This window comes from Malaclemys terrapin, chromosome 5 (genome assembly GCF_027887155.1).
Source record: "Malaclemys terrapin pileata isolate rMalTer1 chromosome 5, rMalTer1.hap1, whole genome shotgun sequence".
Classification (NCBI taxonomy): domain Eukaryota; kingdom Metazoa; phylum Chordata; order Testudines; family Emydidae; genus Malaclemys; species Malaclemys terrapin.
The window spans coordinates 138,392,909-138,464,997 of NC_071509.1; positions in this window are offsets into that span (position 1 = coordinate 138,392,909).

Sequence of the window (72,089 nt, forward strand, 5' to 3'; positions counted from 1 at the left end):
AAGCATTTACTGGGTTTATGGAATTGCAGTGACATTTTCTGCCTTGCTCCCCGCCAACAGTCTGGCAACCGAGACCATTGTGTAATGACTTCCATATGTTCATCACATCTAAACAAGATCAAATCGGTATGGGCCCCAGTAGGATTGTTTACAGTATGATTTAGCCATGACATTTGTTTTTTTTTTTTTTTTTTTTTTTTTTTTTAAAGGGATGTTTGGCAGGGGGAACCTAATGGTTTTTCACAATCCTTTCACTGTTTGACATTGAAACCCGGGGTGTTGCCAAAAAGGGGGCAGGGGGAAGAAATAGATTAGTTAAAAAGCAACAAGGTCAAAATACCAGGAAGGGGATTTATGGTAAGTCTGGCCGGAAAATAAGAATTCTGTTTTGTGGAAAATTTGAACGTTTCAAAATTTTTCTTCCGATGTGGAACGAAACGGTGACCTTTCAAAAAATGGGGGGGGGTCCACAACAGAACAGCAGGAATATGAATCCGGGTATCCCACATCCACATGACTGTCCTAACCCTCGGGCTATAGAGTCAGTCTCTGTGGTCCAACAAATTTTTAATCATTTACATAAAGCAGAGAAGCTCCAACACATGAGATCGACTATGACTTGGTGCTTAGGTGCTCCCCTAGGATGTGAGAGATCCAGGTTCAGGTCCTTGGTCCAACTCAGCTAGAGCAAGGACTTGAGGCTGGGTCTTCTCCATCCCAAGGGAGTGCCCTAATTCCTCTCTCCGCGTTTGACATGAGATTCCATCCTGAAGAAGGGGAAAGTTTTCTTGAGACGGATATGTTTCTGTTTCCGCTAATGGACATTTTCCAATGGGAAAAAAATATATTTAGTAGCAGAATTCCCAATCAGCTCAAATTCATGATTATAGGTGGAGCTCATAACACCTCCTATAGTTAACGGTTGCCTGACATTTTAATTAGAAGACTCTGTTTTCACTTGCTGACAACTTTGCCAAATGGTAACTGTTCAGGCTGAAGTTTCCTACTCCAAGTGTCTGTCTCAGGCAGATTTTTTTCCCTGAAAGTTTCAGCAAAAAAAGTGGTTCAGCTGTTTCCAAGAACAATGTTAGGGGAAAATCCCTGGTTATACCATGTAAAAAAATTCTTACAACCTTTACATTGAGCTCCATGCAGCCCAGGCCCAACTGGGGCCGAGTTTTCAGTCATTGAGCTCACACTTGCTCAGTAGAACCTTGCAACAGTTTAGCAACTGAGGTCTCTGAAGATTCTGTCCACACTTAGGACGTTTGAGCCTCTCTCAGCTCCTGCGTGTGACTAGACAGCACGTGCAATGATGTGCCATCCCCACAGAGTGACTGAGCGTGCTCCAGGACAGAGTTGCCATGGCAACGCCAGACTTCCCCAGCAATTGCTCCCGACAGCAGGTAAAGGGATGATGTGGTACCAGGCACTGGAACAGAGATCAGGCAGGTCATCCCTCCTATGCTCTCAATGCTGCCCCGGCTGGTGCCTGGGCAGCACGCAGAAGGAGAAGAGGGAATCAGTCCCTCACTGCAGCGATTGTTGTTAATTATTCGTATTATAGTAGTGCACAAAAGGCCCCAGTCAAAGCAGTGCTCCAGTGCTAAGTGCTGCATGCACGTGTAAAACAGGATCGACCCTACCCCCCACAGCGTTAACTAAATACAAGATATGGATGCATCGGTGCATGAGGGCCCTTGGGCGAGGGTCCTCTTCTCTCATCTTACAAGCTTTACAGCAGTCTGAGCAATTCACTCCCCTGGCCGCGGGGCACGTTGAGGATACAGGATGCTCTCTGAGAGCCCAGGCAGCAGGAGCAGCATTTGGTAGAGGGATAATGGGGCCTGCTTCCAATCCCAGACCATGCCCTGCGTCTGCATCTGTTGACCAGAATTTCCCCTGGTACCACCTGGGTGTGGAGCAGGAGGGATAGGATTTGAATGGAAGCCAGCTGGGGCTCTCTCCTACTTCCCCCAAACCCCATGTCACCAAAGCCAGCCATGGGCCCCTTACAAACTCAACACCCCAGCAACGTCAGCTTCACGGGCCCTGGGTTATCTGCTCCCTGCCATTCCTCGCTGGGTGCTGCCCACTCTCCCTTGCATCTAGCACTCACCCTCTTCTCCCTGCCTGTTCCCAACTCTTTTTATACTTCATCCGACTCCTGATCTCGGTGCTCCCCTTCTCCACCATCCCCCTTGCAGCTCCTCCTCCATTATCCCCTGATCCTCCCGGCTCTCTCCTTCTGTCATTCCTATGTTTGCTCCAGCAGCTCTATCCCGCCTAAGAATATGCACATCCCGTTAATCTCTTCACCCTCCCCAGTCCACTTGTTTGTCTTACCCAGCTGTTAGGGGCACGAACTGTCATTGACGACATGTTCGTACAGCACCTAGCATGATGGGGCCCTGACAGGTTTGAGGCCTCTAGTCACCACTGTAACAAGTGTTAAATAATAAGAAATCCAGGCCCAGAAATGTGCCATCTCTATGATCTCTAAAATACATAGAACACTCTAGGTTTTATTCACCTAATTAATAAATATATAATTAATCAATCCTAGGGCAGGCCAGGTGGCAGAGGAGAAACTCAGATGCCTTTAAGGTGCACAGTGGCTTGGCAGCATGGAAGGGTTCCTGTTTGATGTATGAACCTGCATAGGGTCAAATCCTGGTGGTTCTCTTGCAGAAGTGGTAAAAATTCTTCAACAATTTGGGAAGAGATATTAGATCTCATGCTTAACCCTCCTTTGACTATTAGAGACCAGAATGGGACTAATGGGAGGGCAGATTATCCCAGGTCTGCCCGCTGTGGGGTTCTTACACCTTCCCCATGAAGCTTCTGGGATACGGGGATACATGGACTGATCCAAGAAATCTGGCAATTCCTATGCTCCAATCTAATAACTAATGATCAATGTTAATGATTTTTTATGATTGCACCGTTGTTGTTCCTGTATCTTTCACTCCATCTTTTTTACTCCATCTGGTTTAAGTGTATGAAACTGGTTTTGAACAACAAACAAATAAGCCTGCCCCTAACCACAGACCTGAGCCAGAAAAATATAACCTTATTTCTTCCTTGCCTTCCTGTCCTCAGAGACCAAGCTGGCTAAGATCATCTTTGAAGCCTTCCTCCTGTCTTCTTTGGTTCTGACTTCAGTGAACACTCTCCAGAGGCTGCTGACTTCACAGCAGTCACCTGAGATGAATACACTTCCTGCCTGGTGAGGAGGAGAGAAAGCCAGAGAGCTCTAAAGTGCAAATGACTTACTCTGTGAACTGAACTCAAAGCCTCTACCTTAACCATTAGCAAGATCTGAAAATCCTCAGTATCTGCAAGAAATGTTTGTGCTTAATCCAGGTTGGAACTTGTCAACTAATGAACAATACAGGAATGAGGGTCAGGTGAACTGCAGCAACTTGGCAGGGTTTCTCTCCTCCTCCCCCCGACCCATATCCAGGTTAGAAATAGTTACACTGAGCATTGCATGAAATGTGGAATGCAAGGACTGAAACCACCCTGGGCTTTGTATCTTCGGATAAATACTGCACTGATTATGGCCCCCGATCTTGTAGTTAGCTCTCTGCAGACAGAGCCCATGGCCAGTGCAGAGACCCATTGATTTCACTGAAACTCTACAGGATCCGGTTGCAGAGGTGGGGCCTATGACTGGAAAAATGTGGAATAAAAATTGAAAAACAATTCACATTTCATTCCTTCGTCCACTTCCTCTTTGGCTTTTGAAATTGACCATTTTTTTTTGGAGTGGGGAAGGGAGAAGTAAACAATGACTTCATTGGGGAATTATGCTTATAAACTGTTCTCCTGCCATAGCCCTCTGAAATTTCAGTTTGAATCATTCTTGAGTGACAGACCATGCCAGTGTTGTAAATTTGAAATGCAAAATTATCAGCATTACTTTTTAGATGCATCCAGGATGGAAAAGTTTGAATTGATCCTGTTTTGCCTGCATGAATTTTGTTCCCCCCAGATGCAGAAGGAAATTTTGTGTGTGTGTGTGTGTGTGTGTGTGTGTGTGTGTGTGTGTGTGTGTGTAGGGGGGAATGTGTTCAACAACTAAGATGCCTATTGGCAAATGCAAGGATCCTGGGGGGGGGGGGAGAACTGAATGCATTAATACATAAGCTAAACTCTGACTTATCTAGCATCACAGAGACTTGGTGGGGTAAGTCTCATCACTAGGATATTGGTGTAGAAGGGTACAGCTTGCTCAGGAAGAACAGGCAAGGTAAAAGGGGAGGTGGTGTCGCATTATACATCAGGAATATATACATTTGTTCTGAGATCCAAAAGGAGATGAGAGGCAGACCAGCTGAAAGTCTCTGGGTAAAGATAAAAGGGGTAAAAAATAGGGCTGATGTCATGGTAGGGGGGTCTACTATAGACCACCAAATCAGGAAGAGAAAATGGGATGAGGCATTTCTAGAACAAAACAGAAATATCCCAAATCACAAGACCTGGTAGGAATGGGGGACTTTAGCTACCCAGACCAAATACAGCAAAATCTCCCAGTCAATTCCTACCGTATGTGGACGACAATGTTTTGTTTCAGAAACTAGAGGAAGTAACCTGGGGAACAGCCGTTTTAGACCGGATTCTCAACCAACAAAGAGGAAGTGGCAGCAAAGCTGAAGGTGGATGCAATTTGGCTGAAAGTGATCATGAAATGATAGATTTTCTGATTATCAGGAAAGGAAGGGGTGAGGAGCAGAATAATGACAATGGACTTAAAAAAACCTAGATTTTAACACATTCAGAAAAATGGTAGATAAGGTCCCATGGGAAGAAAATCTAAGGGAAAAAGGAGTTCATGATAGCTGGCAGTTTCTCAGCAAGACACTACTAAAGGCACAACTAGAAACTCCTCTGATGCAAAAATATCAGAGGGGTAGCCGTGTTAGTCTGGATCTGTAAAAAGCAACAGAGGGTCCTGTGGCACCTTGTAGACTAACAGCTGAATCGGAGCATAAGCTTTCGTGGGTGAATACCCACTTCACAGGACACTCTGATGCAAAAGTAAGTTAGGAAAAATAGTAAGAGCCCAATATGGCTCCATCAGGAGTTCTTTAATGACCTGACAATCAAAAAAGGAATCCTACAAAAAGTGGAAACATGGACAAATTGCTAAGGAGCACAAAAGAACAGCACAAGTATGAAGGGACAAAATCAGAAAAGCAAAAGGTACAAAATGAGTTACACCTAGCAAGAGAAATAAGCCACAATAAGAATGAGAACAGGAGTACTTGTGGCACCTTAGAGACTAACAAATTTGTTAGTCTCTAAGGTGCCACAAGTACTCCTGTTCTTTTTGCGGATACAGACTAACACGGCTGCTACTCTGAAACCTGTCAATAAGAAGGAGGTCCTTTAAATACATTAGGAGCAAATGAAAGATGAAAGAAAGTGTAGGTCCTCTACTTGGCAGAGGAGAGCTAATAATTGATGATATCAAGAAGGCAGATGTGTTTAATACCTATTTTGTTTTAGTCTTCACAAAAAGGTTAATGGTGACCAAGTAGTCAACACAATTAATATTAACAAGGGGAAAGGTATTTTAGCCCAAATAGGGAAAGAACAGGTTAGTTAAGCTCTGGAATCGGCTTTCAAGGGAGGTTATGGCGTCCCCACCATTGGAGGTTTTTAAGAACAGGTTGGGTGAACCCGTCAGGGATGGTTCAGGTGTACCTGGTCCTGCCTCAGCGCAGGGGGCTGGACTTGGTGATTTCTCAAGGTTCCTTCCAGCCTTACGTTTCTCTGATTCTGTGGTTTAATGCTTGCTCCAAAGCCCATTGAAATCAATGGAAGGATTTGAAATGAGATCAGATCAGGCCCTTACTGCATATGAATGTTATCCTAGGAAACGGCCTTGAAAAGTCATATGGGGGAAACAGGCCATACTGGCCACACCCAAAGATATGAGGTGTAGGAGTGGTAGAAGGCTCCGGTCTCCTTTCATGAAAGCAGTGCTGTTGGATTGGGCCGCAGAGATCACAGAGTTAAGAGACCCGCATCCTGGCATCAGTGGTTTGTCTGGAAATTGACCTGATCAAGAAACAGCTCAAGGGGAAGGATGGCCTCAGACTAGACTGGGACTCAGGATACCTGGGTACAGCTACTTCTGTGCTACAAACTTCCTGTGTGACCTTGGACAAATCACTTCATCTCCCCGTGTCTTAGTTCCCCTTCTGTAAAAGGAGGATGGTACCCCTTCCTTTCTTTGTGCGGCCCATTTAGATTGTAATCTCTTGGGAGCAAGGACAATCTCTTACTAGGTCTGTACAGCACCTAGTGCAATGCAACTCAACTCATCAGGGTTGGGGTATAGAAGCAACCAAGCACAGATCAGTGCCTCCTTTTTACCCAAGTACATCAAAATGTCAGGGGCGCGTGGTCAGACCGTGGTGTTATCCCAAGGCTTCTGTTAAAACACTAACGTTCTGTTGAAATATTAAGAACCCTACTTATGTTTTTCAGTGAAAGCAGGCTGGTTTGCAGTCCCTGCCATTGAACTAGACAGCACTGTCCTTTTCCAGCAAGAAGGTCCCACAGATCTCAGGGAGGCAAAAATCAATGCATGTCATTTCCCTTTAAAATAGGGAAGGTAATAAAGGAGACAGCTTGGAAGAAGATGGGCTTCATTTCTTTGCTACGTATGACGTGTTCTGCAATCTTATTTCATGAATCAGTATTTCTGATTATAATAATTCCTTAGCAAAGTGTTAGCAAATATACGCAACGCCAGGGTAAGAGGCTAGAAAACAAGGAAAGACAAATCTTGCTCTTTTAAAAGAAAAAATGGACTGACTACAATGCAAACTGAAAGCACTTGCCTTCTGTGGGAATGCTACCTGCATCTATCTCTGGTCACCACATCCATCAAAGTAGCACCTGAACTTCTCCCTCAACGCTGAGCAGAAGTCAGAATTTCCATCCTGTGGGAAATTCTGATCTTTTTCATTGTTGTCCCAAGTCAAGATGAAAAGTTGAAGTATGGACATTTTTTGTCAACATTAAACTGCATCTCCCTGTTGTGGCATAGTGCCCTGTGGAGGTTGGACTTCAGGTCCAATGCCCCTATTCTCCCCTATGGGCCAGGGTACCTGGCTGAACAACATCTCAAAACTATACCATGCAATCTCCACTAAGGATTGCTCCAAGCAGAGGAGGCCATTCCCCAGATCACCCCTATCCAGCCCATGGCACTGCCCTTCTACTCAGGACCAAGGGGAGATCTCCCCTCTGGGTCAGTATTCATGTAGACAGGCTGGGGAGGAGAGAGAAGTGGATATATCCATGTTGGGGGGTAGGGGGAGGAACCACATAATTTCTCCACTAACACCATGGAAGTGAGGCACCAGTTCCAAGGGATCCATCCATTTTGGGTACCCTCCTTCCAGAGCGGGGTCACTGGGACCCTAGAACCTGCATGGAGGCACAGGGGTTGTGCGCTGAGGGCCCTCACTCTCTTGAGATCTGCATGGATCTGGGGGGGGGGATGCACCAGGTTTGTGCATGGAGCCTTGTGGCACATTCCACAGAAGGCCAATGTTGCCCACACCAGGATGGAATGATCGTGACATTTCCCTCCTGGACTCCTTCCCCTGAGCTCTCCCATCCCCCTTAAATTACTTGTGCTGGTTTAACCACTCGATGGGGTGATCTGGATACAACTCCTAGTCCTGTGTCACTGAGGCCTGGTATAGTTCATGAAGAAACAGAATCTGGAAAGCAGGATCTCATCTCAGACCTTAATGTAATGGGCTTCTGAGCCCTGATTGTTCACATGAAATGGGCCAGATCTTCAGCTGGTGGAAGAAGACATAGCTCCACTGATGTAAACGGAGCGTCACTGATTTCCACCAGCCAAATAGCCAGCCCGCTGTACTTAGCTGTGCTTTTATTCCAGATTTTTCTTGTTTTGAATCCCCTGCTTTGTACCTTTTTTTCCTGCCTTACATCTCGGCACTGAGAGCCATGTGTAAAAGCTTTCAACTTACCTGGTCCCAAGAAATACCATTTGCTTTTATTAATGTACAGCAACAATGTAAATCCCTTTAATTTCATCACCTCTGTGGCTTTTATTCTCTTCTCCCAGAGGCGCCCACCATGTCGGAGTAAGATGAATATACCACACATTCCTTATACATTTATATCAGAAAAACATGCCTTCCCTTTTACTATACACAGACTGTTCCCACCTTCTAGGATAATAGAATCAGATTGCTACAGCGCTCTGCGCTTTCTGGTGGTTTATTTGCGATCCCATTGGAACACTTATTTTTACTTTTATTTTCCAGCCAGGAGAATTGACTCTAGCAAACCGCACACACTGAGTAGCCCCTGAACACACAGCTAAATCCAGCACTGATTTTATTAAAATACAGCTAGAATTCATAACCACATTACCAAAAAAACCACAACCCAACAACATGCAGTTGCAGGTGCGCTGCTGATAAGTTTCATTTCATTTCATTTCAGGGATCAATAGTAGTGTGCTAAAGGGGAAACAACTAGAGAGTGACAGAGCTGACTGCCACATCCCCTTTAATGATGCCAGGCAGACTCACTCACTACATTGAGAAGGTGTGAAGATGAATTGGCAATGCCCTAATACTGCTGTACAGCTATGGGCTGGAGGCATTGCTGATTAATTAAAGCCCTACTAGAGTGTGAGAATCCTAGGCATGCCTATGGATTTAAACACAAGCCAAGTTCTTGGGCTCATCGGGTCTGATTCCTTTTCATCCTAATTTGAAACAGGGGTAACTCACATTCTGGATTTGTCTACATTGCCCCGCACTTTGAACTACAGAGGGGTGAACAGTAATGCCCACCGAAGTGCTGCACTAGAATTCCCCCGGGTGGACACTGCAGATGTGAACTAAAAAGTTCTTAGTTCACATTAATGTAATCCCGTTTGAAGAGGATGGCATTGATGCAAACGAAGCATGTCTTTAGTTCACACATCAGCATCCACACAGGGGAGTTACAGCGTAGCACTTTGCGCGCACAACTATTTACACCCCTGTAGTGTTAACTGCAGGGCAGTGTAGACATAGGCTAACTTCAGTGGAGTTAACCCTCGATCCCACTGATGTAGATGAGTGGATGGGCTGGGTTGGAATTGTGCACAGCCAGGGCTCTGCCCCCTTGAATGCATTCATCCGCACAGCTGAGCCAGCATGGAATGGCCCGCGTGGATGGCTGAGAAACTTCAGTGGAAGCGAATTCCTATGGAATATACTGTTGCACCTCAATCCAAACATGGTGCATCTTCGGATCAATTTTGCCGGGATTTCACTTTGAAAGAAAACTGGTGGAAAAAAAGCTCCGACAATGACAAGTCACCTGTTTCAATATTTTCAAAACAAAACAACCTTTTGATGGTTGTATTGAGATGACGTTTCTTTATGAAATGGTTTTTATTTTAGATTATATGACCTAGGATGACTTTGTTTATTAAAAAGTGTCAACACTGAAATACAATGTTTTGATCAACCCAAAGTGATTTTTTTCTTTCCTCTGGAATTCAAAATGTTGAGGTTTTGTTCCGGTTTGGAATGCAGCTCAGTTTCAAACTCTGAAAATCCTGAAAACCAGAACTTCTGTCCTTCCGCCAGCTCTAGTGGGACCTGACTTGTGCCAGGCAGACAGCTACAACACATTACTGCCTGCCCTAGAGCAATGGGGAGCTAGCAACTCAACTGTGACTCTCACAGTATGGACCCTGCCCTGTTCTGGATCAGCACAGCTATGCCCTTTCCCTTCCTCGGGGCTTGTGGCAAAGCCATGACTGAGCCCAACGCGGCTACTATGTTTGGCCACAAGTCCCTGCATCATCAGTGTCCATGGTTATTCATCATTGCTCTTAAGGATGTTTGAGGCACAATTAAATAAATAGACACATCAAATTAATTATAAGGTCGACGGACAATGTGCAGAATCATTATTACCCCATTACACTATGTGAAATACAAATACAAACCCTTACAAATCACGTATACTATAGTGCCTATAACACAGCTTCTGTTTCTAGGCACCGTAACACAACACGTCCTGCTCTAGAAGGTCCTATAACATTACATTATATTCCAAATGCAAAGATATATGCCATTCTAATGTTAGATGTGACAAGCAATGCATGCAATATGCATCTTTCTTTATATACAACACTTGATTTACATTTGTGCTATCAATGGTATACAATAGGGGGTTATCTTTTACCTTTCAATAGCAAGCAAAACACCCCATCAGTTAAACAGAACTGCAGCTACAGCTGTTGATAAGAATTACTTTTTATAGGACCAAGAAAATAAAATAACCTATTTTTATAAATTATAAACATATTATACATAAAGGAGATTTTCCAAACTACCTAAGAGATGATTTAGGATCACTCCATTGACTTTCAATGGGATTCTTGCTTTCTTTTGGACACATCTGAAAATTTTCCCCAAAGCCCCTTCCCATTCCTACTTCACAAACAGCAAACATTTTGCACTGACCGCATAAACCAACAGCATGCTCACTCCAGCAAAGCACTTCACGATGTCTGCCCGCATGCTTAAAATTAATGCTTTGCTGGGTTATGGCCTAAAGGCAAAAATCAAAGCCAAGATCCTTTTGCTCCTTCTTTAGAACTTATAACTATATGGCTGTCAACCAGCTTTCTTCTTCTACAGAATAAACACCCACTAACATGCAAGTCTCGAAAGATCATGCCAGCATATAATCAGCAAAGAGAGAGACAAGAACTCGGCTACCTCTGATATTTATGGGAGTTGAAAAAAGATCAGAAAAAAGTTACTTGAGGCTGGCTTTCCATGTTATAAAGGAGTAATGCAGAGCAAAATAAATTTTGCTTATTGTTTTTATTTTACTTCAAGGTTCACTTTAAGCACAAGACCACACCATCATGGAGGATTACACATAATCCTTCTCCATGGTGCTGAAACCTGGGTATATAGTCCATAATTCAGCAGGCCTGGACGGGTTTTTAAAAGTAGCTAGGTTCATAAAGATTCACATAGGTGACTAATGAGACAGGTTTTAATGGGAGCTAGGTATCTAAGAGGTTAGTAGGATTTTCAAATGCACCTATCTGCATCTTTAGGCACCTACATACCTTTAAAAATATGTAGCTCAGTTTAAGTGCCATCAGTCCAAAGGTTAAGCTCATGATTTGTAGCACAGGGATGGACTGAAGCACATGCTTAAGAACTGGATGCTGAATTGGAGACTCAATGACTTTCAAAGTTCCTTAGTAATTAACATAGGTGAAATTTACCGCCGTGTATAAAGCCATCACAAAGCCTATGTATTTTTAAGTCCCAATTAAGCCCTTTAAGCCCATATTTATGGTTATGGGACAGATAAAGGTTGATAACTAGACCTGATTCATTAGTAGTACATATACTTTCCATAATCTTTAGACATTAATTTAGGCAAAATGTTGTTCTCTTTTAGTACCCAAGGGATATTCTAACCTTCCAAGATCATGAAATCAGATTTTAACAAGGTTCTGTGCTTCCTAACAGTTTATTTGTTGGGACCACACAGTAATCACAGCAACTAGGCAAAGGAGAAATTGACCCAGAGCTAAATTATGCCATCCTGTTAAAAAGAGTAATAGGCAGGCTGGATTCAGGTGGAAAAGCATGAGTTGCTGGGACTCTGGAGTTTCTGATGCATTATTCCAATGGAAAAGAGGGAGTTGCTTCTTTTTGTAGTAGGCAAGGGACATGAGCATCCATCCCTATGGATTTCTCAAGATCTCAGGGGAAACCCCATGCATCTTGGTACATCTAGGAAAGAAGGGGTGGGGCATTGGTGGAGAATTCTAGGGTCTCCATGGTCCCCTTCTAAAGCCAGGTATTTCCTGGCTACATCAGGGACAGCCTCTTCTCCTCAGGGTTAGATGGACATTGCCAAATGGGGACTCTAGCCTCCTCTTCCATGGTGAAATCTCTGTGGGTTTGTGCAGGGATGATGTTCCTGAGACAGGCTGTCTCCTGACTTTCAATTATCTCTAACCAGCCCTTAAAAGCCACAGAACCCCAAATGCTTCGGTTGAGGCTTTCACGGCATCACAAAGACAGGGATGAGACTGTGTTGGAAGTTTCCTCTCCTTTCATCATCTTTGTGACCAAAGGCAGAGCATACTGCTATGATATGGCCAATACCATTCTACCATACCAAACATTTCTAGAACCATGTGGATTTTATATATGGCACACACTTCTACACAAAAACAGAAAATCTCAGCTACACTGACAAAAAAAATTTTCACCAAAAAAAGATCATTTTTGAAGGGGAAAAAGCCATTTGTGACAGAAAAAGATACTTTTCATTAAAAAAAAAAAAAAAAAAAAAAAAAAAAAAAAAAACCCTCTCATCTGACTTCCAAAAATTATTTTAAACAACAAAAGAGTAATTGAGAATGTTGCAAGAAAGCCCACTTCATTGGTAGGACATGAAAAATAGTGACAAAAGTGGAAGCCAGTTTAAGGTAAGAACTTATGAAAATATATCCAGAGAACCAAAAAAAAAAAATGTTTGAACGAGTCACAGTATCTTGAAGGCAGCATAATGTATTATTTATTGAGTGGACTTAAACTATTTTCACACTGAATAAGAGAGTTATTTTCTCTCTAGATGGAAGGCACTGGTAAGGGATGGGTTATCAAAATGTATGAATAATTTTCAGTATTTTTAGGACTTCAGATGGGAAAGATACTGAGACTTAACACCTCATTGGGACTTTGACGGCTTTAATTATATGGAACTATACACCATGGAGAGTTTCAGTGTTCCTTTGCCAGAAATGGATTCCAACTTCATACAGTGGGTTCTGAAATTGTGTGATCAGTTAAAAGGACTATGTCTCCCCATTGTGTGTCCGGATATCAGTAGTTCCGCAGCCAATCATGCTTTTTACTTTGTTGTTAGATGAAAGACTACCTCTCATGACTATTAGGGCTGGTCAAAAACTTTCCACAAAACACTTTGTTTTTGTCAAGACCCCAATAATAAGTGCCTCCTCGCCTCAAAACAGTGTGATTTGTCATCAGAAAACATTGTAGGGTTCCAGGTTTGGGGGGGTGGGGGAGGGTTCAATGAAAAGTCTTTTTCCACAGAAGACAGTCCACCATTTTCCACCCACCTGTACTCTTTGTTATAAGACAACTTCGTTTCAGAGACAAACTTCCGGAAACAACAAAGGTAAGTGAGGGAGCAGTGCAGATTCCTGCCATTCTGAGTCTTCCCCCTCCGCAGCGAAAGGCTTCAGCAGCAGGGGAAGGCCCTGGCAAGGAGAGGCAGTAGGGAAACCCTGCCCTTTAGACCACACGGCGTGGATGTAGCCTGCTTTGCGCTGTAGCGTGTAGCTACACATACGTTATATGTCGCCACCCATGGTGTGCAGTGTAGATATGCCTCTAGTCTCCTTGCATGGGTTATACATGCAGTCTTTTTTAAAAAAAAAAAAAATCAAGAAAGCACAGGAGGAAGAACGTGTTCCCTGTGAGGAGGCTAGTCTGTGGAATTCATTCCTTGGAATGCTTCATCCACTGCACTCTGGTAGTTATTTGAACAATGATTCCTCACATGATCTGTGCATGTATGCTCCCTTCTTTAAGGGTTAATTGCAGTGTGGCCAGCTTCCAGTCTACAGCTTCCGCCTACTGTACTCCCAAGTGGCTGAGAAAGGGAAACTAAAGCGCTACCCAATCAATTGTTGATCTCAGTGCGACAACTCCATTTTGTTTTGAAAAGGGAGAAAACCCACCTGTAAATGAATGAATGACTGGCACATACAGAACATCTGACTAGTTACCATGCCAGATAACTAGATTTACAGAGCAGCAAAATCGGAGCGAGTTCTGCAACCAGCCACTCAGAGGAGTCTCCAAACAGTCACGAGCAGTCCACTGTTACTGACCTCTCTTGCATGTGCTTTTGCCTACAGTTTAATTTATACCCCAGGCTTTATTTACTGACCAAGTCAGGCATGACTGGATTCTTTCTGCTTCAAAGGGACTAATTCTTGTTTGGCTATTAGTAATTAATTTTGTTTGTTACTTTCATTTATTGCTCTGGGCTGTGATAACTTGAATAAGGTCTAAAAGAAGTTCATGGTTTATATTTCATCTCCTTTGTTCTTTGACATACTATACATGGGATAGACTCTGACCATTAACAGGAAAGCACCTTTGGCCAGATAGCTGCTGACTTCCATGAGTGCAAACAAACATTTTCAAAAGCACCTAAGTGACTTAGGCACCTAAGTCTCATTTTAAAAAAAAGGTTCTTAGGGCAGACTTTAAAGGGATTTAGGCCCCTGAAGATGTAGATAGACCCCTAGTGGGATTTTCAAAAGCACCTAGGCTCCTCACTTCCATTGATTACATACACACACACACACACACACACACACACCTGTCATTAAAGTAAGCAATATACTGAGCCAAATTCTATCCTCCCTTACACACCCTAGGCCAGATCCTCAGCTGGTGTAAGTTGGTGTAGTTTCATTGAAGCCCTATTATAAATCTCCAGTATAATCAAAGAAGCCACCCAGATGTAACCGAAAAGAGAGACCGGTCACTGCATTTTAACCTTTGGTTTTGTTAGGCAACAGGTTTCCTTACATTTCTCAGGCTCATTGGGCAAGTTTGATTAATGTGGAAATAAGTGGTTTTGTGAACACTCAGCTGGGATGTAAACTCTACTCAATGATTGTTCGGTCCTGTTTGTTTAGTCTTGTTTTAATTGCCACTTCATTAGATCAGGCTTCACATGTACTTCCTAATTATGTAGGGGTGGAAACTATTAGCACTGGTAGTATTTCAGGACTACTTCATTTCTCTATGAAGCGTGGCCTTTGGGATTTTTCGGCTCCTAGACTGATCTCTCATTCTCCCTGGCACACTCATAAATGCATGCATCTGATAACTGCCCTACTTTTGTCTACAAAAATACATGGATTTTTCTCTGAGAGCTTTTTGTACATCACATGCAGTGATGGAGTTATATTTCTTCCTTTCTCCTTCGTAATATAGGAGCAGATATGGGGGTTACTTGAGGGCTACTGTCTTAATGCCTTACACGAGCTCAAACCAACCATGGACCAAATGATACTTCAGCAGCAAGACTGATATATTCCAGCATTACATATTCAGATGTAACAATTTATCAGGCCCTTTCTAGTTTACTGGACTCTCTGAACACCTGCAACATTGTGAATGCAATCCCAGCCTTTCCACCTGGTTTTAACAGATTGATACACAGATGAATAGCACTGGCATATGCAAAAAGCAGAAAGCTTTGTAGAGTCCAGGGTATGAATTCATGGAATATCAGGGTTGGAAGGGACCTCAAGAGGTCATCTAGTCCAAAACCCTGCTCAAAGCAGGACCAATCACCAGACAGATTTTTACTCCAGGTCCCTAAATGGCCCCCTTAAGGATTAGGGCTCACAACCCTGGGTTTAGCAGGCCAATGCGCAAACCACTGAGCTACCCCTCCACCCATATAGGCTGTACTTTTCAGCTTGATGGCACATGTAGATGTATTGATTCTAAATCCAGGAGGAACCACTGTGATGATCTAGTCTGATCTTCTATATAACTTCCCCAAAATAATTCCTAGAGCAGATGATTTTAGAAAAACATCCAATCTTGATTTGAAAATTGTCAGAGATGGCTGGAGAATCCACCATGACCCTTGATAAAGGTTTCCAATGGCACAGCTGCAAGTATCACAGTATAGCTTTGGGCCGTAGCAATAATATAACCAGTAAGTCATCTGAGAAGTGAGTGTTGCCAATGTACATTTTCCCCAGTTGCTGAATATCCTGGAAGACCAGTGTGTAGTGTAAACAATTGTCTGTGTTAGTAGAGTAAGGTAGAGGCAGATGTTGCTTATGTAGCTATCATTATACAGAACTCCCTTGATAAATGGTTGGCCTCCAGTCTTGTCTTCCGACAGGCATAGAGAGTACATCTAGCAAGATACCATCCACATAGTATCTGACATAGGTATAGGATGTAGGTAACACCACCGGTTAAGAGTAGGTGAGCATACCTACTGCTCCCTAATAGGGACAAGATATATCTGATCCTAAGTATATATCCAGTGATGGACTGGTGCTGCTGTCAAATATCACAATACATTCGGAGATGGAGCTGGGCACATGAAGACAGTGCCACGCCACAATGCAAACCTCCATCCATCTAGACTCACCATGTTGGCGGACAGTTGGGCAGGATCTTGGTTAGTTAGGTGGGTTCAGATTTCTTCTCAAACCGTTGTTTGTTGTAATCATTTTAGTAACAGCTGCAGGCGCTCAACACCTCTGAAAAGTCAGGCCAAATTTATTTGGGAGCCTAAATATGGAATTAGGTGCATAATTTTAAGCACCAGAGTCTGAAATTATTGGCCTCTTTTTGTTGTGTGAAGAAAACATAGGTCCCCAGCAAACATTTGGTGCCCTATTCTAAGGGCCAATGAGGCCTTGAACATTTTGCCTTGAAGAACAACAACATAAAGAACAACAACAAAGACATGGGTGAAAGCATGACCTCACTGAAGTTCAAAGAGGCGGGGATGTCACCCCTATGATCCTAAAAGATACAACAGAAGACAGAATTTTGATTACAGCTGCATTTTTTCTTTTAAAAGCACATCATACTTACTATAGTGCTTCGATGTTTTTAAAGCTATTCTGGCAGAATGTGATTGCATTTATTTTGTCAGAGTGGCCCCTTATTTCTGTCAGGCATTAATCTCCACACACACACACACCTCCCCAACCTCATCCTGTTCAGAAGTCCTAGCTCGAGAAGTTTGCAGCTGTTAAGTCTTTACAAAAGGAGATGTTAATTACTTTGCTTTGTGGAGGGCTGAATGCTTAATTATTATAGATTTGCAAAGCCCTGCTTGGCATTTGGAACAGAGTCTGTCGCATTTCTCTCAAACATCAGGTGAGTCAGAATGCAGCATACTGAGGTGGGTGTGTTGTACAAAGGCATAAACTCAGCAACATGTGACATGGTGCAAAGAAGAATGAAAAGCAATGTATAAAATACCAGAGATTAAAAACTTGCCTTAGGTCTTTTTTCATCTATCAGAAAGAGATAAATGAATTTTGATACACATCTTGGACTAACTGGTGTAAATCAGCATGCCCACTGAGAATCTGGCTGCAATCTTGTTTTCAAATACCACATATATACTTCCCCAAATGTGAATTCTCCCTTCGCGCACACACATACACCCTCCAAGCAAACAACAGTGCTACAGAGGATCTAACCAACTCTGTCTAGGCACCAAGAGAGTTACTTCTTCTAGAGAAAGGGAAATACTTTCTCCTGGAACTACTATTGTGCTTTTGTTCTATAAAACATTTTAATGTCCAAGACTGCAGTTTCCAGCAGAGGTCAAGCAGAAGTTATCTGCTGTCAAAATCAAACAATGCTCAATAATATCTGAAACCTTATTCTGTGTGATCTTCCCACTAGGCATAAGTGCAGTTAGATGAAGTTCAGAGGAAGTGTTAATACCACTCTTACTTGAGTTCTTAAGTTTGGGCTTTTTACATGTCAGTTGGTTAGTACAAGTCAAGCTTTCTAATGCATAGGATTGGGAGTTAAAAGGAAAGGAAATAGACTGACGGCTGACGTATCCTTTGCGTTTCAGGTAAAATCCAACACATTAGTCCCAGAAAGAGTATTTTTTGTGTCATCCAAACTAATCAGAAAAAAAATTCACTCCACCCTGTCACCTTACTTCTGGAAGATCACTTCCCTGACCAGTCATGTGATGCTTCATGAGGCAAAGAATACCTGGTATGCAAAAATCAACGTATAGGAACCTCTATGGTATGTGTAGCAAAGAACAGAGCCATGTTACTGCAGGCAGCCGGGCAATGCCACTCATGCTTACTGTCACCCAGTTCAGATTAATAATTGTGTTTTCAGATTGTGGAATATCATTTTGAATGCTACACACAATCTTATTTCAATTTGCTGTTTCACAACCCCTAAGGACTTCTCCTGCTCCTCCCTATCAGAAAGCTATGCTCTGCCTACCCGAGAGAAGAGAGATATAACCCCACATTGCCGGGGTAACATCGTTCTCTGTAATGTAGCTAGGATTGTACAAACTCAGCCAGCACAGATTGCTGGACATCACTCAGAAGGGCAGCGTTACAAAGCGCATGTTCATTCTGGTGAAAGAGGCAAACCATAATGAAGTAACAGAAAGTAGCAATGATTCTTCAGTGCTTTGCTCATTCTAATCCTAAGTGACTCATCTGATGGGGCTTCTATTATTTCCCTTGGGACATGACTCTACAATCGAATGAATTTCAGAGCTAGGAAATCTTCTCTGGTATTTTCCTTAATTTCGTTTCAACCAATTTTCTCAGTTATGTCCCCTTAACTCAATGTGGTTCCTGAACATTTCCATGCCTAGACACACTTTACCATACCAGCCCTCCCACTTGTCCCTGAAATTCACTGTTGTCAAATCTTTGACTTTTTGGCAAATCAATCAATCATTTTAAAACAGAAAACCAAACATTTTCAAATGAAAATGTAAACCTGAAAACTGGGTGCGCGGGGGGGGGGGGGGGGGGAAGGTTGAACAAACACAATCCACACCGATATGGTAATTCTGGTGCAATGCCTCATGGGAGCAGTAGTTTAGGGGCTCCCATTCTCTATGGCCTAGGCTGGATTACATCTCCCATGATGCATCACAGTCTCCCCACTTACTGAGCTATTGCTGTGCATCATGGTAGTCCTTGGTCACAGTGCATCATGGGAGACGTAGTCTTGGCCCATAGAAGAGATTGGGAGCATTAAGCACCTGAACTACAACCACCAGGAGGCACTGCAGTGAAGTTTCTGAATAGAAATGTTGGGGTTTTTGGCCAACAATGAACAACTTTTCAATTAAAGTCAAAATATTCCATGGAACACAAACTTCATGAAAAATTTCATTTAGATAAACCCCCCCTTTTTTTTTTTGGAAAAACAGTGTAGATTAAAATGTTTCAGCCAGCTCTAATTAGCATATCTAGTGCAGAGTTGCACAGATAAATTAATTGCCCAAAATACAGCTATTTTTCCGTGTGAAAGTTACAAAGCAATGGGCCAAGTAGGATTTGAATATTTGTGTTATCCCAAAAGGAACCTTTTACCCATCCAGTATTATAGAGAGTTAGTCCCTTTTAAAACTCATTTATAAGCCCTTTTATTGTGCATCTAATTTTGTCAGGTCCTTGTGTCTTTTATCTAAAGACACAATTTAGTTGATTTGTCAGGTTTCTTTGAGAGTGAACAGAGCTTCATAAGCCACATCACGAAGCAGCAAATACTATGCAAATAGTGCTTCTGAATATGACCTTTCCTAGATGGGAAAAAGTTTAAATATATGGTTTTCTGGACTCGATACTTCAGTTGTCACTTTTAATTGTTTTCTGTCTTAAGAAAAGGATGAGTTCCCTGTTTGGTCACAGTGATTGGAACCTTGTACAAATTCCGTTATCATCAAGGAGTACACCCTTTTTCCTATCAATGATTTAGAAAGGTTTCTGGTGAAAAACATCTCTGGAATGCACCAGATGCACCCGGACATCTCCAGATGGAACAAATTTTACACAGAGACCTTATAGGATATGTTACTTCTGTCTCCCTGTTATACAGCATCTAGTTGTGGTGTTATTCCTCCTCTTTCTTACTGGTAATAAAATAACTCCCAATCCAACACTACACGTTTGATATCAACAGGCTAACCAAACAGGCAGTGAGGCACCTAAGTACCTTTAATGCTCTGGATGATTTAGGAGCCTATGGGTAAATCTACACTACAGCAGCTGCCGCTGCAGCATTGTTTTATGAAAATTCTACGTTAAAACAAACTGACCTGAATTACACACACAAATAAATTGACCAAAGCCTTCTAGGGAACATTGATTGCAATGGAACTAATCATGCACTTAAAGTTAGCCAAGTTCTGAAACACCTGGAAGAATCAGGGCCTGTTTGACTTGTTAACGTAAGCACATGACTTACCAGCTGGTGTGCCTTTTCTGGCTGGGTGTGATATAGCTTCTTTTGGTGCCCCTTGCTGACTGTCATCCCAGCCCCGCGATGGTCTGCTTCTTCTAACGACTCAGCTCCCTGGCCAGGTCACAAAGTGTCCCACCCCTTCTGGAATAAACCAATTGTCCCACTCATCAATTCACATTGGGCCTTCAGTCCAACTCTGGACACACTAATTATTATCCCTTCTATCAGGGTTTTTGTATTGTCCTAACCCCTTGTCAGAGGGTTTCTGCCCCACTTTCCTCAGCGGGCTGGTAGGAGCATCCCAGTCCCTCCCTCACCACAGGGTTCTGGTCCAGAGACCCTTTAATAAGCAGCCAAGGCCTGACTATATAGACTTAGTACCTCAGTGGAGCACTTCCTACCTTGCCCTGTTTGGGGCCTTTGCCACACAATCATCCATGGCTCCTAGTAGGTCGATGGCTCCCTCTCCAAACCTCTTCCACCGGCTCAGTGCAGAGCTTCATGGCACTTTATCACCCAGCTGGTTCTGCTGCAGGAGACTTGTCTCCACTTCCCTGACCCAGCAGTATCTTCCAGCTCCCTGCAGGCCCCTCCACCAGCACAGAGAACACTGGGCAGAGACATTTCCTCCCTCTGTCCTTCCCAAGTGTCCTGGGCTGCCTGTTATAGGCCTAGGTTCCTTGAGAAAGGTTCTGCCTGCCAGCAATTCAGCTCTGCTCCCTGACTCCAGCCAGGCTTCCCACACTGAGCAAGAGCCAGAGACCTGCTCACTAACCTGGTCAGCCCCCAGCTGCACCAGGTTCAGCTCTTTTATCTTTTATCCAGCCTTGACACCTACTGCAGGTGTAGCAGGGCAGGGCTGATTGCACCCATAGGCTCTCGTTAACTCCTTCTGGCCCAGAGTGGGGCTGGTACAGCCCATCACCGTTAGTTATTGTAGTTTTACTGAAAAAAAGAAGAGTTCAAAATGCCATTTGTCCACTATCTTTTGCATTTGCCATTTACTTGCCAAAAATATTTTCCCCAAGCCATGAGCCTCGCCTCCCTTCACAAGACCAAGCTCCTTGGGGGCAGTAGTCCTTTGTTCAATGCTTTGTATGAACGGATGCCAGAAAGTCTTGCAATCAGAAATTAAAATTAAATACTGGGCCACATTTGTTCCTGATCTCCACAGAAATATAGTCATTTATTCCCTTCTGCTGTAGTTCTGGTAGATAATGCATTTTTGTAGCAAGACACTATTCTTTGGTCATTACTTTTCTGGCCTTAGATTATTCAATCTTCATTCTTGTTTGTATCCAATGGTCCCTTTATTCCCCCCCCACCCCATTATACTTCTTTTAAACTAAAATAATACCAGTGGGGCTACTGATAATAAGGTCTCATCCATCATTTCTTTTATTCTGGTCCAACAATGGCCTCCTTCAGTTCTAGACTAAAGGATCATTCTTTGGCTTGAAGCCCGGTCCTCAGCTTGGTAATGCAAGAAGTCTAATACAAGCTGATCCTTTCATCTCAGAATTTTTCCAATGAGGAGGGACCAGCTGACAGAGTTTTGCTCATCTCCAGGAATGGGTTTCAAGAAACAAATAAAATAAATCTATTCAGGCTGCAAAAAGAAGATGGATAGAGGGATAGGTCAGGACAGGTAACATTTTCAAAAATCTCTCATTTTCAAAAGCACCTAAGTCACTTAAGAGACTAAGTTCCAGTAAAACTCAAAGTTGTAAATTATACCCTTAATGCTCCTAAGTGACCTAGGTGCTTACAAAAATTCTACCTATTTCACCTCAAGTCATCTGCATTTCGGGGAACCCACATCTAAAATCCGTATTCTGTCCTCACACAGGCTAAAGTCCCATTGAACCCATTGGGAGTTTTGCTCAAGTGAGGGACGTAGGTCTGAAGTGCTCAGCCCCAGCAAGCCCAAATAATAGGTCTGAGTCTCCTCCCACTGATGTCAATAGGAGACAGGGCATTGACTATGATGGGAGGAGGAATGGGCTTTCTGTGGGGGGTGGTCCATTAGGGTGCGGGGAAAAGGCCCTCTGCAAATTTCTTGGAAGATCCGTATAGCAGCTCCATGAGTGGTACCACAGGCTGTAACATCCATGGTCAGTACACCCCTCTCGCACATGGGAGCATTTGGTCAATCGAGCCACCTAATCATGGTCACTCAATCCAACTCTCATTCCCCAGAACACCTGTGCTCTGGGGTGGATTGGGCATCCAAGGAGCAGTACTCTACAATACCAACATATTCTTGCAATCTTCTGCCTACAGCCAGTCAGGAAACTATTCACCCCCGCCCCACACACATAAAACATTAACCCTTTTCCAGTTTTCAAAAAAAAAAAAAAAAAAAAAAAAAAAAAAGTTTAAAATTAAAGAGTATTCTTGTTTTTAAATGACAAAAAAAAAAAAATTGACAAAACCCCAAAAAGTTAAACAAAAATGGATTTTCCCCCCTCCAAGATATACAAGTCAAAAAGGTCTTGGAAAGTTTTCAACCAACTGTATTTTTCCCCCTGTTACATAGAAGTTAAACTATTCCATTGCTTATCGAAGTATGGATAAAAGGAGAGGAAGGAGCATATTATGCCACTTGATACTAGTAGGATGAGGGATGAAGGCTTAAGCCAGGAGGGTTCAGAAGATGCAATACCACATAACAGTGCTGCAGGTGAAAAGATGCAATAGAGTTCATTTTCCAAAGGGAGCTGCTCAGTTTTCAAATCTTTGGGACCACTGCCTTTAAGGCATCTCTAGTTGGGCAGTCAAAAACTCTAGTCACTTTGGAAAATTTAGGCCTACGTGTTTATAGACCCTGATGTCATGGGTGCAGCACTGGCCTCCCTGTGTAAGGTCTGATTTAAAAGTAAATAAATAGTCATTAGAAAACATGAGCGAGACAAGGTAGGTGGGGGTAATAGCTTTTATTGGATTAGTTTCTCTTGGTAGAAGGTACACGTTTTTTGAGCTACACATAGATTTTCTTCTGGTCTGGGGAAGGAAGCAGAGTGTCTGAGCAAAATACAAATTTGGGACAGATTGTTAAATAGAAGGGGTAACACATGTTGGAGGTAGTCACTTGAAATCAAATGGACAATTGAGAACATAAGAATGGCCATACTGGGTCAGACCAAAGGTCCATCCAGCCCAGTATCTTGTCTGCCGATGGTGACCAATGCCAGGTGCCCCAGAGGGAGTGAACCTAACAGGTAATGATCAAGTGATCTCTCTCCTGCCATCCATCTCCACCCGCTGACAAATAGAGGCTAGAGACACCATTCCTTACCCATCCTGGCTAATAACCATTAATGGACTTAACCTCCATGAATTTATCCAGTTCTCTTTTAAATCCTGTTATAGTCCTAGCCTTCACAACCTCCTCAGGCAAGGAGTTCCACAGGTTGACTGTGCACTGTGTGAAGAAGAACTTCCTTTTATTGGTTTTAAACCTGCTGCCCATTAATTTCATTTGGTGGCCCCTAGTTCTTATATTATGGGAACAAGTAAATAACTTTTCCTTATTCACTTTCTCCACATCACTCATGATTTTATATACCTCTATCATATCCCCCCTTAGTCTCCTCTTTTCCAAGCTGAAAAGTCCTAGCCTCTTTAGTCTCTCCTCATATGGGACCCATTCCAAACCCCTAATCATTTTAGTTGCCCTTCTCTGAACCTTTTCTAATGCCAGTATATCTTTTTTGAGATGAGGAGACCACATCTGTACACAGTATTCAAGATGTGGGTGTACCATGGATTTATATAAGGGTAATAAGATATTCTCCATCTTATTCTCTATCCCCTTTTTAATGATTCCTAACATCCTGTTTGCTTTTTTGACCGCCTCTGCACACTGCGTGGACGTCTTCAGAGAACTATCCATGATGACTCCAAGATCTCTTTCCTGATTAGTTGTAGCTAAATTAGCCCCCATCATATTGTATGTATAGTTGGGGTTATTTTTTCCAATGTACATTACTTTACATTTATCCACATTAAATTTCGTTTGCCATTTTGTTGCCCAATCACTTAGTTTTGTGAGATCTTTTTGGAATTCTTCACAGTCTGCTTTGGTCTTAACTATCTTGAGCAGTTTAGTATCATCTGCAAACTTTTCCACCTCACAGTTTACCCGTTTCTCCAGATCATTTATGAATAAATTGAATAGGATTGAACCTAGGACTGACCCTTGGGGAACACCACTAGTTACCCTTCTCCATTCTGAAAATTTACCATTTATTCCTGCTCTTTGTTCCCTGTCTTTTAACCAGTTCTCAATCCATGAAAGGATCTTCCCTCTTATCCCATGACAACTTAATTTACGTAAGAGCCTTTGGTGAGAGACCTTATCAAAGGTTTTCTGGAAATCTAAGTACACTATGTCCACTGGATCCCCCTTGTTTGTTGACCCCTTCAAAGAATTCTAATAGATTAGTAAGACATGATTTCCCTTTACAGAAACCATGTTGACTTTTGACCAACAATTTATGTTCTTTTATGTGTCTGACAATTTTATTCTTTACTATTGTTTCAACTAATTTGCCCAGTACTGACGTTAGACTTACCAGTCTGTAATGCCGGGATCACCTCTACAGCCCTTTTTAAATATTAGCGTTACATTAGCTATCTTCCAGTCATTGGGTACAGAAGCTGATTTAAAGGACAGGTTACAAACCATAGTTAATAGTTCTGCAATTTCATATTTGAGTTCTTTCAGAACTCTTGGGTGAATGCCATCTGGTCCTGGTGACTTGTTACTGTTAAGCTTATCAATTAATTCCAAAACCCTCTCTAGTGACACTTCAATCTGTGACAATTCCTCAGATATGTCACCTACAAAGAATGGCTAAGGTTTGGGAATCTCCCTAACATCCTCAGCTGTGAAGACTGAAGCAAAGAATTCATTTAGTTTCTCCGCAATGACTAATGTCTTTAAGTGCTCCTTTTGTATTTCGATCGTCCAGGGGCCCCACTGGTTGTTTAGCAGGCTTCCTGCTTCTGATGTACTTAAACATTTTGTTCTTACCTTTTGAGTTTTTGGCTAGCTGTTCTTCAAACTCCTTTTTGGCTTTTCTTATTACATCTTTACACTTAATTTGAGGGTTAGATTATTGTGCATAAAGGATTTGAAGTGGGCAAGTAAGAGTAGCAGGCAATGTGATATGTTATAAATTGTTAGAATGAGCCATAAAGCCAGTGTCCCTGGTTAAGTCTCTGGTTTTTGGTGTCCAGCAGAGTTATGAATTTAAGTTCCCAGGCTCACGTTGAAGCTGTTGTGCCGGTTTCCCTGAAGGACAAGTATTGAAAGACCAGATATGGAGTGATTGCTTTGTGAAAAATGTCCACCATGTGTGATAGGGTGTATTTGTCTTTTGTCATTTTATCAGTCAAAGCAACCCCAGACCAACAGATGCAAAACCTGGAGTCATTTCTCCACTATGATGATCAATACCCTACAGAACAGCTTTCAAGATCCATGGGTCCTATACGTGTTTATCACAACATGTGGTATATGTCATCTGGTGCATCAAATGCCCCAACAACTATGAATGAAACCAGACAGTCACTACACTCTCAAATGAACTCATACAGGAAAATGATAAAGACAAAGCCCCATATCAACCAAGGGTGAACCCTTTTCACAAATCAATCACTCCATATCTGATCCTTCAATACTTGTCCTCAAAGGAAACCTGCCCAACACCTCCAAAAGGCGAGCCTGGGAGCTTACATTCATAACTCTGCTAGACACCAAAAACCATGGATTTAACAGGGACCCTGTTTTTGACTAATTCCAACAATGTGTAACACACCACACTGCCTGTTACCCTTAATTGCCCACTTCAAACCCTTCTACTTAATCTCTGCCAGCTACCTAACTCAGACACACTGCTTCCTTCTCCAGACCAGAAGAAGAGCTCTGTGTAACTCCAAAGTGCTGCCACCAACAGAAGTTGGTCCAATAAAAGATATTACTTTACCTACCTTGTTTCTCTCATTATTCTGAAACCAACATGGATATAACACCACTGCAAACAACTAGAAAACATTGCAGTTTAGTGAGGAACACTTCTAAAATTATCCCTTTCAGACACCAATACAGCTGAGAGGCCTTGCTAATCTCTCCCTCCCAGAATCACAGCCACCCGCTTTAGATCATTGCAATTAGCAACAGATGTTCATTTACACCGTTAGAGGCTGGTTTGTAAACTAAACATTCCGTGTTAGTATTACAGTCACACCAGCACCAAACTGGGTTTTCCCCTCCTCTCTTTAATTCTGCTGATTTATGGTGCACAGCAACCTTCAAAAACATCAAGAACTCATTTTAGGTCCTTGCTAAAGTGAAGGCCTAGAAATGTTAGTTTAAAACATGTAGGCTTGGAGTCTGAGGCACAGTCATGAACCAAGGGGAAGATTCATCAGCAAACTCCTGCCACCTTGGGGGTGAGAGGTGCAGGGGGGACAGCTGGGGGGCGGGGGCTGCTCAGTTAACAATAGGGAACATTCCTACCTTAAAATTAACCTTGGCATTTTTTGTCCTAAAAACTGTTAAATGAGAGATGTCATGCACGGATTTGAGGTGGGCATCTTTTTATGCAAACAAATTTTTGAATAAGGTTGGATAGGAAGAAATTGTAATGGGTACAATGAAGCAAATCAGCTACTGTAGATTGGCTTCAGAAAAAAAAAACCTGCTCGGTGTGAACACGACAGTGACGACGACGATGAAGAAGAATCAGATCATTTAAATTACCCTGGAATACTAATGGTAATTGGAAATCTCTTTTTTGATTGCAGCCATCTATTTCACTGTGTATTGCTGGGAGCTCTGTGTCCTTTTGTGGTTTAAATTGATTCTCTCCAAGACACTTTTTCCTCAATGAGCTGTTTGGGTGCACTAGACATTACCATTATGGCTGGAGAGGCAGATTGTCTTCTAAACAGAGAAGAAACAAAATATACTGGATTATTATGTCAAAATCTCTTCTGGATAAATTATGGCTGTCAGACTGGATGAGACCCAACGTTCATCTAGGCCGGTATCCTGCCTCTGACCGTGTCCAGCATCAGCTGCTTCAGAGAAAGGTGTAAGGAACTATGCAGTAGCAGTTACCGGATAGCCTCCCCCCCAAGGAAAAGTTTCCTCCTCACTCTCGATAGTTTGACGTTGGTTCATTTTCTGACGTTTGCGGGTTTAGATGCCTTCCAAAACTCCTGGTTTTTGTTTGGAATTACTATTGTAAGTGGCTATTCTGGTTAAAAAAAATTGAACTGGACAGCTATATGGATAATCCTGCTAACTCAATGATAGCCTGTGGAACTCGCTGCCGCTAGGTAGGAGCGTGTTGCTTTGAATTTGATATAATGGCAAACTCTTGAGCTAGATTATGGCATTTCTGCCACTGCCCTGTGCAGGGGGAGGTTGCAATGTGAATCTGCACATAAGCACCAGATTGTCCCTCAGGCAAGTATCATCTACTCTGGGGCTGCTCCATGTGCATGGGGAGCAGGCAGGTTGTGCTTCGTATCAGCCAGGAGGCTGGCACAGACTGTTTCCCCTGGTGTGCTGGCTTCACTCTGTAGAGCTGTGCAAAGAGGGACGGGGCTCTGACCATGCCTTCCCTCTACTCCTTCTAAGTCTTCCCCCCCCCCCCCCCCGGGGAGGCCCCACAATCAGGAATTGCTACTTTGGGAGGCCTTTACATAGCTGGATGAGGGGGCTGTTTTCTTGCATAGCTCCATGCTGTGCAACCACAAAGCTCATAGGAACCTGGCTGTGACCCTAAAAGTCCCTTTGTGCCAGTTGGCAAAGAGCACACTTATGTAACAAGTCTCAGGGGGTAGCCGTGTTAGTCTGTATCTACAAAAACAACAAGGAGTCTGGTGGCACCTTAAAGACTAACAGATTTATTTGGGCATAAGCTTTTGTGAGTAAAAACCTCACTTCTTCGGATGCATTCGAAGAAGTGAGGTTTTTACTTATGTAACAGTATACCCCAGCTGTTCTGACAAACTCACTGCACCCAACACACTGGTGTCCGAATAGTTTGGATATCCTATGAAAACTGGTGACATGCTGGTCATGAACATCATTGTGTGTACAAAGTTACATACATGTGCTGGAAATATGTTCTTAAAATATGCTTTGAAAGCAGTTGATAAACAAGCCCACCCCTAGGCAAAGGAATGGGGCTGTGCCTGTGTGCCTAGCGCAGGTTAACAGGTGGATGGAAAAACAGAGGACAGTGAAAGAACATTTGCATCCAAGGTACATAAAGAGATCAGACCAATCGCAAAAGCAAATTGACCAGAGGTTGAAGAAGGGACCTGGCATTTGCACCCCAAAGATCAACCACCAACTGAGAGGAACAGTGTCTGAGCTTGCTTTGAAAAGAATACATTTCTGGACTATAAAGTTATCCATCACTTAAAGGACAGAAGGGGCCAGTGCTCTTCGATTCTGGGAAAGGTGGCTCCCACTGCCAGGGGGCCGAGGACACTGAGAACTGGCAGTAGGTGAGAAATTGCCTGAGACCAGGATTGTAATCTGTTCAGTTTTAGGCACTAGAAAGGGTGTTTTATTTGTAATCATTTTCTGTTTCTCTTTGTATCTTTCAAGTGCTGTTCTTTATTCATAAACTTATTCTTGTTTTAGCATAAATCCATCTCAGTGCTGCTGTACTAAATTAAGGTGCGAGTCCTTCGTTAAGCCAACAGGAGCCAATGGACTTGGTTATTTCTGTGAGCACCCAGTGGTAGGGGCTGGTTACCGCAAAGGAACGCTCTTCCAGCAGGTTTGGGCACTCGGATTCACTGAATGTTACCTGCAAGGCAAGATTAAAACTAGCAGAGTTGCTGAGTGTGCTGGTGAGGCAGACAGGCTGCTGACACACACAGTTTAAGCTCCAGCAAAGCTCTCTCTTGCTGACACAGATGAGAAACAGTGGCTTATGGTGCTGGGCATGCCAAGCAAACATCACACTGGTCTTTTGCATTTATTAGCAGTCCACTGAACATAAATATCTAGGGGCACATTGAAGCCCAGCCTCTAGCATAGAGACCCATCTCATAATGCCCCGCATACATCTTAAGGGAGGCACTGTCATCCCTTCCAGACTATAGCAAGCCCTCTGTCAAAGAAACAATTAAAATGCTTGGGCAATAAATACTTAGCACATGATGCGCTGACAAGCTGCTACCATTACAAAATGTATTTTCAGCAGATATTGTTAATGTTCTGTACTCTGTGCACACAAATGTGATCATCAAATCCACTATAAATCACCCTATCAATTATTGAACCACAATAAAGTATTTATAAATGAGCCTTTAATATAAAATGTGACCAAGATATTTTTAAAATCACAGCAAGTGTGGGGAAATGTGCTTATCTTTTCATTAACAGAAACATGTGGAGTTTGCTTTAACTCATGCTTCACTTACTTTATGTTTCCAGTAGTCCTCATTTTTAGTGGAGGAAAAAGACTGAGCGATGTCTCAATTTTGCCAGATTCTATGTAATAAAACAACCCATTTAGCAGAATACTCTAATATTATCAGGAATTACAGCGGCAATTGGCAAAGGCAGTCGGTAGGTTAAGAGGTTTCCACTATGAAGATTACCAGGATTATGAGTAGTGTCAAGTTGTCTGAACTATATTGGAACTTCAATTTGTCACAGACAGAAGCCAGACTTTAAACCACTGCATCATTGTGTTTAATTTAGGTTTGACTAATAGAGCTCATCAGAACGTTTTTGATTAAACTCCCCCCACCCCATGGAGACATATCAATTTCAACTAAGTTTTTGCTGCAGTTTCTGAGGTCCAAGATGGACTTTCTGGTAGCTTCCACAGAGAGATACCAAGACTCAAATAAAATACCTGACCTTTACAATCGGAAAAGAGATGTTTTGACACAATTCTGCTTCTTGAAAATGTTCAAAAGGTTTTGTTTTCATTCCAATTGGGAATGAAAAACATATTTCAAAACCTCAAAAGATGTCATGAAATGGATTTGAGAGACAAGGTGGGTGAGGTAATATCTCTTATTGGACCAGCTTTTGCTGGTGAAAAATCAAAGGGAATTGTCATTCTACCACCAGCTCTAGTGACTAAGTTTATTATCTGAAAGAAAAATAATCATTTATGAAAAAGGTTACTGAAAGGAAAGGATACAGAGTTTACCTGTTAAGCTCGAAGGTTAAATTCCCCAAGGTATTTGGCAATCATAGAATGGGTAGAAAGCATTCAGAATACCATGTCCATCTAACCTACTCCCATGGTGCTACTACTACCCAGCACTGATGGTAAACCACTTTCCAGAGTGGCAATTTGCAAGTGTACCAGTGGGACCCATACAGAGATGACGTTGTATCCAACCTTCCCACAGTCACAGGGAGCAAACATTGTGGGAAGGGATGGTTGGGGAAAGTCATGTGTGCTCCAGGGCGTGGGAGGGGGGCAGGGAAATCACGCAGCTGGAAGTTCAATGTGCCAATGAGCTATACAGCAATATAGCCAGAATCATTGAGGTCACCCAGCACTCCCATGTGGCCTGTGAAGCTCACCTTGGTTCATCAGTGAGCTTTGTGAGATGACGCTCATAGGCGGAAGACTAAGCACAAAGCCCACCTAAAATCCATCTGCTCATGGCACAAACATTCCCTACTGGGCTACGCTGTTGCAGTAAGGGAGGTACAGAGAGCTGCCTTCTCCTTTGTTAACATAGCCACAGAACTGCAGCCGACAGTTATTCTGAACAGCAAACCAGATAATTAACATGGACTGCATAAGCCAGACATCTGGCACTAATACTCAGTGCTGAAGACACCTTCATCCTACTGTGCAGAACAAGATCAACTGAATACACAATAAGCTGCCAAGGCAGAAAACTCTATGCCAGACATTGCATAACCCACCCCCACTCACATAGCTGATGATGGAATTTAGCCCCATCACAGATGGTGAAGCTCAAGAAGCCCTCAAAAACATGATCCATGCCTGGTTATACAGGCCCATGGCCCTCTTAGCCGGTGAAAGCCAGCAACCAATACCTGTGCCCACTGCTAGCAGAAATTCACAATGTTTCCTTCAGAGAAGTGGACCTCAAAAAGGACCCTCAGAGAGAGTCTAAAAAGAGCCCACACTGGATGCAGAAAAGCTACCCAGCTTTCAGCCTGTGACCAGCCTCCTATTCCTAGGAAAAGGAAACATAGGGCTGGAAGTAATCTTAAGAGGTCATTTAGCCCAACCCCCAGCACTATGGTGGGATTAAGTAGACCTAGACCATCCCTGACTGGGATTTGTCTAGCCTGCTCTTTCAAACCTCCAATGACCAGGATTCCAAATTATTGAGAACCAAGTTCCAACAACACATGGCATCAACTGACATCTTGCATGCTTTATAATGGGGCTTCAGACCAGGAAATGGCCTGGAGGGACTCCAAGGAGGGATGAGCTCCTCCAGGCAGTGAATAGAGGCCACATCTAACTGCTCACTACGCAACTTATCCAGCAGTATTTGTCAGAGCAGACCACAAGTTATTATAGGACGTAGCCAGGGTGGACAAAGCAGCACTGCAGTGGCTCTGGGCATTGCTCTCCAACTAAATCCAAGGAATATGGTGGCAAACTGCTCCTCTTCTCTCCAAGCCTTCCCCTGCAGCAGTCCCATGGGGATCCCTCCTGTCATCGTCTTCAATATCTGCATGAAACTACTTGGGCAGGTGATGACACACCACAGGCTACACTGCCAACAAGACACTGACAACACTCAGCTGTCCACCCTTTTCCACCAGTGTGACCAATGCTATCACCATGATGTCAATGCCTGCAGGATGTCTGCTCCTGGATGAAAAGCAGCCAGCCCACCCTCAACCCACGCAACGCTGGTGAGGAGGAAATGTTCTGCAGGACTGACCAGATTGCTAGTGTGTAATGGGTTGACCTGGTGGCTGGTTTGCTTTCTGGCCACCAGGTCAACCCATTGGGTCCATCACTCTCCTTTCCAGTGAAGGCATCTGCCCCCCCATTTGTCAAAGTGATAAAAAGTTTTGTGGTCAACTCTCCTCTTATCCTGCACACGAGCAGCTAGTGCCCATGGGGAAAGAGTACCTTCTGCCTCCTTCAGCTTTCTTGGAGACTGGCCACAGGGGTCCATGCTTCCAGCTCCTACTGTAACTCACCATACCTGGCACTTAAAGAAAAAGCAATTGAGAGGCTCCAGAAATCCACATCCCAGCAGGCCTGACAGCCACGAACATATCACTCCCATGCTTCAACCCCACCTCACCTACTAAATTCCAGCTGATCTCTGTAGCCAGTTTAAGGCCTTGGACCTGATCTTCAGAGTTAGTGGACCAAGTCCCAGTGCATGATCTGCCAATACAGCTGCACTCCTCTGGGAGGATGGGGCTTACGAAGCCCAGGATGAAGGGCACACGAGCTGGAGAGAAAGCATGCTCCAGCAAAGGGGCTCTGCTGTGGAATGAGCTGCCAGAGGAGATATGACTGGTCCAGATAGGAGCCAGATCTGGCTCCTGATTGGCTTAAGCATTCACAGACAGCTCCACTTGTCTTCAGGGTGTTTGAAGAAATGGCAAGATAGGTGGAGCAAGTGCTGCTATGGTAATGATGCCAACTAGGAGAAAGGCTCAATCCTAAAAGGTCTTCCCTGAGGGAGCTTTTTTTTTTTTTTTTTTTTTTTTTTTTTTTAGAGGCAGTGAAGCGCTGGGGGGAAAAGGCTCTAGGTCTAATCCGATCTTTTTATTTTATTATTTTGTTGAAGTGCTCTACACAGAGAAGTCCTTCCTTCTTCACTGCTTCCTATTGTTTCACTAGCTTTGCAATAGGACGTCAAACATTTTTTCTACATGGAATGAAGAGTTGTTTAGTTTCCCTTTAGCCAGTTCTGCATCCTTTGTGAGTGGACTCATTACAGCAACAATCTTCAATAAGTTACAACCGATAACCTATGCCTCCTACAGCAGTGATATTTGAGTGGGGCTATTTTACCGGTTTTCCCTGCAACGGAGGAATGCAAAGCTGTGCTAAATCCCAATGCCATCCTTTTTTCAAGTGGCTCTTACAACAGAGCTAACAATTGCCTAGAGACAACCTATCAAAGACAGCCATGATAGTGATACTGTCCAATCAGGAATCATTGATTCTTTAGATCATGGGTTCTCAATAGAGCTGGACAAAGAGCAGTTCAGATGAATAAAGGGATTTAAGATAATTAATATGTTTGTGGGGAAAAAAAAAAAACTTTTGGTGACATTTTCTATTATTTTTCAACCAGACACAACCTGGGGCCTGGAGTTGTCCCCACTGCCTCTCCTATAATGATAGATGGGAATGGGGTACCAGATAGATCCCAACCAGTTGGGAAGGTGAGGCCTGAGAACATGAGGGGGTCCCAGTCTGGAAAATGGGATTCTGGCATGGAAAAGGGCGAGAACCATTGCTTTAGATAAAAAAATATGGGCTGTAAAATTGACTATTAGTAAAACTTTCCCATTCCTCAGTAACATACCCCCTGAGAGATGTCATATATAGATTAGCCAGGTCTGACCACATTTCAAACAAAGAAATAATCCTGTAGGTATTTAAACAATAATCTAAGGGCCCAATTGCATAGTCCTCACCTGAGATTGTATCTCCACTGCAATCACACTGTTAGATCGCAGCTCATGGAAACATATCTAAGATCGCTTTAATCTAGCTAGCGCAGGTACCAAGAACAGCAAAGCCGCGGCAGCCTGGGGTAGCCATGCAAGTATCACCTGCAGTTCCAGGCTGGCTCATACAGCCTGCTCTGAAGCGCAGTTGGATTAAAGCTAGCTCAGATATGTCTGCTCAAGCTGCAAACACCCCTACGACTGCAGCCTAGGCAGATGTTAGGCCTATGCACAGAAGTAAATGCTAACTAACGCAAGGAAGGGATCCACGATGTGGCCGTTATGAGAGCCAGGGCTGAGGAAGATGGCATGCCAGTCTTTTCTTTAACAAAAAAAAAAAAATCACGTTACTGTTTAGAAGTTACTAGATAAGGTGAAAAACTTTAATTTCTCAACCTGCTCCTGAATACCATTATCTCTTCATTAGCAACTTTTTATCCAGTTCGTCTCACCTTTTACACCCTTGATACATTTCTCCCCTTTCACTCGGTACCTGCTGCTCCACTATCGTAGAGGATAAGGACTCAGAGCAACACTTCCCAGGACAGTGGGAGAAAGAATGAGTCGGTCGCTTTTGGAAAAGGCAATGCTTATGACACCGAAGCATCTCATAAAAATAATAGATGTTGTCCATTCTGGGGGTCACATGAGTGACAGCGGCAAAGCTTGGTTTCTTAGAACAAAGAGGCACATTTTATGCCATCACTTATGCATAAGTATGACATGACATTCATTAAAAACCAGCGTGACTGGTGCGCAGCAACAGATCGCTCAGTCAAGGTATAAATCAAACGTTCAGGAATTGGAAACTTGTGAGATGCAACGAACTAGCTCATTAAAAGCGAGGTAGCAAAGTTGTTGTGTGTTTCCCCCCCCCCCCCTCCATTCCCAGTGACTTGATTAGACATTGAAGTGACTCCGATTGCTTTGGCATTAGCCCTTTGCAATTATCGTGCTCACCGTGTTAACTGTTTTTAGCTCCAGATCTCATCTAGTCCAAATGCACCTGTGCAGGGAAATACAGGACCTCCATGCCTTTTGAGCAGGGCTGGTGAGGAGGTTGGGGCTATATGTCCAGCATACCCCACCCAGCCCCCCACCAGGTGGGAGGGGAGTGCACAGATGGGGTGAGGAGTAGGCAGACTCTTGGCTTTGCACCCCTAACGTACCGGTCAACATAGCTGAGCTGGTGCAAGGTATGTTGCATGCGGCACCCAGAAAAATGGTGCAGCAAATGACTTTCCCCAGGACCAGGGGAGGAGCAGGAGATGCTGCAAGACACTCTCTTCCTAGGGCTGCACGTGGAATGGCACAAGTGTTCATTGTCTCCTACTCAGGGCTGGAGAGGAGTAAGAAAGCTTAGTCTAAACACAGCCCCCAGCCAGACCTTTGATTGCAGCCATAACAGCCAAAGACAGAGCCATTCCGTTCAGGGTTTAAAAATGCCCCCTCCATTGTGGTATCTGAGCTTCTTTAGGCAGAGTGTGTGAAAACTGGGAAATCCTAGGCAGATTCGCAGGACTATTTCAGGGACGCTGCCTTCAAGCCCCCTCCCAGATGGAAAGGCCAAGCTCTTGGAGTGTTTTATCTAAACTGATTGTTACTTCTATAGCCCATAGAGCTAGCTTTAGCATTTCTTTTATTCAGCAGTACTGCAAGGAACCTACAAGCCTGTATCCTGTAAGACATGGGCTTCAGCAGTTAGGATGAGGCCTATGAACTTTGGCACAAAGAAATGGCCTGACTGTCACCCCTAAGTTTAAATGAACCGGGACAGAGTGTTTAAGTGGAAAGTTGGTCCATAACGACACCAGCCAATCACAGGAACATGAGCGAACACCCGCTTTTGGATATTTTAGGATAGGAACATCTGCAGATGTCTGACCACAAGAGTGTCATGGCAAGGAACTGAACTCTTCAATCTAGGCGGCAAAGCTACAACAAGATTCAAAGGCTGGAAGTTTACACTGGATAAATTCAGATTTAAAAAACTGCACCCTATTTCTAACAGTGAGTAGTTAGCCATTGGAACAATTTACCAAGAATTCTCCATCACTGGACATTTTTATATCAAGGTGGGATTTGTTCTAAAAGATATTTGCTAGTACTAACAGGAATTAGATCATCTAATCTAATCTCCTGCATAACGCAGGCCAGAGAATTTCCCTGAACTAATAATCCCTTCTGTCTTTATAATAGTATAATATACAAGTGCAACACATGGTCTGGTGCCAATTTATGTCAATGGAAGCCTTCCAATTGACTTCCCAGGGCACTGGATTGTGCTCATACTAGCCACTATCTGAATCCCCCATAAACAAAGAGCTCTTTCCACCTCTTGGTCAATTCTCAGGAGCTAATGCACACGTAACAGGTTGTTTACAAATGTAAAGTATCAGAGGGGTAGCCGTGTTTGTCTCTTTTTACAGATCCAGACTAAGAGTCCTATGGCACCTTATAGATTAACAGAAGTATTGGAGCATAAGCTTTCGTGGGTGAATACCCACTTCGTCAGATGCATGCTTATGCTCCAATACATCTGTTAGTCTATAAGGTGCCACAGGACTTGTTGTCGCTTTTTACATATGTTAGTTATTCTCTATGGGCCAGACTTCCAAAGTGCTCAGCCCCCAGCATCTGCTGTTGTTGGGTGTTGAGTCCTTTTGAAAATGCATCCACTTAAATTAAGAGCCTAAATAGGAGACAAGGTCTTTTAAAAATCTGGCCCAACACACTTGAACACTCAGAATTTTCTGAAATCACTGATAACATTGAAGTAAATGTACACTACCAATTTTATTGCATTCAAGTGATTTTTTTCATGAGACTCCTAAATACATCCTGGAAAAAACATCAGATCACAAAAAAACCCCACTCTCGAGTCATCAAGATATTCTTCAGCAGTGCCACATCTTTAACAGATTAGATGCATTCAAAACACACATTTTTTTTAAAAAATCCCTCCCAATCAAAACAGTCATTAGATTGACTTATGAAGAATAAAGATGTGGGTATATGTAATTTTGGTTCAAAGTTAAATGCGAGTGTGGGTGAATACAGTATTCTGTTCAGAGAACACAGCATGTTCCTGGAAATTAAGCAAAACATCAATATGCAGTGGAGAACTGTGCCTCTACTTTCCCCATTTGGATTGTGTGTCACAGTTGGAGAAAAGTCTTGTGCAATAAAGATAATTGCCCAGAAGCAAAGCAAAGAACACACACAGGCAGCCTCCGGCGGCTCTAATATGTAACCATTCACTTGCCTTCCCCCACTGTGCGGAAATAGAACGAATGTGGTGGAACTATGGGTAAAGACAAGGGAAGAGGAAAACAGAGCATCTGCACGTGTGTTTGACTTTGGTTACACTTTCTCTACAGTGTGTAGAGTACAGGCACTATGGTGTAACTATATACCGCAGTGAAAGTGGGCACATCCACACTTGTGGCTAAGATGCCTAACTGCACACCTCAGTGAAAAGCTCCAACAGCTGGGACCTGCCAGAGCCTTTCCTTGATGCTTCCCTACCACCAGAGCTTTTCACTGTAACATGGAAAGGGTCCATCCATGGGGAGGCAGCAGGACATTATACTGCTACAAATAGCAGTGCAGATTTGGAAGGCAGTGCCTGGGCACGTAGAGACCCATGCAGGGTACATACCCTAGGGTTCAGGGGTGTTGGGTACTCTACTCCCCAAAGTCATACATCACCCCCTACATTGCTATTTATAGTGGTGCTAGCTGGGTATGCAGTGTCTGTACTCTACATGCTGCCACAAATGTAGATGTACCATGTGTGCATAAGTCAGTAAAAGGGAGCATGGTGGGTTGCACTCCCCTAGGGAGTGCCCCCCTTGTCATCGCAGTGTTGCCATTCTCATCAGCTACCAGCATCCCCCGCAGGTTGTCAGCCTGCTACTGTGGGTCATCTGACTCAGCCCTCCAGCTGGGCATCCCAGTTCAAAACCCAAACTGAAAAGATAGAAACAGACCCTTGCTTTTCCAGGCCAGTTATAAACAAAGCAGCTTCTTACCCTTTCTGCATTATATTCCCTCTGTGTGGATAAAGCAGGGTTCCTTCCTAGCCACTGCCTCTGGCTAGTAAGAGGCTCTAGCCCAGAGTGACTCCTGTAACTGCAGCCTGGAGAGAATTGCTCCTCACCCCTCTGGCTCCAGCTAGGAACTAACTTGCTGACAGCAGCCAGCTCCTTTTATTGTGGTGTGGTGAGCCCTGATTGGCTGCTGTTGGTCCCCAGCCCTTCTGGGTGCTGGAGGACCAAATCTCACTAGCTTTCAAAATGGCTGCTCTTTTCTTCCGTTTCCTGGGACACGGTGCAGCAGAGCAGTGGGGTTTCCAGCAGGGAGCCACGAAGGCCTGGCACACCCCATCACAGACAGACAGACATTCAAAACCCAAACTTCCCCACATGCAGAAGGGTGTATAACTAGCGTTCTGATTCAGATCCATATCTAAGAACTCCCCCCCCCCCCCCAAGACACTGCCAACTAGGATTTTTAAGTGGAATGCATTTTTTCTCATAAAACACCAAGTATGTTAAGGGTCTCCATGAATGTTCTGAATATTGTGTTGCAACCACAGCAAAATATAGCCAGGGAATGCATCTGGCTCCCCTTTGGGCTCCCTTAACTGACATAATATCATCACTTCTTAGCCTGTAAGCTCTTTGGGACAGGGACTGTCTCTTTGTTCTGTGTGTTCACAGGGTCTAGCACAATGGAGTCCTGGTCCAGGACTGGGACTCCTAGGAGGTTCTACAATACAAATTAATAACTTATTTCTAAAAATGAACATGCAATAATAGCGTATTCATTTGTTTTATTTATTAGAAGGATGGAAATGCAAAAAGGGCATCTCTCCGTCTGATAATGATAATAATCGCTACTTCCTATATAGCACTTTTCATCCATAGATTTAAAAGCACATTGCAGCTGGGAAACTGAGGCACAGAGAGGTGATGTGTCTAGCCCAAGGTCACTGAGCAGGCCAGTGGCACAGTTGGGTCTAAAATCTAGAGCGGCTGAGTCTGGCTGCAGCATTTCACTGGTGAGTGAAATATCTCTTGTGCTAAACAAATAAATATGTTTCACTCTTCAATGTAATGCAGCAGCCTCTGGGGTGTGACAGCATAATGCTGCCCCAGCAGCAAGATTTTTTGGAGTTGCAGTAAAGAACATCCCAACTGAAAGTAGAGGGAGCAATGTAGGTAGCTGGGATGTAACTACATGAGCTAGAATCTGGGAAGAACATTTACCTCCTAATCTTGTGAAAAATTGCCACTGCTGTATACCCATTACCAATGGAGGTCTTGGCTTTATGCCTCATCCAAACGGTCCCACTTCCAATAGCACTGTGACAGGTCAAGGAATGGGCTGGTGTAAAGGGAAGAATGCATCTATTGCAACTTCCTCAATTACCTGAGCTTTCCTGGCAGGTGTCCTCTGTAAGGGCTGCAGCAGCTGAGTATGGAGAACCTCCCCCTTCTCCAGACAGAAGGTTGGCTCAGACGGTTCTGGGGTGAGCCTCAGGTGGGGGAATTCCCTGTGGTCCCATGGAACTTACCCTGAGAGATGCTGTAACAAGGGGTTAGGTCCTTGTTAGCAGTGCTCTGACAGAGCTGCACTGTCCGGCAGATGGAGAGAGCCACACGGGAGGTCATAGCGCCTCCATACAAATGGCTTGGCTCTTTGCTAATCCCCTAAGTTACCCACAAACCCTTGGAGATTCCCCCAGCTTTAGGGGTACCCATTTTCACTGGGCATGCCTACCTGCTGATGGGAGAATGTGTAGGGAACTCCGTGAGGTGATGCTTGGGTAAATTTCCTCTCACAGAGCCGTTCAAATGTCTCTTAACACGGGTGGGGAAAACCTGGCCACGTCCAACCCTACTTAACTCAAGCTCTCTAGAGGATGAAGACTTCCGGGCTGGATACATAAGGGGCTAGACTATTGGACATGGACTCTGTCCCCCTTACTCACAGTGAGAGACTCTTGACTGGCGCCAGTGCTACTCAGTAGAGGTAAGGGTGGTGCTCTGGGGATTTGTGTTTGATAATGTCTCGTTAGGGAGGGGAAGAGGACTAAGTCCTGATCCTGCCAATTGCTCTACATGGGCCAACCCCTCGGCCTGTGCAGAGCCCTATTTTAATCATAATTCTACACAGACCTAAGAGACCCACTACTGAATTCACAGATTCCAGGCCTGATCCTGGCAGATCTTCAGTTCTGCTGAGGTCCCAGTAGCAACTTTGTCCTTACAGTTAAAGCAAATTTAAGGCAGCAGAGTTCTTTTGGAAAGGCCAGACCCCCGCCTTCCATCTTCCATCACGCGCTTTCTAATCCTCCACTCCTGGCATATTGCAGGAAGTTTTAAAATCTGATTGTAAAACAACCTGTTAATTTGATGCTTCTCGTTATGGCTGTTTGTCAGTAAAAGTGTGCGCCTTCTCACTCTGGCTGTAAGCGAAGCATGAAGTGTTTTCTCCCCTCTTTTTAATCAGATGAGCTGTCTTATTGCTATGTAGCCTAGACCGGGGTGGGCAAACATTTCAGCCCGAGGGTCACATCTGGGTATGGAAATTGTATGGCAGGCCATGAATGCTCATGAAATTGGGGTTTGGGGTGCAGGAGGGGATGAGGGCTCCGGCTGGAAGTGCAGGCTCTAGGGTGGGGCTGGGGATGAGGGGTTTGGGGTGCAAGAGGGTGCTCCAGGCTGAGACCGAGGTGTTCATAGGATGGGAGGGGGATCAGGGCTGGGGCAAGGGATTGGGGTGCCAGAGGAGGTCAGCGGTGCAGGCTTCAGGTGGCACTTACCTCAAGCAGCTCCCGGAAGCAGCAGCATGTCCCCCCTCCGGCTCCTATTCGGAGGTGCGGTGTCGGCCAAGCGGCTCTGCTTGCCGCCCCATCCACAGGCACTGCCCCTGCAAGTCCCATTGGTTGCGATTCCCAGCCAATGGCAGAGCCGCCGCTTGGGGTGTGGGCAGTGTGCGGAGCCCCCCTGGCTTCCCTTACGCGTAGGAGCTGGAGAGGGGACATGCTGCTGTTTCCAGGAGCAGCATGGAACCACGGCAGGCACAGAGCAGGGCAAGCCCCCGCCCCTGCTCCCCGGCTGGAGTGGAGCAAGCCCCCGACCCCGCTCCCCAGTGGGAACTCGAGGGCCAGATTAAAAGGTCTAATGGGCCAGACATGGCCCACGGCCCGTAGTTTGCCCACCCCTCACCTAGACCATGTCCAGTGGTCATCCCCATAGCTTTAAAAGGCCAATGTTTTGGGGCACTTAAAATACACAGATGTGTTTTAAAAACAAATATCTGAAAATGTTTTTTATATCCCACACATTCTCTTAGCATCAAACGGTTTAGCATAACTCAGTATCATGATGAAGTGTATTTTGTTTCTCCAGCAGTGCATGTGATTGCATTTTTTCCCATATAGAACTGCCTAATAGCTCCGGCAACTTTACTATTTGCTGTTTTAATTACTGCTTTGCCAGGTCTTCCTCTCTGGAGTTTGTGAACTTCTGTGTCTGTGTAAGGATGTTTGCATCTCCTGAGCTGTGCTTAGAGATTCAGACTCAAAGGAACCCAAAATCTCAGCTACAGCTGTGCAAATAATTGAGTTTTTGGTTCATTTGCAATTTTGAAAGAAAAATAAAAAGTTTGTTTCAAAATTTTCAGCAAATCAGAGAAGTAATCAGGTCAAATGCAGTGTTTCAGTAGACTCAAAATGAAAGGTTTGGTTTTTTTTTAATTTCAACCTTTTTTACCATTTAATGAAGGGAATTTCAACTCATTTCAAACTGAAAAAAAAATCAAAATGTATTTAGAAAATATTAAAATAAAAAGTTTTAATTTTACAGAATTTATATTTCTTAGCATTTTCCAACCAAAACAACTTGAGTGAATGCACGATGAATTTGCAACATTTTGATCGACCCAAATCCGCATTTTTCACTGAAAATAAATGTTTCAGTCAAGTCATTTATTTCTACTCTAATCTCAACCCAAATGGCTAAAGTTTTGACAGAGTTTCTCATGCTTCCAATACCAAAACAAACATCAGCCCAGGTTTGCTCAGATCTCACCCTAATTCTGGTAGAAACAGCCCAAATGAAGAGGCGATGTTTCCTAAAGGGTAGAGCACTAGGCTTGCAGTCAGAAGAGCTGTCTTCTTTTCCCCGACTCTCCCGCGATTTGTCTGTATGAGGTTCTATAATTTATGTTATGCAGGAGATCAGATCAGATTAACATAATGATCCCTTCTGGAATCTCTGCACATGAAGGCGGGCATGGTAGGCTGGTCAACATTTTTTCATTGCAATATTTGTTAGACTTAAAATGGCTTTTCCACCAAAAGTTTCATCATGATTGCAATGTTCCATTTATTTTTTCATGAATAAAAACAAGACATTTTGTTTAGGTTTATAATATGCAATGGAAACCCACAACCATCTGTCTAAGTACCTACAGGGTCCGAGTCATAATAATATCTGAGTGCTTCACAATCACTAAAAGATTTATCTTCAACACCCTGAGGAGCAGAAAAATCTTATCCTCACTTTACAAGTGGGAAAATGAGGCAAAGAGAGACTGAGGAGCAGATCTCTCACATATTTCTAGGCAAATACAGTCTAGATGGAGCTATTATAAGGTTGGTGCATAACTGGTTGGAATCATCATTCCCAGACATCAATGGTTCACAGTCAAGCAGCAAGGTATATTAAGGGGGTGGGAGGGTTGCAGGGATCAGTTCTGGTTCTGTTCAATACCTTCATCAGTGATTTAGATAACGGCATAGAGAGTACACTTGTAAAGTTTGCGGACGATACCAAGCTGGGAGGGGTTGCAAATGCTTTGGAGGACAGGATTAAAATTCAAAATGATCCGGACAAGCTGGAGAAATGGTCTGAAGTAAGTGGGATAAAATTAAATAAGGACAAATGCAAAGTACTCCACTTATGAGGGAACAATCAATTGCACACACACAAAATGGGAAATGACTGCCTAGGAAGGAGTACTGCAGAAAGGGATCTGGGGGGTTATAGTGGATCACAAGCTAAATATGAGACAACAGTGTAACACTGCAAAAAAAGGAAATGTCATTCTAGGATGCATCAGCACAAGTGTTGTAAGCAGGACAGGAGAGGAAATTTGTCCACTCTACTCTGTGCTCACTACAGCTGCCAGATGTAGGGTCCTTGGACTGGAACCCAGAGTAGTGGGTGGGCCCGGGTTCCCCTACCAGCCTCAGGAAAAGAGGCGCTGGACCTGGTCTCGGACTGGAGGGCTGACTGGAAGAGCAGGTGGGCTGCTGATCCAGTTGGACTTTGATAGCCCAGAAGAGGAAGATTATAGTGACCAGGCCGGAGGGCTGAATCAAGACTGAGTACCCCAAGTCCCAGAGGAGAGAGGCCACAAGGCGAGAGAAGGTCAGACCGGAGTGGAACTAATCCCCGGAAGTGGCCACCCGGAGGCACCCCAGCAGCGAATGCACTCTGTGACATTCAGTCCTTGTCAGTCCTACACTTCTGAGGTGTGGTCCTACTTATGCTTTGCCACTTAAACCTACAATTCAAATCTAACCTATTACCCATACCTTGACTACATGATTCTATACATAATTAGCTACATGGTCCAGCGCCTTAACCTCACGCCCATCTTTCCTCTCTGGGGACATAAGTGAAGAATAGTGCAGTATTTTAGCTTTTCAATACCCTTAAATCATCCATCATTGGGGTTATGCACAATTGCCATAGCTCTTTCCCCTGTGTAAGCTCTTCAGGGCATGGGACACCCTTTGGTTGTGTGTTCATACAGTGCCTAGCACAATGAGGCCTTGATCCCTGCATGGGCTATGTAGGAACTACAGCAATACAAATAATTAATCATCATCAGAATCAGCCAGGTTCAAAAAACTAAAGGTAAAGTTTTACAAATGTGCTATTGAGTCAATACAGTGTTTAATGCAAGCAGACCCAGCAGCATGGCCTAGAGGATGATGCACTGGAATGGGACTGAGGAGACCTGGGTTTTATTCCCAACTTTTCCACTGCACTGCTGGGCGAGTCACTTCACCGTCCCCTCTTGCACCTCAGTTTCCCCATCTGTAAAATGGGGAGAGTGATGCTTACATCCCTTGTTAAAGTGCTTTAACATCTATGGATGAAAAGTGCTAAGTATCCATATCCTCCCATCCCCGATAAGCTTCAAGTGAAAAATATTGCAATAAATTATCATCCTGTCTAGAAACAAAGCAGATACGTTTTTAAAAAGCATTTGACAAGACTGTAAGCCTAATACATAGATCCCTATTGGATTGTTTCTGTTGAAAAATTGCTTGGCTTAATTCTTAGTACAAATGGGAACTTTGGAAAAACGCTTTTAGATGGGGGATTTTCAAAGAGCCTTGAGGGAGCTAGGTGCTTGACTCTTTTTGAAAGTCAATAGAAGTTGGGTGGCTAACTTCTTTAGTCCCCTTTGAAAACTTGGTACAAAACTAATTCGGAGCATTTTCTTTTTGACTCGCCTTCTTTTAAATGAATACAACAAGATTGCAGTTCCAGAGAGTACGTCTCTGAAGACACGTTGACAAACTTTGATAGGAAAGCAGTTCAAACGTCTTCAGAGAAAAGGAGACTCATACAAACAACCAAAACCACAAAGTGAAGCCTCTCACAGCAGGATGAGAATAAGAAAGAAGGGGCTGCAGGCAACTGGGTATGGCCAAGGGATAAACTAAATGTCCTCTTGCCTCCTTGAGCTAACCTTCAAAAAAAAGTCAACAGCCTCCAAGGAAACTTTCTTTAAACTCCTTTCCAAAATGTACCCAGGAACTATCTTAATCAAAGAAAGGGGGGAAATAAAAAAAACTCAGGAGTAATTTTAGTGGGAATAAACCCAAGCTGCTTTTCTTCTTTATAAAATGACTTCAAATTCCCTTTTTTGAATTAAAATTGAGGGGTTTATTTCCAAATAATAACCAGACCTCTGGAGGTTTCATTTCACTTGTGAAGTTCTTGTTACATTTGTATGATAGCGCACAAGGTTATTTTAACGCAAATACCAAAGGAAGCAGTTCTCTCATAATAATGAAAAGGGTCTGTTTACTACAGAATAGTCTTTGGGAGCTTGTTTCACATTGCAGACTATCGTACATACAAGCTGAAATTATCCAACAGTGTATTTATAAGTCATGATGCTCAGCTGGTGTAAACAGATCCAACCCAGTGACTTCAATGAAGTTGCACCCATTTAAACCAGCGGAGAATCTAGCCCGTCAGACCAGACATGCAAGCCTGTACAATACTTAATTTTAAAATACATGCTTCAAGGTGCCACTTTAATGAAGGAATCTAATTCTGGCAGAGGCAGATCTGCCAAGAATGGACACTTGGCCAAAAAAACCAAGCTGACTATTAAAAGTTCTTAGCAGGACCTTATATTAAGGAGATATTTAGTAAAAAGGCCAATTCTAATCCGAAAAATGACACTATGGGCCAGGTTATGAGCTGGTATAGATTGACATAGTTCCATTGACGTAACAGAAGCTATGATAAACTATGAGAATTTGACAGTGGAAGGCAGTTTGGGTGAAAGTGATCATGAAATGGTAGAATTCATGATTCTAAGGAATGGTAGGAAGGAGAACAGCAAAATAAAAATAAGAGCGGAGTTTTTCTGTTGCACAATTCAATATGGTGAACAAACAGGCATGATACTCTGCGTCTGACCTTAATACAAATGATTTGCAACTCTGAAAACAGGTCATTGTGTGAGGACAATATACAATAGAAGACAGTGGGTTTGTGCCAGACAGTATTGAGAGCTGCTTTGAGAAGGACAACCACATTTCCATTGATTGTTCCTCTTCAGACACTGAGCAGCTTGCGTTCAGCCCTGGTATAAGACACAAAGAAATGTAGTTGGGGACACCTTTTTCACCAGTATCCAGCTTCCTGAAGATCTACTCCATTAAAATGTGATTTGCGTAGGAAGAATCTGACAAGCCAGATAAACCCTAGTCAGATGCAGTTACATTTCAGCAATAAAAATACTGTCATCGGTGTTCAGTGTAGCTGGGCCATTCACCCTGGCTTCCTATGTTCCAAAGAAGGGCACGTGAGTTACAATGCTATCAATGATGCACCATGACAAGGCTGTAGAAAGATACAAAAAGAAACCCCACATAACTCCCCACTATGATGGCACTAAAAGTAGTGTTGATAACATGGACCATCTTGCAAGAATGGACTACCTCAGGCACAAGATAAATAGCTGGCTTTCATGGCATACTTCTGTTCACCACTGGTCGCCCCCTTGTGGCTGCTCTGGGGATTAGCTCTGTTCAGGTCCAACGCCCCCTTATGTCATTTTGCTCTCACTGCAGCCCCACTTCTTACTCTCTAGTTCCTGGTTTTACAGCAGCTTTGTCTGCCCCCTTGTCCAGCTGGGCTTCATTAACAGTTAAAACTGGTCGGCCCTGACTCTCTTCCCGGTGCAGCCTGCCACGGGGTTAATTGGGCCTTTCATTCAGGCCTTGTGTGGGGTAGGCACCCCATCACAAAGGCCAATGGTTCTTTTCTTCGACATGCTTGATTTGCTGGCATTGCAAGTTTCATCATTTGGGTCAGCAACAATCCTGCTTGGCGCAATACTGAGACCAAACAAAAAGCTGCTTGTTCCTTGTCAATCCAGGAGAATGACTCGTTGATGCCTGTATAAAAAGAAGACTCCTTGGCACCCATCATCTCATCATGCCCATCAGAGTAGTCAAACCCATAAAATATACTAGGGCTGTCAAGTGATTATGTTGAGGGACTTAAATGAAGGCTGCGCTTTTCCTGAAAGAAGGAGTCTTGTAGCTAATCATCTGACTGAGACTCTGGAGATGTGGATTCAATTCCCAGCTCTCCCACCAGCCCCCTGTGTGATCATGGGCTGCAGCTGTGCAACTGTAGTGTAGACACTTACTACAGTGACGGAAGGGGTAGCTGAATAGTACACTTCCAGATTGATATGTAAGTTAAAAGAGATGCTGTGTTTTAAAAATTAGGGTTACCATATTTCAGCAAGCAAAAAAGAGGATGGGAGGAGCCCCGCCCTAGCCCCGCCCCTGTCTTGCCCTAGCCCCGCCCCTGCCCCACCCACTTTCGCCCCCCTCAGAACCCCCAACCCTCCCCCCCCCCGCTCCTTGTCCCCTGACTGCCCCCTCCTGGGACCACTGCCCCTAACTGCCCCCCCAAGACTTCACCCCCTGCCTAAGCCTCCCTGCCTCTTGTCCCCTGACTGCCCCCTCCTGGGACCCCTGCCCCTAACTGCCCCCCCCCAAGACTTCACCCCCTGCCTAAGCCTCCCTGCCTCTTGTCCCCTGACTGCCCCCTCCTGAGACCCTCCCCCCAATCCTAACTGGCCACCTAGGACCCTACCCCCTACCTGTACCCTAACTGCCCCAACTCTTATCCACACCCCCACCCCCAGACAGACCCCTGGGACTCCCATGCCCCATCCAACCACTCCCCACCCCCTGACAGCCCCCCCCCCGAACTCCCGACCCATCTAAACCCCTCTGCTCCCTGTCCCGACTGCTCCAATCCCTCTCCCCACTCCTGCCCCCTGACAGCCCCCCCCCCAGAACTCCCAACCCCCCCCTTGTCTCCTGACTGCCCCCTCCTGGGACCCTTGCTCCTAACTGCGCTCCAGAACCCCACCCCCTACCTAAGCCTCCCTGTTCCTTGTCCCCTGACTGCCCCCTCCTGAGACCCTCCCTTAACTGCCCCCCAGGACCCTACCCCCTACCCGTACCCTGACTGCCCAAAACCTTCTCCACACACGCCCCAGAAAGCCCCCCCCCCAAACTCCCGACCCCCCCCCCGTCTCTTGACTGCCCCCTCCAGAACCTCCCTGCCCCTTCTCCGACCCCCTGGCCCCCTTGTTGTTGGCCTTCGGTTCGCTTAAGGTCTCTCTGGGAGCTTGCTCATGAACGGCCGGAGCCTTTCTCCCGGCACGCTGGGCAGCAGTGCGGGAGGAGCTCCAGACTGCCGGAGGTGAATGCAGGGAGGGAGGGAGGGAGGGAGCTATGTTGCAGGGGGAGGAGGGACTCTCTCTCGCTGTCGGAGCCCCATGTAAGTGGCACCATCCGGCTGCCCTGTTAGCCGTGCGTGCTCTGCATGGGGGGGAAGGGTGGAAGTCCGGACATTAACAAATTCACCCCGGACGCTATTTTTAGTTCAAAAATCCGGACATGTCCGGGGGAATCCGGACGAATGGTAACCCTATAAAAATACAAATTTCATGGTGCTACTAGGCCTAACAGGAACATGCAGAGGGCTGAAAGGTCCTTTCTTATGCGATAACCCTAATAAAAGGTTTCCCTTTGGGCCTTCTTTTCTAAAGTGAAGGAAGATAAAAGGGATTCAGAACATGATAACAAATACAGCAGGCTCTTTAGGAAGAGACAGAGAAAAAAGGTGTTTCATGTATTATAAAAAGAAATAGGATTCATCTGTTTTAATTTATTGTGTCAGAATGCAAAATTCTGAATTTTTCGACACCTTGCAATGGGTGTTGGCTCACCAGCGCAGAAGCCATGGTGCTTGAATTGTCATTGGAATCCCAGATTAGGCTGGGGGTATTGATCAAAAGCTCTCCTGCTTTAGTTCCATTGCTCTGTACGTTACATAATTTACCATCTCTTTACTGGCTTCCTCCCAGAAAAGGTCTTGACCCCCTGTAGAATGTCGCAGCTATTCCTTTTGATGTATATATTGTTTATCTTTGTTAACTTCTGCCCTTGTAGATATTCTGGCCAGGGTAAGATCTGAAATATACTATTCACTAAATCTTTCCCCCAGCTTGATCCATGTTTTATTTATTTACATGGGATATGCTTTTTTTAACCTGTGGCACAAAGAAGGAGTGCACTGAAACATTGGCATATATTAAAAAAAAAGTATTGATCACACTTATAGAGAAGACTGGATGCATAGAAGTTATAGAGCAGTTGGATGTAGAACAGTGCTGAATACGTACTCTGTATTGTACCCCAATAAAGCATTTATGGCTCACTGCATACACCTGAAGTCCATAAGATCAGGTTTTTGCTGCCTTGTGGAGATCAGCCCATATCTGCTGTACTTAAAGCAGATTATTCTCTGATAATATTGGATATAAGTAATGACAATGCAGCAGCAAATGAGAAACCCAGATTAAGGAGCTACCTTGGCATTCTGACTACTAATGGTCTAGAAAGGACTAGATGTAAAACAATAATTCTTTGCCACGTACAATTGGCATAAGTCTGACATCGACAATTAAGAGCCTCCACATTCTGTACTATTGCTTAGAGAGTTAGGTGAATGTGATCCTAGGGAGGTTGTGGAATCTCCATCATTGGAGATTTTTAAGAGCATGTTAGACAAACACCTGTCAGGGATGGTCTAGATAATACTGAGTCCTGCCAGGAGTGCTGGGGACTGGACTAGATGACCTCTCAAGTTCCCTTTCAGTCCTACAATTCTACAATAATATTTATATTACAGTATCACACAGAGGTCGCAACTGATATCAGAGCCCCATTTTGCTAGGTGGTGTACAGATACAGAGAGAGGGACACTCCCTGTCCAGAACAGTTTACAATCTAAGGCAGTGATTTCAAGGGAGCTTAAGCTAATTAGCAGACTGGTTGAAATTCAACGGGAGGTAGGAAAATAGGACTTAGCCTTTTTTTAATCATTTAGGTACATTTGAAATCTTACACCCAACTTTGTTGCCTGCCTAAATAGACAAAGGACGGGAGAGGAAACTGAGATTAACTGTCTTGCTCAAGGTCACACTGATGTGTCTAAGATTGAGGATCAGAACTCAGATCTCCTGGCTCCCAGTCCAGTGCCCTACACAAAAGACCCTGATGGCTGTAGTGCTTGGAGGGAGAAAAGGTTGGAGGTCGGGAGGGGGCCAGGGGGAAGCTGCATACATCATCTTTCACATATCATGCAGCATGTCAAGAACTACAGGCAACATTTACATGAAGCATGAACTAAAACATTTAGGAGGATGGGCAAATATATAGGGAAAATGCATACCAAGAGAAAGGATAGGTGAAAACCTCATGTCCCTGTTTGACTCTTCCCAATTTCCTTAAGTGGTAGGAAGCTCCATATGATTTATCTGAGTTCTCCATAAGGAAGGGCCGCCCAGAGGCAGGCTGGGCACACATGGCTCTAATACAAAAATAAGAGGAAAAAGACATAAAGAAGCAATGATTTTGATATACCAATGTTAACACACGTCAATGGGTTTGACTGGCATGGGATGCAAGTGAAGTAAAACTTAGGGAAATTGCTGGATCAAAATGTATGGGTTCTAGAAAGAGTTGCTGATGGAACCGATCCAATACCTAAGAGAACTGATTTGCAATTATTTTCACCAATGCCAGTTCAATTTGTTCTGATTTGCAGGGTCAAACTATTTGCTATTCACCAGCCCTTGGGCAGCCGCCAAGCATTCCTGAAAATGTTCATGAACAGTGCCATGCCATGACAAGTTTAGGAAAGCATGTGATGCTCCACTTGCTGCAAGTCATGACCATGCACGTATGGAGCATGCACAGTCACGCAGTAGTCCATGTGTGATTGGCGACTGGACAGAATCGGCATGCCACACAGCTGATCAGGAAGGCATGCAATCCATAGACAGCACGCCACTGCCTGTGAGTTCCAAAAGCTTCATAGATTTTAAGACAATTAACTGAAATTTCCCATCAGAAGGATGTTAGAGCGAGTCAGAAAATGGAGAAAATACAACTTTTCATAGAAAACAATTGAATATTTTACCCTGTTTTTTCTCATTTAATTTCAACCAGGCCAATGGGCGAAGTGTTCTAACAATAACTTTCTCAACGCTCTTAAGGATATCTGATGTTATGCTGAAGATGAACATAAGGAGTGTGTTCCTGAGAATATCTAATGAAAGTGGAAGTGATTAGGTTACAGTTTTTTCAGCCAACAAACTACGTAACACATAGGCTACTAACTTAACAAATGATCTGAAATAATCACTGTAATTGGGATACTTTTGACACTCAGAAAGACCCTTATTCAAGGAAGTACTTAGGCATGCACTTAAATCCCTCTGAATTCAATGGGAGCCATTGGGTGGTTTGCTGTTTTGAAAATCAGGTGATGCAGTTAGGTGCCTAAATATGGACTGAAGAACTTAACTTTAGGCTCCTGTTTTATAAAATGTGGAGGAAGGTCTATTTTCAAATAGAATTAATTTAGAACCTAGAACTGTGTGTCATTGGAATAATCCATTTCAACCTGTGTACTACATTGCATTTCCCCATCCCGCAGGTATATTGCATGGTATTAGTCAACACTGAATTTCAAATGCCAGTATACTGCCCCGTCATCTCCCTTTGTTAAGGTTCCTCCAGACTTACTCAGAGTCTTCTCTAGCCCTGACTATCCTAAATAATTGTCTCACACAAACCTTTTGCCACACCACTGCTCAATTCCTTCTTCAGATTTTGTCTTTGGAGGGTTGTTGTTATTTTAACTGGTCTCCTCACTTTTCTAAAATCCCCTTTTCTAAAATTTAGTGTCACTGTGCTAGTTTCTGGTGTGAACCCTTTCCCAAGAATGCTGAGCTTAATCATCTTGAAGCCACTATTACTTAGATGCTCAATTATAGTTCCACCCTGAACCAGCTCCTTTGAGTTCCTTAGCACAAAGTTGAGAGTAGCCTGACCTTCAAATCATGCCTTTTCAGAAGGCGTGCTTTAGTCCAGCACAAGTATTGGACTCAACACAAGAGTAACGGGATCAAATTTTCTGGACTATGTTACACAGGAGGTCAGACTAGATGATCTAATGGTCCCTTCTGACCTTAAATTCTGTGAATCCTCTTGTGTGCTCTCACACTAACTATTTCAAGAATAATTTTAAGGTGTCAACAGTTTGATGTTGAAAACTGCAGTTATACTATTGTTTTCCCTTGACTACAATGGTGCATTGGTTGAATTTGGCTTTGGGAAATAGAATGTTAATTCCACAGGGAAGGGACAGCCATGCTGGACAGATGTGTTGTTGTCATGCCATTGGCTAATGTGAGAGTAATAGGCATGTGGGAAGGAGAGAAGCAAACAGCTACAGAAAATAGCTAAGATATCTTTGTTGGGAAATTGCTTTAGACTATATTCTCCAGTGCCAAACCTGTGAACAATCGGAGAAGAATGTGCTTTCCGTGTCACATGGTCCAGTGAAGAGGGTGGCGGGCTGGGAGTGAGGATACCAGGGTTCTACCTCTGGTTCTGTTACTAACCTAATAGGTAGAGTTGGGGGGGATTTTCAAAATAGCTCATGGCCACCCAAATCCCATTCAATTCCAACTGGTACTTCTCAACAGTTTCCCCATCTGTAAAATGGCAATAACAATACATAGGGGGGGAGGGATAGCTCAGTGGTTTGAGCATTGGCCTGCTAAACCCAGGGTTGTGAGTTCAATCCTTGAGGGGGCCACTTGGGAATCTGGGGCAAAATCAGTACTTGGTCCTGCTAGTGAAGGCAGGGGGCTGGACTCGATGACCTTTCAAGGTCCCTTCCAGTTCTAGGAGATGGGATGGGATAACCCCTTTGTAAAGTGCTTTGAGATATACACATGGAGATACAGGAAGCTCCAATACCACATTGCATCATATTCTAGACACATGTGGCTTCTGTCTGATTCAACAGCCTGTGTCTGCAAAAACGGGTCTAACCCTTGTTGCAGAGTTTGGGGAAAGGATGCTCCCATGGTGGGTAAGAAAAGGGAGCATCTGAGGTTTTGAAGTGTGCTAAGCAGGCATGCAGCCTGGGAAATCCAGCCACAGTGATCCCAAGTGCTCCTCTTTACTGATTTGAGTCACAATGGAACAAATAGTTGGAGCACTAAATGATACAAAGAGCCCCCCCCCCATTTAAAACTTTGAACCTGGGGAATTCCAATCCTGATCACTTGCAAGAGCATGACTGAGCAAAGAGTGGGGGTATGTTATGATGAGTAACTTTGAATAAACATTTTTTCCAGAGAGACTTTTGAAGAGAAAACATCTTTTTTCTAGTCAGTGTTATGTTTTAACTTGCATTCACTCATATTTAAAAAGGGTAAATGGGATGACCCAGGTAATTATAAACCTGTCAGTCTGACATCAGTCCCAGGCAAGATACTTGAATTGCTGATATGGGACTCAATTAATAAAGAATTAGAGGAGGGTAATATAATTAATGCCAATTAATCTAGGTTTATGGCAAAGAGATCCTGTCAAACTGGATATCTTTTTTTGATGAGATTACAAATGTAGCGAATAACGCTAATCGTGTTGATGTAACATACTTAGACTTTATTAAGGCATTAAACTTGGTACCAAATGACATTTTGATTAAAAACCTTAAACAATATAAAATTAACATGGCACACATTAAATGGCTTAAAAGCTGGCTAACTGATAGGTCTCAAGACCGCCGACCAGGGAAATAATCCACTTCCTTCCCTGACGGACCCAGGGATGCACCCCACCCATGTACTTATCCGCTACATCGATACAGACTTGGACTCCTTATTCATTCCATGGGTGGCATATCCAAGCCCACTTATCCACTGACACTTTAAAAACCCTTGCACCCCAATCTGGGTCTATGCAGGTTATGCGATATGCATGTATCTTTTCATCCTTGCAAATGATACCTGTAACTCCCCATAACCCAAGCCTGACCCCAGATGTACAGTACCTTGCCTCTTAACTCGTGTATATTTCATTTTAAACATTCACTTTAATAATTATTTGGTTTCTTTATAAAGGTGTAATTGAATCTATACTTCTCTGTCGTAAATTATGTCAATCCCTTAATGAGAGAGGCGTTTCGGAGAGAAACTTCTATGTAGCCTACTTGAGAAAAAGAACCTGTGTTTTTGGATAAAATAAGTAAGTGTGGAAACTTTCTAGCATCATTATTTAACAAGGCTACGTTCTGGCCCCAACCCTGCTTCCGTTGGGCTGAACAGAAAAACTCCCATTGACTTTTGCAGTGCAGCCCGGCTCTCCCAGGCCGCGTGACGACCAAGCTCCCTCCTGCTCTGTATCAGGCTCCCACCTCTGCTTCTCCCGTTTGATTCTTTCTGAACTCAAATAAATCCGCCCAGCCGCTGGTGTGCTAAGCGGGTGAGCCTGTCGCAGCCTGAGCCTGCACTGCCTGGTGGAGCAGAAGTCTGTGCCACGGAGAGATTTGCCAGTGTGTGGGAATATAAAGCGGCTAGTGCTGGTTAGCAGCACTCTGTGAAAAACGCTGCACCCGGGGAGAACAAGGTCTCTGATGCTGAATGGCAAGAGGGCGCCCGAGGGATGAAGGAGGAGGGGAGGATGGTGTGTTCTACCCCAGGAGGAGTTGCTGAACTCTTTGCAGGGCGCAGATAGCAAGTGCAGGTGGCCTGGGCTTAGGGACACACAAAAGGAGGAAGATCCTTGTGCCCCACACGCCCCTGGAGTTCCCCTTGCTGCAGCCCCAAAGCCAGAGAGCAAAGTGCTACATCAGGGCACTTTTGTCTCTTCTCTGCATCAAGCGTACGTGATGGGCAAATCTGAGAGGGGGTGGTGGGTTCTCCGACGCTTAATGGCACAGGCCTCAGAGCCCAGGGAAAAGACATGATCAAAATATTCACGGAAGTAGTTAAAATCTTACATTGACCTCACTGGATTAGGGAAGCTCGGTGTATTATTTCCCCATAGCCCATGGACGTAAAGAGAGATTCCATTAAATGAGTCCTCTCTCATCCTCTGCACTACAGTAATAAAAGGCTGTAAAAACATGAAATCATGGGGTTGTTCTTAGTGGCTTTTCCCACACAGAATTTATCTACACAGGGACATCTAAGAAAGTTAATTCAAATTAACTAGAGGTGTGAATTTGAAGTGGATTAGTTAAACCGCATTCAACGCCAGTGTGAACACACTCATTGAGAATTAAAGGGTGTATTTACACTGCCCGGCAGTACAGACTGAGGCGATGCGAACAGCAGTGAGCACCAAAATGCTGCATTGTAACACCCCTCTGTGGATGCTGCAGGTGCAAACTTAAAGATCCCTAGTTCATATTAACGAAATGTAAGAGAGCCCCATCTCTTCACAGGGGAGGGTGCAGGCCAAAAGAGGGCCTCCAAAATCTTTCTGTGCTGTGGTGGCCCTCCCTGGTTCTGAACAGTCAGGAGTGAGACCGGAGCAAGGTTGAGAAGGCATGGGATTGGCCTTCAGGAGTGGATGTGGAAGGGCAACCAGAGTGCCATGGGATAGGGGACGGGGAGCTGGCAGGGGAATGAAGGTTAGCAGTTGGCGTGGTGGGGACCAGGGATGTTAGCATGCTGAAAAGTGAAGAGGTGGGTTTGCATGAGGCAGTATGTTGAGGAGTGATGTTGGGATCCAGGGGTCAGGATGGGAGAGGGTGGGGAATAGAACTATAGGAGAAACAGGGAGTGTGCAGGGCTGGAGGCGGGTGGGGGAATTTGGACTGTGAACAGGTGGAGAGAAGTAACAGTTGAGCTGGGAAAAGCCTCCAGAAGAGAAGTAGAGGGATCTGACAAACCACGGCAAACAAACAAACAAACGCACCACAGGCAGGGAGTGATAGTCAGCCTCCCTTGGAGACTGGAGGCTGAAAACCGATCTATGAGAGCTAAGTATTACTGTGAGTGTTGTCCTGCTGCTAGGGTGATCTCACAGCCATGGGGAAGTACAAACAGCCGCAGACAGACTAAGCCAGTCAGGAAGTTAATCTCCTCCCAGGTGTGAGCCTCGTGTTTAAAAAGAACCCCAAAAAATGATCTTTTAGCTGAGTTGCAGAGATTATGCAGTTTAGATGAAAGGAACAAGCAGAGTTAACTTAAGCTGTTAATGGAAGTGGTCTTAGGTACAGTTAATGGGTAATAGTGTCAAAAAGACCTAAGTGATTTAGGGGCCTGTATCCCATTTTCAAAGGTGGTGCAGACACCTAGACCCACAAAGTATTTAGGCACCTAGCTCCCACTGAAATCAACAAGAGTTAGGCACCTAAATGCCTTTGTCAATCCTACCTTAGGTGCCTAAATCACTTTTTAAAATGGGACTTAGGTCTTTTTGAAAATAGCTGTTATGTCTATTCTATGGGACAGCTGAAGGGCTGGCCCTTTAAAACGTCTATTTCATGCCTATGAAAGCTGACAATTACTGAACTCCTCTTTCTCGCTGTGTCATCCCATGGTGCATGAATCTTAATCAGTGGCTCAAAGACAGATTGGAACATGTTTGAAATTAATTGTTTGACTCAAACACAGATATCATTTGTAAAATATCTGCTCTCAAAATTCCTGGCGGCCAGAGCAACCATAATAAAACAGGGAAGAGATAGGGGGAATGAAGCTGCAGGAGTTTTGGAAAGGTAAGGAACATTGCTGCAGCAAAGTATAGAATAACCAGGAATAATCTCCAAGAAGATTGGTGGAGATATATGTTTTGTTTCTTTAAATCTCTACCAGGCATCTCAAGGGCATGCTGCTAGGAGAAGGAGGAGCCATTCTTCTGTTACCCTTCTCCCCTCCAAAACCCGGCACATAACAGGCAAGATTGCAGACTCCCACCCTTAGAGGAAATTCTAGTTGAACATTTTCAGTTGCCTTCTCCTGGATCTAGCTGGCTACTGGGATTTGAAACAGAACAATGGTGTCCACTCATCTGCGGCTGCTGATCCACCCGATAAAACTAGGAGTGGCCAACAAATATTGACATAGACCAACTGAAGGATTTTAATGGGTTCTACTGGGATTCCCAACACCTACCCAGCCCTAGAAACTGGCAGATAGATAGCACTACTCACCCACTGCAGGGTTTAATGTGGCTATTCTAACTGCCATCCTGGATTTATCCAGTCATGGAGCAGGATCACATTGTGCTAGGCATTGCACGAACACAGAACAAAAAGACCACCTCTGCCCCAACGTGCTTATTTGCCTACCTGAACGGAGTGCAAAGGTTGTTCGCGACCACGGCTGAAGTGACATGGTGCATCTGGTTAGCTGCAGCAAAGAGAAAGAAATATTTGCTTCTGACACCAGAGCTGCATTGAGGAAACTTTCGCCAACTTTACAGAAGCTACAGACTTACATAGTAGCATTGGGGATCTTGTTGGCCAATAGTTGGCTCTCTTTACATTATCTAGATACCATTCTAAAATAGAATTAGTTCAGCAGGAGGCAACTAGGTACCTTCATTAAAGGTGCTACACCTCAGACCTCCCAGCAGTACCAGGGACTGTCTCACACTGACACCCAACCCTTCCCTCCCCCCCCCCGTCCCAGTTGAAACACAATGTTTCCCACATTCAGGGCCTCCCAGAGGTTTGGCCCATCTGTCCCCATCTATGGAAGGGCAGATGGGCCAAATCTGAGTGGCACTGCATTCTGCTTTAGCCACCTGAAACATTGGGAGGTACAGTTACAAGTGGTGTTATAATGCTGTTACTGCTACCCCTTCTGAGGTTGTGGCAGGGATAGCGTGCAAGGAGGCTCCCACACCTGGCATGGCCCCCGCACGGCAGGGATTGGTGAACTGAGAGTGTGCCCTGGCAGGGGGTGCATGATGTCCTAAAGCAGCAGGAACCGGTGAAAAGAGGACATGGATAATGGACCTTCCACTCTCCATAAATCCTGCGGAGGACACTGTCAGTCCTGCTGTGTGCTAGGACGCCTGGAGGAATTATTCACCCTGGGGACCCAACACTCCCAGGACTCCCTGTGACTCTCTCTGTGCACCACTCCCTGCAAAGGCCTGTAGGTACCACACACTCTGCCTTTGGTTGTCTATAACAACTGAGGTCCTGATCTGCGCCCCACTGAAGGCAGGGGCAGAATGTCCAGTAGATCGCTGGGACCAGGAGTGACTGCTGGTCCTTATACTGAAGGCATTTAGGAATAGATTGCATCATTAAGGCACAGTCCTGGGTTGGGAGCAAGGTAGGCTCCCTCACCCTGGGGGAGTCTCGAGGAGAGCTATGGCCCCATTCACTTTGGGACAATGGTACTCCCACAGGAGCAGGGATTGAGAGTTTGACTGACCCTAGTGAAAGGTAGTTGCCCTGCACCCTCTCCCACCTAGCAGACACACACAGGGGCTAGACACCAGCTACCCCAACCATACAAACAAGAGATTAGGGGTCTGATCCAGCCCCCATGAAGATGATGGGAGTCAACCCCTTGGCTTCGAAGGGAGTTGGATGGAGCCCTTAGATTTTATAAGCAACACCATTTCCACACTCCTTTTGGGTTCCCTGCCAAAACGGAAGCCATTCATCTTGTTAATTGCAATAGGAGGTTTCAGGCTGCGGATAGGCCCTTGGTCGTTAATTTTTGACAGCTCCAGATTGGCTGTTTTGTTTGGAGGGAAAAGGAAACATTGAAAATTGACAGGCAACCCCTGAGAAATCTGGTCCACTGCCAAATAGGTATTTTTTACATCCTGCCTAGTATTTCTGAATGCTGGCCCAACACCACTGAGGCATTGGGCTAATCTAACATGACATCAATGTTTTGGTAATCATTCCCGGACTCATTCTTGCCGGTCAGCTGCCAAGTATGATCACATGTATTCAGGATGTGTAAAGTGTACTTAATACTGGACTCGATACAAAAACTGTGCTTTACAAAAGCTCACAGTTATGGGAAAGAATTAAGGCAACCACCAGTAATCGTGTGTCTACAACTCTCTGGGAGAGTTATTCTAAGCTTGCATTAATCTGCCATGCCTTATTAGTTACTAATAAGTATTAACTTGACCTAGCAGGTGCTGATACGGTAATTAAATAATGTGGGGATTCTTTTTTCACAAGTTTTGACTATATATGGAAAACTTGCCAGTGACTTCTACACCAATTAACAGAGTTAGTATGTCTTGCTATCATAGCAATTCACAGCAGTGACAAAGAGGTCTTGTGTAGTTGTAGTATCATTAACCTCTGGGTCCACTCATGAAGTCCTTACTGAAGCAAAGTTCCCATTGATATTGAAGGGATTTTGGAGTGAGGACTTGGGGAATTGGGCCCTTTGTTAATTTCTCTGAGCACTGAGTGGATACTGCAATGTTTGATTTGCATGATGCATATCTAGCAATTGAAGAGCGCTTTCTGCTTAGTTTAGCCTCGTGAGTAGAGCTGGGCAGTAAATGGTTTTCCTATCACACAAAGATTCCCTATTCTGCATCAGGAATGAATATAACATAAGAACGGCCGTACTGGGTCAGATCAAAGGTCCATCTAACCCAGTATCCTGTCTTACAACAGGGGCCAATACCAGGTGCCCCAGAGGGAATGAACAGAACAGGTAATCATCAAGTGATCCATCCCCTGTCACCCATCCCCAGAATCTGGCAAACAGAGGCTAGGGACATCATCCCTGCCCATCCTGGCTAATAGCCATTAATGGACCTATCTTCCATGCATTTATCTATTTTTTTTTTTTTTTTTTTTTTTTAAACTCAAACTTCTTGAGAAGTTTTCACAAAAAAACAGAGAAAGAATCCCTGGTCTGAATAAGGCAGTGCAGGACTCCAACATCTCAGGTGATGGCCCTAACCATGAAGCGTGCGCGTGTGTGCGCGTGCGCGCACACGTGCCTGAGAAATCTTCCCATCAGAACTGGTATGTTCCCATGGAAAGTTTCAGTTTCAATGAATCAACATTGACAACAAAACCCATATTCCATTGAAAAATCCCAAATCAGCTTTAGTCCAACGTTAAGGACTATCTGCTCCTGGGAAAAACCTACCCCTCAGCTTTGCCTAGAGTTAGTCAAAGGAATTATGATTATCCTCTGCAGTATCTAAACACAGCGGTGGAACAAGTTAAGGTGATGGAGACCATGAAAGTACAGGGCAAAATCACTCATTGCATGGAAATAAAAACAGAGGAGGAAACTGGAAATTTACTGTGTGCCTGTCTGATCATTATTTGGAAAGGAGATTGGCCTCAGAAGAAATGGGCCGAGGCTCCAGAAACACTTGACAGGTTGGGCAGAAGGACTGAGGAATGGGAAAGGACAATTCACCAGCGCCCTAACATGGAACTCTGAGCCCCGCAAGCCTGGGCATTCCCAATAGCTGCCAAAGCCCAGGCAAGAGACTGAACTGCTGAGGGCTGGAATACGGATACAAAGCACCAAAGCATTGAGACACTGAACTGGAAGGGGGTCCATGAAATGCTGCCAGACTCTGACTGGGACCCAATGAAGCTCCAAGGCAGTGAACACAAAGGGTCACAGCACACCCGCAATGGACAGGCTTAAGCTGATCTGGAGCACTGAAAAAGGCACCACAGATCAAGAAAACCCATACATTTAATATGGAACTCACCAGAGAAGCAGATCCAACAGGGAAGGGTCTGTGGGAGGGGCAGGCTGCCTCAAAATGCTTACAGGCTAGATAGACAAAGGGCGGGGAGGGAAACAGAGGCAGAGAAGGGAAATGACTGTCTGAGGTCACACAGCAGGTCAGGTCTCCCAAGTCCACTCCAGTAGACCAAACTGCCTCCCGTTTCCAACAACAATCATGCAAAGGACCATATGCTTTGACACAAACATGATTCCCCCCGACTTCTTCCCTTGAAATGTAGTGGCCACCTGACTTCCAATGTGCTTGAAGGAACCATTGCTTTCTGCATTTATTACCCTTTATCATTTCACTGTGCCACATGGCTGCACACGTAATTAAGGATTTAAATAATGAATACATATTAGCATAATGTAAATCATCATCATTTACCATTAATGGAAACCGGTGTTAAGTGCCTGAGAATTGCAAATATTTGAAGGCATCCATTCAGCCTAGTATATTTTTTACATTAAAAACTATCTGCCTATTATAAATTGCAATAAAAAGGGGACTTTCTACTACCCTTAAATTATTCCCAACTCAATCTGCTGCACATCTGTTGACAAAACTATATGTCCAAGGCCCTTAAGAGAGCCTTGAATATATTAATGTCTTGAATTAAGGCAGCATGCAATGTTCAAACCATGATTATCTCAACCAAAATTAAATCCTCCGAGTTAACATTACTCATGTCTATTCAAATTAAATTTAGTAAGGTCAGTTATGAAAAAACAATTGTGATCTCACCACTTTCTGAACTCATCCATCTTTTTTAATAAACTCATTACTGAGTTATAATTGGAGAGGTCCGCTTATGCTAGGACTGGGAAGCATAGCTTTTCTGAGGCTCTGGAAATCCTGCTCCGTCTTCTTCTACAGGGGCTCAGAGCAGCATTGGCAGTCAATTAACGTCCCTAATAATGAATTCAGTAGACTCACAGGACAATAGGACAGAATGTATCCTGGAATTCTGTGTTGCCTGACTTCCAAAATGTAACACAAAATGTTTTAATTACTGAATGCAGGGCTTTAGAGAAAGTTACTGGATCAGCACCAAAGGATATCCTGTATATCTTGACATCACTCTGGAGGGTTGGGGAGTCAGTGCTGATTCTCATTGCTAACTGCACAGTAATCCATAAGCAAACTGTACTATAAGTGATGGCTGAAGTCTTTAAATAGCCCATATTTCACACAACGGCTTTCCACAGGGCATGCGAAGAGCCCTGAAAAGCACCTCTAACAAGAGCAAGTACCCGATGCAGTAAGGTGTTGGAAACTGGGGATCCAGAACTGGAATTTAGGGGCTAACACCGCCCTTTCCTCCACAACTGCAGAGGGTCCTGTGCGGCACAGCTGGTGCTTTTCAGCTATGTATCATGATGTCATGGCCATGTCTTGTGCAGCCGGACCAAGCCACCACAAGACAGGAGTCAAGAGTTGGCTGGGTCAGGAGACAGGAAAGTCAGAAGCAGGAGATAAACTGGGGGTCAGGAACACCAGTCAGATGGCAGGAATCAATCCAGAGCAGGGTGCACAAGTCCCATAGTCCAGAGTAAAATGGACCCAGGTGTTCAGACAGCTTCCTGTTCCCGCTGTGGGCTTAAGTAGGGTCAGAGGACCAGTCAGCTGCTCTGGGATGCTGCCAATCCGACCTCAGGGGCAGAGCCTCACACTGGGGGTGGGCGTCCCAGGTGACCTACTACCGTCAGGCTACCTGATAGGGTGTTGGAGTGTGGTAGTTCACGTGAACCTTATGGGCATGGGGTTTGCACCGTGTGGGTCAGAGAAGGGGTGACACACCAGACTACTGAGTAGCTCTGTCATAGAATATCAGGGTTGGAAGGGACCTCTGGAGATCATCTCATCCAACCCCCTGCTCAAAGCAGGGCCAATCCCCAACTAAATACCATCCCTGACAGATTTTTGCCCCAGATCCCTAAATGGCCCTCTAAAAGATTGATCTCACAACCCTGGGTTTAGCAGGCCAATGCTCAAACCACTGAGCTATCCCTCCTCCCTACTTGGGGGGGGGGGGCTTTACAATGTCTTGCTGAACACAAACAGCCTCCAGCATGCAAGCCACTCCCAGCTATGTCTGTGTGTGCGCTACAGCCAGCCAGCCACCCCTTGGGTCTCACCAGCCTTACAGATTATCACCTGGTGACCCCAGCACACTCCCAGTCCCACGTGTTCCCCCAGAGACGCATGTCCGGTACTGCCCAGCCCGCTCCTGGACAGTGCAAATACACTGAGTGTGTTATTTCTTTAAGGGAATAATATGCATACAACTTGTTACCCCACATGGAGTTACCAGACACTTCAGTTTGAGCACACTGGATTAGATAAAACAATAAAACACCATTATTCCCTGCAAAGAGAGAGATTTTAAGTGAGTAAAAGTAATGAGGCATAAAAGTCAGAAATGGTTACAAGAAAGGTAAAATGCTTACTGATGCCTGACAACAAACTATATTAGATTCAAACAAACTTTTCTCACCCCGTGCTTTCAGCAGTCTTACTGACCAAACGGTTTAGGTTACGCTCCTTCCCCCAGAGTCCAGCAGCTATTTCATTTGTATCTGCAGGTGCAGTGGGTGTGATGGGCAGAGGTCGAGAGAGAGGTCCTTACGGATGTTTGTCAGCCCTCTCACGAATAACATTTCCAGCTGAGAACCAGGAGCCAAAGTGTCTGTGTGAAAGGATGTTCCCTGCTGTTTTTTTCCCCACTTGTTTAAACTTCCTTTGTCTTCCCTTCCTACTTGATTAATCTGTTTGCTGCTTAAATGCAAATTAAGCAAAGCACCTATCCCATTGTTTAGGACAGACCTGTTTGCCAGCTGCTGTTTGGGCAGGGCTGTGGTTTGGAACATGTGTTAAGAACATCATGCAGAGGAATCTTATAATTTCACATACCATGTGGCCACACTTATTTTCCCAGGACAATACCAACCAGCAAATTATGAGTTTTCAACTGATACCTTACAAGGCATACTTTGCACAACGATTATTACAATAGTGTGTAAGGTGTGAATACGGGGGTGTATTCCATCACAAATGGTGAGAAGATCCACAGGAAACTCAGATGCACCTAAAGGCTCTGTATTAGCTGCTGTAGTCAAACAGACTGAGCAGAATTGTACTAACGCTCTTCAGTGGCTTGGAGTAGATGTTACCTTGTCCTCTCCATATCCCCTCCAACCACTCTCTCTCTCTTCAGCCCCCAGCCTGATTTCTCAGGCCAGGATCTGGGTGTACCCCTAATGCACATTCCTACCTCTAAGATTAGGATATACTTTTTAAAAGTAAGATCACTGAGAGACAGGGAAATTGCATTTTGAGTGGGCTAGTAGGACTTGGAGAGCAGGTGGTTACCAGTAAGGGTCTTGTGTGTTCACTGTTGTGGTTGGGAAGCATGAGAGAAGAAGACATGTTAACTGAGGCTGCTCTGAGAAGGTTAACTCACACTCGCTGCTCATCTAACATAATTCATGGAATAAGGTTGGGGTATTAAACGGTCCCAAAGGAGTGAGTAATCCAACTTCCATTGGAAGTTGGGCACCAATCTCTCAGTCTCCTGTGAAAATAGGTGCAAAGCATCCAACCTAAGTTGGCTTTGCTATCCTTACCTTTTGGAATTTCCTGACTTTTGAGTGCTTGACCTCTTATTAAATTTCAAAAGGAAGACAGAGGAAGGGAAAAGTCACCCAGAAGGCCCCCAAGGATTCCTGCTTCGGCTTCCCCGCCTGCTGTCCCCACAGACAATGAAATTCACCTTTCTACAGGTGGTCAGCGCAAGGCCTATGGGTCTAAGTGGTAGAGAGGCTGTGTGCTGTGTGTGAACTGTGGCCTAAAAGCCCAAAATATAACCCTGGTGTTTTGTAGATGTATTCACCAATCACTCAACTAGGGTAGTCAAGTATCAGAGGGGTAGCCATGTTAGTCTGAATCTGTAAAAAGCAACAGAGGGTCCTGTGGCATCTTTAAGACGAACAGAAGTATTGGGAGCATAAGCTTTCGTGGGTAAGAACCTCACTTCTTCAGATGCAAGGGAAGAAGTGAGGTTCTTACCCACGAAAGCTTATGCTCCCAATACATCTGTTAGTCTTAAAGGTGCCACAGGACCCTCTGTTGCTTTCAACTAGGGTAGGTAATTTACAAACAGTCCTATATTCATGCATTGTGTTGATTTAGATCACAACTTGTAAATCTGCTCAGCCACTGATATTTTGTGCTTCTTGCTGACCATCTTCTATTTCTAAGATTGCAATAGAGCAGTAACATGGTGATTTCCAAGTTATTATGGAACGTGGCAAGATCTCCCGCAGTCTCACTGTACATTTATTTTACCTAGTAGGACAAAATGCTATTATAAGATAGTGCCACATTTCACAGTAAAGCTCTTGAGGATTTTCATGGAAGCACTATAATTCATGCAATGTATAGGGTGTCTGCCCATCACTTTAGAATCCAGGCGCTGTAGAGGATACAAGTTGTATTTGTCTCTACCACTCTGTAGAACAGCCTGGATTGCATCACACCCAGTTTAAAAAACAGCACCGAATGGGTCTTCTCATGAGAACTTGCTTAGAGTAAGATCTCAGGTTCAACTAACAAAATGATGAGCATTAAATATTGTGAATCAACCTAGTTTTGGTTTCTTCTTCTGGCAAGCCTCCCATCAATGAGGCCTATTAAAACACCAAAGGGAACTTATATACTCAGGCTTCATATGTTACACAAGCTTGATTGCCAGTGATATGCTAATTCTAATTAGAAATATCAAAAACGTTTGCAAAAGCATCATTCAGTGAGCCAACGTTTTGCAAACCCCTGCTGTTCATTAGGAGCTGCAGTGTTGATAAAGGGCCTCCCAAACCCACCCAACACAATTTGTCCCAGTTCTGATACAGTTACTACTAGAGTATGTTTAGACAACTAAGACAAGTGAGGTGGTAAGTAGTGATGAATGAATCTCAATAGATCCAGAGACTCATTTGGTACACAAAGGTTCAACTGCTTTTCTAAAATACTGCCAAACCTTTGGATTTGGAAATCTGGGAAAGGAATATGACCTTCTTTGTAATGTTCTGCGAAGATCACTCTAGTAGGGTGATCACTCCTGGCTCTCGGCTACCTTGTGTATCTCCCTATACTTTTTGGTCTGTAGGGGCAATGGTAGTGAGTAAAACCATCAGCACGCTGCCTCTCCTGCCCCCCCCCCCCCCACACTTGTGGTTGTGTGATAACCCAGAACTTAACTATCCCAGAATGTAATCACCCACCCTTTATACCTCCAGAAAAGAACATCTGGCTTAGCTCTCTGCTAGCCCACAAGATGTGCCCATAAAGCAAACTTTCCAAAGAATTTAGACAACTCAAACAAGGTACATCCCAAAATCAGCAAAAACTCTAAAGGGTAGGAGAGTGCTGGTTGGCTTCCTTACTTCAGAAGCAGGTATTGCGGGACTGAATTTCACTGAATTGGGATGCCTCACTAGAATAGTGATTCGTAAACATATGCAGAACATGTAGCTGCCTCCAGTATATTTGAGATGGCAGCATACCTGATACTACTCTGCCCCTGACTGAATGAACCTTGTCACAGCCTTGCTATATCAAGACAGCCAGATCCTACCCATGCAAAATGAAATAGCCAGGTGGCCCTTTCTGCATGGCCTTCTTGGAGTCAGTATTGTCCATGGCATCAATGCCAAAGGAAACAAAGCATTGGATGGACTTTCTAAGCACTTTGGCCCTCTCCCAGTAGAACTGCAATACCATTGCAATGCTGAGCATGTACCGCAGAGCCTCACCAGAATGGGCAAGCAGGCATTGGCAGGCTAAAGGTGGAACCTCCATCACCCACTTGCAGAGGAATCTCAGCAGCATCCCCATTGCCATCCTACCCTTGTAAAACTTGATACGCATGAATGAAGTGAAATCACCACTACCAGGGAAATGACCTGCTCTAGAAACCAACATGAGGTGCCAGGCACTGATTGGCTCAAAGGCAGTTTGTACCAGATTTGTCAGAACCACATTAAATGTACCACACCTCAGGGGTGGTCTTAATGCATGAGGATTGGTTCAAAAGTCTTAAATCCCCACCCCACTCAGAGCAAAGGGTTGCAGATACACTGATCTACTCTTCATCTAGTTCAGGAGCGATCCTCGTGCCATGGCTCTCTACCACTGCCCTTAGGGACCAAAAAACTGTAAAAGCTTGGGGAGCGTGTGTTCCATTTGCCTTAAAAAAGGGAACTGAGAAACCTGTCCAGATAGCTTCTTCTCTAAAGATGCTGTCTCATAAGAGTATTAATACATCCTGCTCCTGGTTAGGAGACAGATGCACCAATATTACTCGCTCCTGTGGTATTTCAGCACTTACGCTCCTAAAAGGAACCTTGTAGCATAGAGCTGGACAAAAATAATGATCGTGACAGTGGAGGAAACAAATGTTTTCACACCACAAAGATGGTCTTTCTTGGGTTTGGTTTGAGTTCAAGATGAGATTTCAGAATTGTGGACTGAACTGTTATAATTCTACATGTACCATGGCAACAATAAAATGTGATGCTTCATTTCTATTTAATGATTTTCAAAGGGAAGGCTTAGAACTCATACTCAAAAGAGTGGGAAATGATTTCACATCTATTACGATTTGTATTGCTTTAGAGTTTAGGAACCTTAGTCATAGCAAGGGAATTCATAGTGCTAGGTACTGTATAGAACAAAAAGCCTGTCACTGCCCAAAAGACCTTTCAATCTAAGCATAACACAAGAGACAACAGGTGGATACAGACCATGGGACACAGAAACAATGAGGCTAAGCAGCGTGATAGGCAGTGATCTCGGCACCGCAGCTGCCAACCATTGACAAATCTGTCGAAATGAGTGTATGTCCATATTGTAAGACAAACACAAGCTTCATGGTTCTAATTTTATGCATCACGATTATCCATAAGGGCAAAACCTAGGTCAGAAAATCCAAGTCAATTTTCTGACTCTCAGCCATAACTAGATACAATATTTAATCCCTAATTCTCTGTTTCGAATATAAAATCAATCTGGGTGAAAAGTTCATTTCTAAGACTGAAGCGGTTTGAACACAGTAGGCCAAACCTTCAGCTGACATGAACTGATGTGGTTCTGTTGGCTGCAGTCAAGCTATGCCTATTACACGCGCTGAGGATCCGGCCCCTTGAATGTGAATGAGTGGAACCGGAGCCAAATATCACTTTATTTCAGAAGTGCACTTTCAGATTATTGGCTTCCCAGATCCTGCTGAGTCCAAAGGTTAAGCCACACTGCAGGCACTCTTCAGAGCATGGAAGCACCACTGAGATTGTTATTTTCAGCCTCTGACAGCTCATGGTTGGGGATGACGTGGTAGACGGGGGAGGAGGATGCTATCTTGGTTCCATCCTCTTGCCGCTCCCCCTAACAAGGAGGGAAGTAAAGAGAGAGTGACATATGGGACACCCAGAAAGGGTTAATTTTGTAAATGCTTGCACCTTCCACAAACTACTAGAATCCACGTTATGTCCTCTGGGAAAGACGGCCAAGGAGAATTTGTTCCAGTGATGTAATGAGTCGAATGAGGTGTTTAACTAGCTACATGATTTCTCATGCAGAATGATAGAAGCTAGGCAATCGTTTATCCAGCTCATTTCTCTGCCATTAAGGTATAAAGTTGGGGGTGGAGTGGCCTTTCCCAAGGACACCACAGCTAAATGTGTATTAAAGGTCTTAACCCACTGAACCTTTCAGCTTTGATGAAACCAGAATCTCTTTCTAACTAGCTTCTGAAATTGTATTTCAGATGCTGCGAAAGACAGCAATGAGAAGTGTCTCTCTCACCCGTGTTCACCTCCAGGAAATAGGCACTGCTGCCTCCTGGGATAGTCTGCGAAACACTCTAGAAGGCCCTTGGGGTCCAGAACCCTGGCCTGCAGAGCTCCCCAGCAGCCGTTGTAGCCAGCTTGTGCTCCACTTCCCATGACCTGTTGCAGACACAGACCATGGGACGCTGCACCTCAAGGGTTTGCCAGACAGCAGCCTCATGGCTCCTACCCTATATAAACCCCAGGGGCATTCTAGCAAGTGTCCAGGCAGCAGTGTGAATCTCCTGGGGCCATAACTGTTCCTGCTTCTTGCTCCTGAATTCCTGGTTTTGACCTCAGCGTGATTTTGCATCCTGACTCAGACTCTGACCCTTGGTATTGACCCTGGCCTGGACTATGAACTCCTCTGCTACTCCCAGCCTCAGCTTTGCCCCTACTTGGACTCTTGGTCCTGGCAGCCCAGGATGGGATCCTGACACAATCTATTTATTTGGAAATGGTTCTGCACGAAACAGCCTGAGTGATTCAGCACATGGAATAACCAAAGAATCAGCCAGTCTATTAGGCCCCCCATCGTCCGCCTGAAGGCTTTAATTCGTCACGGTGTTCTGAGAATATCAGTTACAACCAGAAAAAATTCTCTCACTTAGGCTGGGCTGGCGCAGTGGCCACTTTTGGTTTGTGGCCACATGACAGCCCTGTGCTTGATGGGTTATGGAGCCCAAGGCACCTTGCCCTCCTCTCTCTCAAGCAGCTCCTCTAATGGGAGCTATTGGGTGCCTTCTGTGAAGGCTGAATTCCACTTACACCGCATGGACCTTGACTCCAGCTGCAGGGAAACCAACTCAGAGCTCCATCTGAGACTCAGCCCAAATCAGAGAGTCATCAGCATTGCTTTTGCCCAGTTAATATATTGCCTAAAAAAATGACAACCAGCTCGATTTTCAAAGCCTGGCCCCAAGTTTTAGCCGTGAATTCCCAGTGATGAGTCACGCTGCTAAAGCTCTGGGCTGCACTTTGAAAAATGAAGGGCGAGTTTCCCTTTATCCCTGATGTTAATAAGAGGCATACCTTGGGACATAGGCAAAAATGGACTCTGACCATTCTGCTCTGGCTAATGTCTTTATTTATTAAGTAAATATTTTGCTTACGCCTAGCAGTGTTAAGAGAGACGATGATATCGGACTAGGTACCATGTCTTAGAAATCTCAGAGACTGACATCCTTCCATCCTTTCAGTACTGAAATGGAGGCCACTTCATCTCTCATGAAGCATGGAGGAATAATCTTGACTGGAGAGCCAATGTCTCTGGGGCTGTTTGCTCAAGTTCAGCCAACATTATTTCTCTGCTTTTCTAAGGCCAGATATGTTCCTGAGAAAAGCAAAAGAACAGCTCACATGTGGATATTATAAACGGATCAGTGCCCACCCTGAGGTCTATCAGCAAAGGTCTCCTCCACAAATCCTTGTCGAGGTTTGCATTGGATTTAGAGCCATGTCTTTTTCTCAGCAAACTCTGTTTGTAATTAATGAGGGAGCTTTTTCAGGTGACCCGGGAAGTGCCCCCAAATAGAGTTTAACTGCTGAGCTATCACCTCCTATTGACATTTTACCAGATCTTCTCCCAACACTACCCGTGGAGACCTTGCCAACTGCTACAGTTGCTCAAGAAGAACTGCGAGGGAAGTGGTTCCCCCAGCCAGCAAAAACTCTTGATTTTAAAAAAATATATCCTGTTCTACCTGGGGATGAAATCAAGCCCTTTTGAATGTGTGTGAGAAAAAACAGAGCTGGGGACCCACCCCTGGACAGTCAATAGCCCAGCAGTTATGGCACTCACCTGCGATACAGGAGAGCCCCATTCAAGTCCCTGCTTTGCCTGCCTGGGAGCAGGGACTCACAGCCAGGTCTCCCACATCCCCAGCCTAGACTATTGGTGTTCTGGGGTGGAGCTCACTCAGATTCACCCGTTGGAGAGATTGTCTGGGTGGGTGTGGCTGGAAAGGAATTAGCTAGACAGAGACGAAGAGAGGGGGCACTGAAGGGAAGGGAGGAGGGGAGCATGTGGGGCAGGTTGAGTGATGTCTAAGTGAAGATGGTTGAGGAAGAAGGGGTCGGACTCAACAGCCAATCAGCATGGGAGGAATGCCCAGAGTGAACACTGTATCAAGCAGCCTGATTCCGTCATCTTTGCAGAACTTGCTGAGGCAGCCTCTTGCATTTGCTCCTGACCACTTGAGTTTCTCCAGCCCTCCTCCTCCTTTCTTCTCCAAGCTCACATGGATCAGGGGAGGCCCCACACCCCTGCATTGCTCTGTCCATCAGACCCCATGGCCTCCTCACTGCGCATGAGGAATTGGGGCTTGATTCTGCACCCACTGGAGGTAGTGGATAGATTCTGATGGACTTCAGAGGGCGTTTGCTTGCTCACAGAAGTTACTTGCACACTACGTGATGATACTAAACTACTGCTGACTTTGTTCTCCAAGTTTAGCATTCATTCTGAGCTCTGTCTGCTCATTCTTCCCGAACAAGCTGCAATGATCTAAAAGCTGTCCAGCTCACAGCTACGCTTGTTACCCTTAGAGCTCTTAACACCAGCTGATGCATATCTGTTAAGAGCCCAGTGACTCATTCAAAGCAAATGTGTTTTGCTGAAGTGGCTCTCTTCTGCTGTATTTTAATAAGAGATATTTGTCACTCACAGCACAGGAAGGACATGTGAGCACTGGAGGAAGAGGGATGTGATGCCTTATTTTTTAAGTTTGTAGGGGAGTGCTAATAACTACAACCCAGCAAGCTCGCTCTTTCCATCGGCAGAGCACAAGAATGATTTATTAGGAAGACATTTGGATTGGTTTTCAATAGGGGCAGATCCTCAGTGTGAACGGTCAGTCTGACTCTGAAATCATGAGCTTCACACCTCATTTTATGACCCATGTCTTGACAAAAGACTACTGATAAATGTTCAGGGCCCAGTAGCTCCTACTTTGGTCACTTAATTTAGGTGCCAAAGGCCTGGTCTTCACTACCAAAAATAATAACAAAAAAAAAAAAGTGTCCTTGAGTCTTAGTAAAGACAAGACAGTTTGTAGTTTTCACATGAGTTAGTAAGTCACAGTAAACCTTAGATTCCCTTAGATTCTTTAACTCAACCTGCAAACTTACATGAAAATTAAAAACTTCCTTGCGGTCTCTAGGATTTGAACTGGAGTTAGTTCATTCAAGTTAAGAACATACTTTTTTTTGCAGCGTACATGAGGCCTAAATGGAAGCTGTTCTACTTTAAGATGACACATGTGATGGGCTTTTCAGAAGCACTCAGCATTAGCCTGACTCTGTCAATCCCACTGACAGCAATGGGAGCAGAGCGAAGCGATGGCTGTGTGCTTTTGAAAAGCCCACCCTTCATCTGGGAGTTTAGAAACATACCAGGCACTTATACATACTAAGATAAGTCAGAACCTTTCATGTTTCAACCTTATTTCCACTCGTCTCCTATTCCCACCATTCAGCATTCTTGCATGGCCTGGGTAAATTCTCCAATCAAATCAGTTACACCAGTGCAAGCCATTGACTTTAAAACGACACTAGTGTAACTTAGGGTATGTCTACACTGCAGCTGGGTAGACTGAACACTTCTCCTCAAGCTAGTGCTCAAAACAGCAGTGTGGTCATAGCAGCGCAGGCTACCTGGCCAAATGTGTACCCAGTGGGCAGGCTAGCCCAAGCCGCCACCCGTCCCACCACAAATACTGCTGTTTTCAGTGCACTAGTTCGAGCAGAGCTAGCATGGGTCTGGTTACCTGCACACGGACGCATGCTCCCAGCTGCAGGGTAGACACACCCTGAGAAGAGAATTTGGCCTTATAATCGCAGTACATAAAGATAGCACGGCTGTGTGAGCTGTGTTTAGCTGATTACCGGGTACTATAAAACCACATTCATCACATTCATTGGACAAAGATCATTTTGTTTGCAGCATTTTTTGACATTATAGAGCATGGGTC